We start from the raw sequence: 60948 nt of genomic DNA on the forward strand, positions 1-60948 counted from the left end.
TACCATCAAAACATAGAACGATAGTTGGTGACAATCTTAAAGTTCTCAATGTTTTTCGCGCACATGTTGGCATGTCAACAGATATTTTCAGTGCTTGCTTCACGAAATTTGTAAACGCTAGTCGAACTGACATAAGACCATGCTCCAGAACCTCATTTGACAGGTTTCAAAGTGCTTGAAATTAACTTTGGTAATGAACTTATGAGCCTATATTTCCTTTGAATTTTATATATTTTTCTTTTTTCTAATTATGGAGTAACTTGGTGGTAAGATCTTTTTTATTTGTTAAAATAACTGTACTTTGCAACAATAAAAATTAGTTTGTTTATAAGTAAAATAGTTGAGCAGTTTAAAAAAAATGCAGAACAATGAAAGTAAAGTAATTTTCAAACATTTTGCTCTGAAAACTGTTTGTTTATGACAACAACTCTTCTGTCCAAGTTTCATGGTATTTCAAAGATCTAACAAATTATAAAAGATATAAAACAACTTTAAGCACAGATTGAATCTACAGGTTGACGTTAAGAATGACAGAATATGTGATCGCTCAGTCTGTATTCCGATATTTTCTTCGAATTCACAGAATTGGCAAAAGACCCTTGTTTAACTAACAAGATTGTTTTTGGGCTGTCTTAAGTAATAGCTCCTCTGGTAGAAGAAAGCTGTAACACATGATGGTGTTGCTTATTTATATAGTAACTAGAACACACCCGCGAAATTGTGGGCATTTAGAGCTTGGTTGAAAGAATGTAAACTGTTGTAGGATGAATTTTTGTAATAGATTTTGTGGTTGAAGCATTCCAAGAAAGGTATCAACAGTCATAGGTACTTGGAGACAGGACAATTTTTGTACTTGAGCCCTACCCCTTTATCAAAATCTGTAATTTTTTGTTTTCTTTTAATTTCAATAATTTTTCGCGCTTTTTGGCATAAAGTAGGTGGAATTATTTTCATGTAGGACAAACATTTTGGCCTTTAAGAATGCTTACCCCAGAAATTATTTACCCTTCCGCTGTAGTACAATCTAATAGATATTTATTAGAGCAGAGTCTATAATCACTTCCCATACAGAACTATCGATACAATTGGTTGGACAGTGGGTGAACCAGTTTTAAATAGAAGTTGTATTGTCGGTTTACCATAAAAAATATATTTCACATCAAAACGCAATAATTTTAGTTGGTAATTTGAGTTTTGAAAATGGCTAATGTGGGTTAAACATACGTTTATACGAATTACATCCTGTACTTAACAGATAACTTTTGTTTGATTCGTCATCATGAATTTTGCTATTGTAAATGTTAATAACAAACCGTAAATATAAGTTTAGAAATCTGTAAGCTCAAGCTAGAATTTTGTTAATTTGATATCAAAATATTTGATTTTCTATATAAATCATATTTTTGAACAAAAACGTCAAAACTATGATTTAAAAAAAAAAGCAAAATTGTCAATCAAGTAGTTTCGCCACCGCAATTACAGGATAGCTTTTTTAAAAATAAAGAAGATTACAGAATGATAATTGCTGGATATCTTGACACAAGTAGGAAATGCTTGCACGCTTGTAGCGTCTAATTAATCCAGGTTTTTCAAGGGGTTCGGGTCGATCTTTTTAAGTTCAGTTTTGTGGACCGCTGTTTGTTTATTCCTGTTTTTAAACTTTTACCTGTACATTGTGGCGTCTGGATTCTTAGACCTGGATTTTTCATTACCTTCTTGCTGGATTACGTTTAAAAAAAATTAAATGTCGAAGTTTATATATCTTTTTCAAATTTGACAGCCTGTTTAATGCTGGAAGTGAATTTTTATAAAGTTCAAAAACTGTTCGAAAATATTTAAAATGATAATTCAACAAGGAAATCAAATTGACCTGATGCTATTGTGACATTATTGTTTTTATTATTTTTTCCTGATAATATCCTTTTCGGCGACAAATTTGAGTATTGTTTCCGGTTTTATTGATCCTTTAACTGTAAACATTACTAGTATCTAAATAAGCTCTAAATGTTTGTTTCCTTCAATCGTTCAATTTAAAAAAATATATATAAATTAGTAGGTACATGTAGTCTATAATCCTATTTAGATATATAATATTAACCCTTACGCAAATGCAGTTTTATCCTGTACGGATTCCAATTATTACACACAACAACTACATGTACGTTAATGAATTCAAGTTAAAAATGCATTTATGTGCCCTTGATGTGCCAGGTCCAGGTTTTCAGAGCTCTGAGTAAAAAATATTTAATTTTCATATATTTACTCATCTTGATGCAGTCATTTGTGGATTAAAACAGTGGTATTGACTTTGCTTCTAGAATCCATAGATTTATTTGCTGAAACCTTATAACTTGAGGAGATTTGATGTGTTTTTGTGAGTAGCCCGTGAGTTGTTTACATGATTTCATAATGGCGGTAGACCTTCATAAAGCTCAAATCCAAAGACACCTATCTATTCACTTCGGTATTAGTTTCACCAAGGGTATTACACATACTGATGTATTAAATGAACTCAAAACTCTAGTTGATCAAAACGAAATAAAAACCATACAAATTACAGAGAAAGATTGTATAGTTACAGTAAACGACCAGAACACAAAACATACTTTACTCACACGAGGAATAAACTTAAAAAACCGTTTCATCAAAATGGTAGATGTAGAACAACAAGTTACAAATGTGACTACAAAAGATGCCCCATGTGAAATGAGTGATATCACAATATGTGGCCATATTTCAAAATTTGGTGTTGTTGTGCATGGGTCCCTACGAAGGGGTCTAATTAAAGATACAAATATTGAGACCGGCACACGTTATGTGCAACTAACAAACTGTGTCCCAATAATTCCAACCGCAACCAAATTCGGGAGGTTCAGTGTCAGGGTATTCGCAGACAATAATAGGACAGAGTGTCCGTATTGTACGAAAACAGACCATCCATCCTATCGATGTACAAACAAACCAACCCGTCAAAATCAAGCGGCACGCAAATGTTATCGATGCAACAGTACTGCACATACAATAAAAGATTGTCCTCACTCCGAAAAGTTATGCTATCGGTGTGGGAAAGAAGGTCACATACAAAGAGATTGTCAGACTGATGACCAAGAAATGTATGGTGACTACGTACATGACATTCAAGAAGGCAGAGACGCCAATAAAGATAACTCGTTTACCGAGGATGATAACACAGAGGAAGTTACAATTGATCTAAACAAAACCACTGAAAATGTGATTGATCTGAACAAAACCACTGAAAGTGTGATTGAAAAAAAGGACGCTACATTCCCGATTTCTCAAACAATAATATTTGGTGCATCCAATTGCAGTATTCTACCAAGACGAGGTAAGAGTGCCTCTATACAAGCATTGAATACATCAGCAAGATCTGTTAATAGTTTTACACAAAAACTCTGTGTAAAAAGTCAAGTGCTGAAATACATTGACCTATGGGACCTATGGGACGAATTCGCTCCCAACAAAACACCAAACCGAGCACTGTTCGATTTAAACGACCCGAGTGGGGTTCATATCAGCAGGTCCGGTACAGAACTGGTAGAAAACATCTTCGAGGACTTTATTAATTCAGAGTGTGAAGGTGAATATCAAACCCCGAGTAAAAAACGTAATCGAAGTTCAAGTTCCACTCCTGGCTCAAGCGAGAAACAAGTATCCAAGATGCCCAAATCATGCTAACTAATTTTTAACAATATATATAGTACATGATTTTTATTGTAGTCAAAATCTAAATTGCTATAATGCATCTGTTTAATTCAACTTTGTCAACAATATTCAAAATCAATGCTAATTTTAAACAGCTTGTAAAATTTCTATGTTTATTTTTATTTACATATAAACACGTGGACTATGTCCTGAATTGTGACCCTATAATCAATGTAAAATTGACAAATATTTCAAAGAGTTGTTGTAAATTATGTATGTTCCCCAACGTACACTATGAAATTACCAAATTATGTGTTATCAGATAGTAAAATATACAATATGTTTAATTATTATGTTGACCGTAGAAAACAAGTTTTCATGATTATTTGTAGTAACCAATGTGGGTTTCGGCCTAGATCACAAATTGGAAAAATGAATGAAGGTGTTTATTTAATAAAATTTAAATGGCAGTTACGGGTGTATATGCTCATCCCAGTGAACTGTGACGATGTCATAAGTATACACGAGCAAAATGAAACGTTCGTAATTGTGAGATACTCTCTATATATTGTGTATAAATTTTTTTTTCACATATCTGTAGCACTTATGATTAATGAACAAAACAAAGCATTATTTTACCATAACTTTGTATTATGTCAATTTCAATTGTTAGTTTAAATGTCAATGGTATGGTAGATAATAAAAAACGAAATGCTGTTTTTTACTGGTGTAAAAAGAAAAATATTGACGTAATATGCTTGCAAGAAACACATAGCTCTAGCGAGGTCGAAACGAAATGGAAAAACGAATGGAAGGGGGACAGTTTTTGGAATCATGGATCAAGTAACTCAAAAGGGGTAGCGATTCTTTTTTCAGAAAAATTTAAATTTGAAATCTCTAAAAACGGACAAGATAGTAATGGTAGAACAATTTCTGCACATGTTAAAACACCAGGAAATAACGGGATTTTTATTTACAATATTTATGCTCCCAATTTGGCTGGTGACAGAAAATTATTTTTTGAAAAAAATATTCTTATTGATAACGGTAATAGAAATATCGTTCTTGGGGATTTTAACTGTGCTCTTATAAAAAACTTAGATCGAAAACCAGTGCCTTTTCGAGAAGACACTGGATCGCTTGAATTAAAAACATTTGTCGAGCATAACGAATTAACAGACGTGTGGAGAAAACGATACCCTAAAGACAAACAATATACTTTTTGTCGGGGTAACTCAAAGTCACGAATTGATTATATCTTTATAAGAAGTGAGCTTCAATATAAATCGCAACAGGCAAAAATAGTTTATTTTCCGTTCAGTGACCACGACGGTGTATTCATGAAATTAAAAACAAATGAACCAGAACGCGGTCCCGGAACGTGGAAAATGAACTCATCAGTTATTCAATCGGATTTATTTAGAAATACGTTCGAAAGCTTTTGGGAAATCTGGAAATTAAAAAAAAATAAGTTCGAAAATAGTCTTGAATGGTGGGAGGAAACTAAGATAAAAATAAAAAGTATTACTATAGAAGTGGCAAAGCAATTAAACGTTACAGAAAAACAAATAAGGGAGTGGGAAAAAAAATTGGATAAATTTACGGGTTCCGATCTTACAAATAACATGAATAATGAAAACGAATTAAATGATTTAAAAGTTAAAATAAAAGAATATTATGACAAAAAAGCAGAGGCAGTCAGAATTAGGTCTAAGGTTAATTGGTACGAAAAAGGCGAAAAATCTACAGGGTACTTCTTTAATCTAGAAAAAAAGAGGGGCGCGGAAAAATTATGGTCTAGAATAAAAGGTGCAGACGGAAAGTATAAAGATGATATAGAATCTATTTTAAAAGAACAAGTATCTTTCTACAAAAAATTATTTACGTCCGAGGGGTGGGATAGGGAGGCTGCAGAAAATCTATTACAGAATATAGACCATAAACTAACCGAAGAAAATAAAAAAATATGTGAAATGGAAATAACTTTGGATGAAATAAGTAAGGCCATTACAATTTTAAAACCTGATAAATCCCCTGGGGAAGACGGAATTGTAAATGAATTTTATAAAATATATTGGTATTTGATAAAGGACGACTTCGTGGCGGTTATTAAGGAAATCTTTGAAAACAATTTGCTCTGTGAATCTCAATATAGAGGTATGATTACGCTTATGTTCAAGTCTGGGGAGAGAGAGGACATAAAAAATTGGCGTCCTATAACGCTCTTGAACACGGATTATAAAATTATTTCCAAAGTACTCGCGGAAAGGTTAAAAAATGTATTACCGCAAATAATTGATTTCGATCAAAAAGGGTTTGTCAAAGGGCGCAACATTTTTCAAGGCAATAGATTACTACAAGATGTTATAGATTTTTGTGAATTAGAAGATGAGGAGGGTGCAATATTATTTTTGGATCAACAAAAAGCATTTGATAGGGCGGAATGGGAATGGATCGATTTTTGCTTATTAAAATTTGGGTTTGGGGAAAAATTCAGGAGTTGGGTAAAAATGCTTTTCATTAACGCCAAGACGTGTATTCATACGAATGGGTTTACTTCCAGATTCGTAAGCATAACCCGTTCAATTCGTCAAGGATGCCCAATAGCCCCGATGTTATATATCCTGCAAGCAGAACCACTTGCAGCATCAATTAGAAATAATCCTAATATAGAAGGAATAAAACTTCCTACTAGAACTGGGGACTATATTGAAACAAAGCTAAATATGTTTGCTGACGATACTCAACTCTTTAATAAAAGCGAGGAGTCTATCGAAGAAACATTTAAAACTTTAAAACTGTACGAAAATGCTTCGGGGGCTAAAATGAATATGGATAAGACTGTTGGCATGTATTTAGGCAAGTGGCGAAATAAAAAACCAAAATTTAACAAAATTAAATGGTCTAAGCGTCCTGTGAAAGCATTAGGGGTACAACATGGATATGGGGTGGACTTGGATCAAATTTGGTTAGAAAAAATAAATAAGATAAAAAACTGTATGGAAGTTTGGAAATCCAGAGATCTCACATTTACGGGGAAAGTTTTAATTATTAAATCTTTTGTTCTGTCTGTCATTGGATACGAAATTGAAATGAGAGGTATCCCGGATATATACGAAAAACAATTAAATAATATTATATGGTCCTTTATATGGGATGGGAAAACAAATCAAATCGCTAGAACAGTGTGCTGTTTACCGAAAGAAAAAGGGGGGATTGGAATGATAAACTTAAGGGACTTTATTAAATCAAAACAGGTGAAAAGTATGTACAGTATTGTCAACTCAAAAACACAAAAATGGAATGCAATAGGAAAATACTGGTTAACGTCACTTGACGAAAAATATGATACAGATTTTTTTTATATGTTCTTGTTCGGACACTACATGTTTTAGGCAAATACAAATGTCCAAATATTATAAAGAACTTTTAATTTCCTGGACTGACTTACAGAAAATCCAAAAACCGGTCACGAAAGAAGACCTTTTAGAAGAAAATATATTCGGCAATTGTAAATTTAAGTTCAAGGGACATGCATTATATTATGCAAATTTTGCCTCCAGTGGAATAAAAAAAATAAAAGATATATGGGACTTAAACAATAAATCCTTTAAAACTTCTTTCGATATTTTTAACAGTCTTAAAGATAAAAGAAATTGGATTGCACAATATAGCCGCATTAAATCTTCGTTAACACCTCAACAAATTGACGTTTTAAAAACAGACTTTATCATACAAAGTCATTCTGATAGACCTATAAAAATTACAAATTCTTGTCAATTTATAAAAAATGGAGTTGTCGTTGATGCCAAAAAATTATGCCTTAAAGATATTAGATACTTTTATGAGAATAAAACAGCTCCAAATAGCCAGCGTAAGTGGAATTTACATTTTGGGAATGAACTACCATGGGAATACATTTGGGAAACTTTAAATAAGAATTTAGCTAACAGAAAAACTAAACAACTTCAATGGAAGTTACTACATAATATAATTTACACTGAAGAAAAATTACAAAAAATGAATCGTTCAAACGGGAAGTGTCACTTTTGCAATGAAAACGAATCACTTTTTCATCTTTTTATTTATTGTAAACTGGTGGAAGACGTTTGGCAGGAAATTTTTGAGAAAATATGGGAATTTTGTTCAAAATTAAATATCGAAAAATTACAAAAATCGGAAACAAGTATAATTTTTGGGGTCATTAATGCAGATGCATCTTCTACCCAAATTTTAGACACGGTTCTTCTAATCACGAAATGGGTTATCTGGAAAACTAGAAATATCGCAAAATATCAAAAGAAAGGGATAAGTAAATCGGTGATTTTAAATATGATAAAACATGAAATGCAATTTTTGCTCAAATGTCTTAAACCAAATACGAAAAACGAAGCCTTTTCTACTATGTGTGACATTTTTTGTATATAAATATATATTTTGTGTGGTCAGGTCAGTGCAGTGACCTCTTTACTACCGATTGAATAATAATATGTACACTGCTCTCAACTTCCTGCATGTAATTTCTATTGTGTATGTAATTCATGTATATCATCTAATTGTAACAAGTCATGTTGGATCAACAGGTTCATTTTATAAACAAATATTTACTCACCATATCTTTGAAATAAATCCTTTTTGAAAATCAAAATCATTAATCCATTTTTTTATCAATGAACTACACATCCCTTTAACAAATCGCACGTGGTAAATGATCACTCGACCAGAAATTAAAGGTAATTTAAATTAACATAACAAAAGACTTGATGTGTACGATAAAATTGAAACTGCCTAATAAATACAGGTAGCCTTTGTGAGAAATAAATTAAGATAAAAACATACTTTATTCAAAAAATTATATTTGGTGAGAGCTGGTAAAGATATATAGATCGATAATGATTGCAGGTACATGTACATTTGTACAAGGATAGATAAGATTTATAAAATTTGATGTTAATAATTCATAGTGGGAGTTTTTTTCTCATTTGCTTTTTTCCCGACAAATGAGACTGTAAAAATTGGGGCCCCCTTAGTTGCTCCCCTGGGCAACTGAGGGTTGATGTAACAGGTGATTGTTAATAAAATATGTTTAATATTAAAAAAAAAAAAAAAATGCATTTATGATTTGTTCTCTTTAACTTTTGACTGATTTTAGAAATGTCAATGAGAGACAGCACCAAATATTGAAAACAATAATATACATTCTATGAAGTAGACAGTTTGTTATTTTTAGTATTATAAAAGTCAATTGAATTAAACCCTGTGTAATTCTCATTAAAACTTTTATCAATCTGTCAATGTTAAATCGATTTATGACTATTGATCAGCGATATACTTCTATTACTGACATGTTTTGGCAGCTAATATACATGTTGGGTATCTGTGGCCATGTAGTCTAAGTATTCTAGCTGCTGCATTAGCCCTTCAAAACTAAGATTGTGAGTTCGTCGTACCCTGTGAGTGGTAAGTGCGCTCGACTCTTAACTATAATTGACTAGGATAGTTAGTTGTCAGACTGAAAGTCGGGGGTCAATCTCCGGGGCTTCCTCCTCAAATAAAACTGACCGCTTCGAAATAGCACAAAAGTGATGAAACTGAAGTTAAACACAGATAATCAATCAATCAATCAATTTTATTTACTATGTATTCATATTAGAAAAATATACAGCAATACAATATTAATGTTGTAAGTCAAAAGAAGAATTGTTTGATACTTACCACATGAGAACAATAAAATGCTTAGAATATTTCTCAACCTGTGTCTGTCCATCGGAGCTGAAAATTAAGTTGAATGTTGAATTTATCTATGTCTTTTAAAAATATAATTAAAAATTATTTATCCATATAAATTGAAGGTGGCCTGTTTGGAGTGTTTTCAATTACTAGTTCATCTTTCCATTGATAGCATTCCTCTTTGTCATTATTCTTTGCATGTACTGTTGCGCAGGTGTAATAACCTGGGTTTTTTTTGCATGCACAAATCAAATAAACTCTGACAACAAACATTTGAACATGGAATATATATAGTTCTATAATAAAGAATTGCGTGGTCTTTTTTGGAGCATATTGAACTATTTCATACAGTGATTTGAAGCGGTTTTTATTTTAATAATTTTGAGGGTTACTTTTTTGCGTAAACCTATTTCTGGTCGATTTTGTGGTAATTTGATTTCGGGATTTTCTACCTTCGTCCTGAAGCTTTTTGAAGAGCAAAATGATTAAAGGAGAGATCCAACTTGACATGTTCAAGACGTTTTTTATTTGGTTTTTTTTCTACTTTTTTGTTCATAACAAGTCATGCTTTTATCTGACTGTAAATGACGTCTTTATACTAAAGGGTTAGCTATAAAATAGCTGTCAGTTACTGTCGGTACTCTTTGATTAGATCTTTAAATCTTTTCTTGCCAAACAATGTTAACCTCGCCTTTTTTTATGTACATGTCCAAAGTCAGGAGGCTGAATTCTAGTGGTTTGTGCCTGTTCATATATGTTATATTTGGGTTTTTTTCAAATGTTGTTTCATTATAAATTATGACGTTACTTTTCTCCATTGAATTGTTTCATATTTTATCCAAAAAAACACCGAAAGACCAATAAAATATAGAAATGCACAACCAACGTTACATAACTTTTACTTAAAATCCAAATGACATTTTTAAAATTTCCAACTGAAATCAAGATTGTCAGAAAATATTTGACATTTTACATATTATTTTTTTACCGCAAACAAAATCATTTTTTGGTGTTATCAGTCTTGCAATAAATGTAAATGCAGATTTAGTAAAAAGAAATCATAAGACAACAAACAGAGACTTACTTTAATGGAAAGAAGCGAAAGATACCAGAGGAACATTCAAACTTATAAATTTCAAAGAAACTGAAAATAAACACCATGGCTAAATGCACACTTTCATTTCATTCAAATTGTGTTATGAACATTCTCAATTGAATTGTTTTGCATCATTATGTTTAATAATATATAATTTGAGGCTTCAACTGCAAGTTTTGACGACTAATAAAATCAACGGTACTAATTTTGTTGCACCAGATGCGCATTTCGACAAAACATGTCTCTTCAGTGATGCTCGTGGCCAAAATATTTGAAATCGACTAATCTGTCTGATCTGTATGACATATTATATATTATCAACTCGAGTGTTTACTTTTTTCCCTTTCAGTCTCCTCAATGTAAACCAAACTTATACAGATATGCTTACTTACTTGCTATTTACAGGTTCGAATTTATATTTGCCATGTACTAAACGGCCAAGTGAATTATTTCCTCAAATAATATTTAATAGAATAATATACATATCATGTGACAAACGATGATCTATCAGTACAATATTAACTAAAAATAGTAATTCATTCCAAAAACAATATTACCAAAACGTAACACAATATATCAATGAATTTTACATAAAATGCAATATTATACATAATACAAACTACAAAAGACAAAATATGAAATACCAAATACAAGCGGCGAATGGTATACTTTACGTCGTAACAACAATCCATTTCTCTTTCATGAATGTGATCTACCGAATTAGACTATCTACCGGATTTGTTATAACATGAGCAACACGACGGGTGCAACATGTGGAGCCAGATCTGCTTACCCTTCCGGAGCACATGAGATCACCCCTAGATTTTGGTGGGGTTCGTGTTGCTTATTCTTTATTTCTTAGAAATAAACTGGGGGTTAATTATCTTTACTTTTACATACCACATGAGAACAATAAAATGCTTAGAATATTTCTCAACCTGTGTCTGTCCATCGGAGCTGAAAATTAAGTTAAATGTTAAATTTATCTATGTCTTTTAAAAATATAATTAAAAATTATTTATCCATATAAATTGAAGGTGGCCTGTTTGGAGTGTTTTCAATTACTAGTTCATCTTTCCATTGATAGCATTCCTCTTTGTCATTATTCTTTGCATGTACTGTTGCGCAGGTGTAATAACCTGGGGTTTATTTTGCATGCACAAATCAAATAAACTCTGACAACAAACATTTGAACATGGAATATATATAGTTCTATAATAAAGAATTGCTTGGTCTTTTTTGGAGCATATTGAACTATTTCATACAGTGATTTGAAGCGGTTTTTATTTTTATAATTTTGAGGGTTACTTTTTTGCGTAAACCTATTTCTGGTCGATTTTGTGGTAATTTGATTTCGGGATTTTCTACCTTCGTCCTGAAGCTTTTTGAAGAGCAAAATGATTAAAGGAGAGATCCAACTTGACATGTTCAAGACGTTTTTTATTTGTTTTTTTTCTACTTTTTTGTTCATAACAAGTCATGCTTTTATCTGACTGTAAATGACGTCTTTATACTAAAGGGTTAGCTATAAAATAGCTGGCAGTTACTGTCGGTACTCTTTGATTAGATCTTTAAATCTTTTCTTGCCAAACAATATTAACCTCGCCTTTTTTATGTACATGTCCAAAGTCAGGAGGCTGAATTCTAGTGGTTTGTGCCTGTTCATATATGTCATATTTGGTTTTTTTTTCAAATGTTGTTTCATTATAAATTATGACGTTACTTTTCTCCATTGAATTGTTTCATATTTTATCCAAAAAAACACCGAAAGACCAATAAAATATAGAAATGCACAACCAACGTTACATAACTTTTACTTAAAATCCAAATGACATTTTTAAAATTTCCAACTGAAATCAAGATTGTCAGAAAATATTTGACATTTTACATATTATTTTTTTACCGCAAACAAAATCATTTTTTGGTGTTATCAGTCTTGCAATAAATGTAAATGCAGATTTAGTAAAAAGAAATCATAAGACAACAAACAGAGACTTACTTTAATGGAAAGAAGCGAAAGATACCAGAGGAACATTCAAACTTATAAATTTCAAAGAAACTGAAAATAAACACCATGGCTAAATGCACACTTTCATTTCATTCAAATTGTGTTATGAACATTCTCAATTGAATTGTTTTGCATCATTATGTTTAATAATATATAATTTGAGGCTTCAACAGCAAGTTTTGACGACTAAAAAAAATCAACGGTACTAATTTTGTTGCACCAGATGCGCATTTCGACAAAACATGTCTCTTCAGTGATGCTCGTGGCCAAAATATTTGAAATCGACTAATCTGTCTGATCTGTATGAAATATTATTATATTATCAACTCGAGTGTTTACTTTTTCCCCTTTCAGTCTCCTCAATGTAAACCAAACTTATACAGATATGCTTACTTACTTGCTATTTACAGGTTCGAATTTATATTTGCCATATACTAAACGGCCAAGTGAATTATTTCCTCAAATAATATTTAATAGAATAATATACATATCATGTGACAAACGATGATCTATCAGTACAATATTATCTAAAAATAGTAATTCATTCCAAAAACGTAACACAATATATCAATGAATTTTACATAAAATGCAATATTATACATAATACAAACTACAAAAGACAAAATATGAAATACCAAATACAAGCGGCGAATGGTATACTTTACGTCGTAACAACAATCCATTTCTCTTTCATGAATGTGATCTACCGAATTAGACTATTTACCGGATTTGTTATATACATGAGCAACACGACGGGTGCCACATGTGGAGCAGGATATGCTTACCCTTCCCGAGCACCTGATATCACCCCTAGTTTTTGGTGGGGTTCGTGTTGCTTATTCTTTATTTCTTAGAAATGAACTGGTTGATTAATTATCTTTACTTTTACATACGAATAGAAAATTTTAAAAAATAGCATTACACCTACAAACGATAAGACATTTAACAATATTTGATCAAAATTAAAAATACAACATCATAACTAAATACATGAATGTTGTATAAACAAATATCGTGACACGTCTTAAAGCAATGCGATTTAAAACTCAGTATAACAGTCATATTTTGGAATATGTCATGTTCGGTATTTACAAGACCAGACGACGTGAATAGTAAATCATAATAAAAGACGTAAAAGTGTCCTAAATTAGTTTAAACACAGACACATCGCATAGATCAACCAATTCGTAATGGTGTCCATAAAATTAACGGAGTGTCATTTCTAATATTCCCTCCTTATAAATTTCTTGGAGCAGTTTGTGCGTACGGAGTACACTCCTGTATATGAAGTCCGTATAATTGGAACATGCACGAGCATAACGTGTCAACTGAGATAAACCATGTTTGCATATAATTATTTGGTGTATTTTTTATTGCAATGTCATGGTATCTTCGAAAATCGTAACTTATTTATGTCCGCATGAAAGTTTACTCAATAACTTTTGATTTAACTTTTCAGCTGACGACTTAAAAGTTTTATTTTGTCCTGTTTTCATGACTTTATATAGACTATCAAAGACTTAGTTGTATGATGGAGAATGAAACCGTTCTACAACAGCTAGTAACTTCATTGGTTTCCTTATTATAATTTTGTCTTTTCATCATTCTTATTATTCCTATTATTTTCTGATTTGTTTCAAGTTGGGTTTACTACCGGATGTTTTCATCATATTAACTTATGTTCGTGTTGTTTATTCTTTAGTTTTCTATGTTGTGTCATATGTACTATTGTTGTCTGTTTGTCTTTTTAGCTCAACTGGCCCAAAAGGCCAAGTGAGCTTTTCTCATCACTTGGCGTCCGTCGTCCGTCGTCGTTAACTTATACAAAAATCTTCACCTCTGAAACTACTGGGCCAAAGTTAACCAAACTTGGCTACAATCATCATTTGGGTATCTAGTTTAAAAAGGTGTCCGGTGACCCGGCCAACCAACCAAGATGGCTGCCATGGCTAAAAATAGAACATAGGGGTAAAATGTAGATTTAGGCTTATAACTCTGAAACCGAAGCAGTTAGAGAAAACCTGACATGGAGAGTTAAATTGTTTATCAAGTCAATACCTATTTGCCCTGAAATTTTCAGACGAATCGGACAACCAGTTGTTGGGTGGCTGCCCTTAAATTGGTAATTTTTAAGGAAATTTTGCCGTTTTGGTTATTATCTTGAATGTTATTATAGATACAGATAAACTGTAAACAGCAATAATGTTCAGCAATGTAAGATCTGCAAATGAGTTAACATGACCAAAATGGTCCGTTGACACCTTAAGGAGTTATTACCCTTTATAGTAACTTTTTACCATTTGTTCGTAAATTTTTATCAACATTTACAAAACTCTTCTCCTCTGAAACTACTGTGCCAAATTCAATCATACTTAGCCACAATCATCATTGAGGTATCTAGTTTTAGAAATGTGTGATGTAACCCGGCCAACCAACCAAGATGGCGGCCATGGCTAAAAATAGAACACAGGGGTAAAACATAGATTTTGGCTAATAACTCTGAAACCAAGGCATTTATAAGGAGTTATTGCCCTTTATAGTCATTTTTAACCATATTTTTAATATGCAAATATACCAAGGTGAACGACGCAGGTTCTTAAAGAGCCTCTAGTTCATTTTAAGCCATGGCGTTGTCAGTTGATTTTCGATTTATGCGTTTGACTGTTCCTCTGGTATCTTTCGTCCCTCTTTGATAAACACAATATGTGAGAACATACTAACTACAGATATATAATTAAATTTTACGTTTTCTGTTAATCTTAGAAATAAACCTCAATTATTTAAATCTTTAATATTTATGATAGATAACAATTAGACAAGTTTGCATACAAATTGATTTTTCCCATCAAACCTTTTAAAAACTTTACTCAGATCTGCCTTTTTTACCATCAAGTATAGGGTGATATTCATCTTCAATAGAGCAAGATGCGTTGCAGTTTTTTTTGTTTACAAATGTATCATCATTATAAAATATGACTATTTTCATGGTTAAATTTTGAGCTGATATACGATGTCTGTTATAATTAACCTAGTTTGATATATACACTTATGTATAGAAACTATTATATTTTAAATATGTACTAACTTTATAAAATTCTGAAATTTAAGAATTACGTAGGTTAAGTATTTACAACAGATTCTCCATGGAAATGCTTTACAACAGAATAGTAATGTGCGACATAAACTAGTAAAATCCGGTATATTTCAATGTTAACTTTTTCGACCTAATTAAAAATTTGTAGAAATAATCTTCAAACGTACTTAAACCTAATGGTATTTTAAAAAAGGGGGCCATATACTCGTTTTCAAGTAAAATCAGTTTGAATCGGGGAAATAAAGAAAAAATAATCTTTTCTCGATGTGTCAATCTTTGACGTCGCGAAATTTAAATTTCCGTTAGCAACGTCATAGACTGGAACCCTGCCGTTATTGAAATCTTCTTAAATGACCAAGAACGGAAAACACTGCTTTCATTTCGATATCAAAACCGAAAAATCAGAATTACTTTTGTATTCGATTGTAAGAATATTCACATTTCCGAAGATCATATCCAATTACAATAAACAATGTAACATATAACAATGACGCTAAATGGAATCTTGGAAGTGAATAATTTAACTTGAAGAAAATGATGAACAATTTACAATTTCTCAAAAAAAAAAATGAACTAAGGAAATTCAAACTTCAAGATAAAGTCAATTGTTATAAAATTTAACAGTTTCTGTTTTTTTTAAATATAATGGTAATCTACATTTATGTGTATCACTATCAATAGTAATAGTTGCTGTTCCCAGACCGTCATTTTGTAAGAAAATCAGTACAATAAGCAAAGTCAATATATCACCAGTTCTGAAACAAATAGCACATAAATAATTCATAACAAATGAATCTCTACTACACAGCACAACAAATGATATTTGCAACTTTATTAAAAACTCGTCAATTATCATATTCAGACTCCTCGTTCTATTTAAGTTAAGTAAGATCATAGAAAGTTTAATAGACGCTATCCTGTTTTGTTTTATAGTCGAATTTATTTTTCACCGATGACCATGGTTGTTATTATTCCTTTTCATAAACAAAATCCTAAAGTAAAATGCTACTAATAGTGCAGACTCTGTTTACCATTTCAGAGCTCTTATGTACTCTCTACATAATGAAAGGGTACGTTTTGTGTTAGATTTGATGTGTTGATCGTCTTTTGTCGATATTTTCTTGGACCGTGTGTTGTGCGTCTTTCTTTTACTTTTAGTTGATTATTGAGTTATGATTTATATTTCCTGCAATCGACCTTAAAAACCAGCAAAATACATTTAAATATACTTATTTAAACGATATTCTCTACTTGCGATTCACTTGCAAAACATGTCAAAGTAGGTCTATCAAATTGGTTGAAATATCGGAGAAACCGACTACATTTTTAGTTAATATATTAAATACGCGTTCATTCATCTCTTAAGATACTTAGCATACTTAGGTGTATTTTTTATTAAATATTCAATATTTTTAGTACATAAATAGCTTGTGTAAAACATTTCGTCAAAATTCATCGTGGAAACAAAACTGTAACGTATGCTCTTAATGTAACCAAAAGGAGAATGATGTACCATTATTTGTTGAATTTTTACTATATTTAACCTTATGAGATTACCACAACGTTTTGATGTTAATAAATGAATATGTTTGATATTCTTTTGGGAAATATACTAAGAATAAATAAAATTCTGAAAGGGCGAACGATACATGCTACTGAAGAAACAACAATGCAACAAACAACAAACCACGCTACAAGTGAAACTATATATACTCAGGCACAGATGTTTAAAATACAAGCACTAACAAAATATTGCAAATGGTCAAATCGAATTGTATTGCTAATGACATTTGATACTCTACTGTCTGTATCCGGACTCCGGTCAACTTTATGTATTCTATCTATCATTAGAAAATGAAAAGGGAAGTAGACATTCCGTTTATTGATAACATTTGATTTGGCAATTTGTATTCACTCATAATGGATACGTTTTCATATAATTATTTTTTTCAAATGCAAATGTCATTTTAGCATGTTATCCCTACCTAAGATGACACAACTAATTCCAATATAACTTCATTAACCATCTTGCGTAACCATGAATCCCAGTTTCGTCATCATATTCATATTTATTGATGTCCAAACCAAATTTAAAAGCCATCCTCATTGGTAGGAAAGCCACATGTGCAAGATAATGTGATGATATTAAATCCCTTCCCATGATCTGTGGTGGATTTAGAGTGCTGTAACAACTGACATCAACATTGTCCACAAGGAGGCGTCCATTGTAAGTCAATGGAGCGTAGACTCCCGTTCCATTTACTGTCTGTATTGATAAAACAGTTGCAACAAAAACCGTTTTACTGTCATGTGAAGGCTTTAAAACGCTAAGTTTATCTCCTGATCTGACAGTTGAGGCATGTTGCGAATTTCTGTCTTCTCCAACAAATAAAATATGATCAGGGGTCAATATGATTTCGCCAAAGTCATGGATTATTTTTAAAAATGTAAACTGACCTGTCCGTAATAGATGAAGCCATGTGATTACTAAGTCTTGTACAACATTTCCCTTGCTGTCCAATGTCAGAACCTTATCACCTACTGTCAGGTCTTTCATACGTTTAACCTTCCCATTATGTAACAATACCACAGAATCTTCATGAAAACACCACCCAGCTTCATTGGACTGAACAGTATTGATCCTGTTATCTGCTTTTGGGGGATGATAAGAAAATTCACCTTTCAAAGCTAAATCCAAAGCCCTTTGCATCGATATACTTTTTTCTTTGCTTACTTCAGTTGCGATATGGAACAGAGGATAAAGTTCGAGTGAAGTCCATAGAGGGACAGGCGAATACTCAAGGGATTCAATCCATGCTTTCCAGTCACTTCGATATATATTTTCTAGTGATGTTGTGTATGTATCTTTGTTTCCGCCATTCCACTGACAAGACGTTGAATGGATGGATGAAAAACCTTCCTGGAAAGTACTTTGTGTGTCTGACTTGGAATAATCAAATTCTGTATCTCCCTGAATAAATGAAAATCTTTTCGCCAATTCAACTTGTACGTCTTTAACAGACTGACCGTCTTCTACTTTCACTTGACATGTTACGGAACCTCCTATGTATGAACCGATCACAACATGCATTCCCCATTTGTCGAAAAAAGCTTTCCACTTCAGCACACTTGTTTCATCCTTCAGGTTATAATCTGAGGGAAGATCTTTTACGTCGGTTATAAATTCTTCATTCATCTTAAATGGTTCCTGAACTATAACTTGTCGAATTCTGTGTTCGACTGAGAATGTTTGAATTTTTGAACTGCCTTTGTTGTAACCATTGCGAAAGTTATTGTTAAAGGCTTTAAAGTTGATGAACTCATTTATTTGTATATCTAGTTCTTTTAACCTTTTTGTAACATATTCATTTGTGTTCTCAACCACATCAAATTTGACTTCAAATGAGGAATATTCCTTCAATTGGACATTGGCAGGCAGGCCATAATGGTTGTGACAATCTTCCATTGCTAAGGGTGACTTCAAAGTTGTTGAATCTTTAAAAATATTATAACCTTTTCCAACATGGTAGTTCAGTCCCGCAACTTGTTCATAGGACAAACCAAAAACATCTTGTAAGATTTGTTGCATCTCCTTTGTAATTCTAACAGGATACAGTTTGGTCATTAATTTGTTCAATGACATGTTTTGTAGATCGCTCGTTTTAAAAATATGAAGATCACGAAATCTTACCTGAAGGATCAAAATATCGTTATCAAAAGATTTCCACTTTTTCTGTTTTTTGTAGTTCTCTAACATTCTACCTACCTCAGAGGTAGGAACCCTAACTATTGATTGAAGCAAAATCGAACGCATAGCCAGTACATCTTCAATTGAGATCTCTGAGGCTGAAACGCTGTGTCCCATCTTTACGACCTTGTTACTGCCAGGTCTAAAAGCAACTGCCATGGCTTCATGACCTATTATGTCGCCTACTCGATTCAAAATACTTTCACATGCTTGATAGAGCATTTTTGGCTGCTTGTCACCATTAGGTAAAATATACCAGTCACCAGCACGTTCCAAATCGTTATCTTGTGGCAAATTTTCTTGAACGACAATTTCCGGAATAACTCCTAGATAAAGCCGTACAAGAGCTTTCACTTCTTCTTTCCCTTTTTGTACTTTTTCTTCCCAGCGTTTTGGGTTCCGAGCAATAGATGTAGCATGTGTAAGAACAGCAACAACATTTGGATTTTCAATGTCAACAACTCCGACTTTGCTTAAACCTTTCAACATATTCACAAAGTAAGAGCTTTCTCCTCCTATTCGATTGTCCATGATATTTTGTACTATCATCACCAAATTCGGATAACTGTTTTTTCTTATGTTTGGATGTGTTTCAAAGAAACTTTTTATTGTCATTATATTTCTGGCATCCTTCTCAAGGCCTTCTGTATCACCAAATCCAGGTGTATTTATTATGGACAATTTTAGATCAGGAATTCTCCATTCACTTGATACCAGCTTTAATATGTATTCAGTTGTTGAGTGAGTAACTGACTTGCTATCACCTGTTTCAGCAATATTTTTATCGAATAGATAATTGACAGTTGAGCTTTTACCAGAGCCACTCAAACCAACAAGCAATATGAACACTTGATTTGGTGATCTTTTCATTCTCATTGCCGCATCAGCCATCTTCATCGCAGGATGACTTTTTCCTCTACGAAGCAAATCAAATAACTGTTCTTCATTTTCTGGAAGAGACATCCAATCATTTGTCCTGTAACACATATAAGTCAAAATCAAAAATGTAATTCCTAAAAGACCAATGAAGATTTTTTTTATCTATATATATTTCATTCATTACAAATATACAATACATTGTCATCATGTTGGTATCTCTTATGTAAAAGTGTCAGAACGAATCAGTATAAAATGTATAAATCATCAGAAAACCTATGCATAGCCTAAGCTAAAACAATTTTCACAAATCAGAATTGCTCGGTCAAATTTTCAAGGTTTTTTGTCTTGTACATTCACTTTAAATATATCATACATAATAATCATTTTGGTATCTCTTCTGTACAAGAAACCAGAACTAATAAAACAAAATATGAAAAAGTCAACGGGAAACATCTAAACACCAAGAAATTTGAATATTTGCAATATTGAGGTATCCATCCAATACTACCTCAAGACGATTATGAAAACCCATTTTGATGTGAGATGGACAGCAATTTCAAGTTAATGGATGCATTTCTTATAACCAAGAATATGAAGACTCTACTGTTTTATCTTTTTGCCAAAATTTACTCAAAGGCCGTTTATGAAAAATCTGAAGTGAAGAAAAATGTGTATCGCCACACCAAAGAAAGACTTTTTAATGTCATATTGATCAACACTATTTCAAATGTTCATTAAGAAATATGATGGTGAGGGAAAATCTTTAGAAATTCATTACCTAGATATAATTCCAATGGATTACAGTTTCATCAACCCTTTGTTGGGTTTTTTTTTTCATTTGTATGCTTCGGGGTTAAGTGGGTCGTCCATTTTATTGAACTAGTATACACTCAAGGTGCGAGATTTTCTCGCCGTGTTGCAGACTTTTGGGGCCTTTGCCTCTGACAAATATCCCGTTTCCATTCCTTATTCTGCTCATAAAAAGTGTTCACACTTATATATATTACCAAATTTTTAAACCAGTATCAAAACGAAGTTGAACTGATTACTTATTTCTTAAAAATTTATTAACAACTAGAGCAATACAAATGAAACAAAAAAAATTCATTTGGTTTCTAGATTTTTTTATTTTTTTTAATTCGGTATATAAGGGTGAAATTAGATAAAAGATAACCGTAAAATTTGTTTTGATATTAGAATATTATTCGATCGTATAGCTTAAGTACGTTAATTTCGAGTTGAAACTTAATTTTAAAGTTACTTTTCAATATAACGGAAGGCAACAGTAGTATACCGCTGTTCAAAACTCATAAATCCATGGACAAAAAACAAAATCGGGGTAACAAACTGAGGGAAACGCATTAAATATAAGAGGAGAACAACGACACAACATTAAAATGTAACACACACAGAAACGGACTAAGCATTAGACAAAATACTATGAGAATATCAAATATAACATCAAAACCAAATACATGGATTTGGGATAGATAAGTACCGTGACACGTATTATAGTAATATGAATTCACACTCAAAAATAAGAGAAAACAAACGACACAACGGAAACACAATGTTAAGATGTAACATACACAGAAACGAATTATAATATAACAATGGCCATATTCCTGAATTGGTACAGGACATTTTTAAAGGAAAAAATGGTGGGTTGAACCTGGTTTTGTGGCATGCCAAACATCGCACTTTAATGGCAATGTTAAATATAACATTAAAATGACAACATAATATTACAGGACTACAATACAAATAAATAGGAGAACGTATTATGCAAAGAAACACATGAATAATAGATAACAAAAGGCATTAGGCTTAAAATTCAATACGCCTCGTCCACACAAGACTTACATGTACCAGTGACGCCCAGATATAAAAATTCGAAAGTCAAAAAAAGTACAATATTGTACAGCACTGAGGATCAAAAGTTGAAAAAGGTTGTGCCAAATACGGGTTGGGTTTTCTGCTTGTGATAAGAACATCCTTATTATTCAGAACAATTTATGCTATTGCAAACAGTAAATTTTACAAATGAATATCAAAGATATAAAAGTCTTAACTAATTTCAGAAAACAAAAACCGGAATACATAATACAAAGACCAACACAGAAAATAGACACACCCGACTTAGTCCAGGCCTCAACGCAAAAAGTCATAAAAATGACGTCACATACGAAGTGGTGAAAAGGCACAAAAATTACGTCACATTTGAATTTCTGAAAAAGCACAAAATTGACGTCACATTTGAAAAACTATATCTCAAAAATAAGATAGAATTAGGATTGATTAAAATTATAATAGAACTAAATACTGATATTACATTTAAACACAATGCACATTATACATTGCAATACTTATTAATAGCAATTAACAATATTATATATATGTCCGGTTTGTTTTTAATCTAACTTCAAACGTAAAACATCGTACAGATTACGTTGAACAAAATCAAATCTAATTTGAAGGCGATGATTAATTTTCTTTACCATAACACATGAATATAATAGAAAAGACGTCAACACATTTGACAAAATCCGATGAGAATTACAATTAAATCATTAAACATTTAAACTAAATACATGAATTTGGGATAGATAAGTACCGTAACACGTCTTATATTAATGTGAATTCACACTCAGAAAAACAGTCACAATCGGTAAAAAGTCACGTTTGGTAATTAAAAGATTAGACGACGTAATGACAAACCACAATCTATCATGTGCTAAAATGTCCTTGGCTAGATTGGTCAAAGACACATCATATGGATCCACATATTCGTGATGGTGTCCATAAAATTTTCGGAGTGTCAATTTTAATCTGTCCTCCTCATAACTTTGTTGGAGCAGTTTCTGCGTAAGGAGCACACTCCTGTATATGAAGTCCGTATAGTGTGAACAAGCACGAGAATAGCGTATCAATTGTGATATGTAAACACCATATAAAGGGGCAGAGGGTATGTTACTGCTGAGAAATGGGAAATTGATAATTGGGAAGTTGAAATCGTCCCGTTTATCATAGATTTTCGTGTGAAGTCGTCCATCTTCGTCAATATTGAGAAAAAGATCAAGGTATGAAGCAGTCCTTCTAGTATCAGTAGTATCCTTAATTTCAAGTTCACCGGGATATATAAGATGTAAGTATTGACTGAAATGTGGGTTATTCAATGATAGAACATCATCAATATATCGGAAAGTAAAATTAAGGATTTCGCAAGGTGCTTTTTCTTTTTGTCTTTTAGAAGGTTCTGAATGAATTCTGCTTCATACGAGTACAAAAACAAATCGGCCAGCAGAGGTGCACAATTAGTACCGATTGGAATACCGACTGTCTGATGAAATATAAATCCTCCAAACTCAACAAATATATTGTCGATCAAAAAGTCCAGCATTTTGATAATATCATCTTCAGTATATTTTCTGGAAGATTCAGTGTGATTTTTCACAAAATATGAATTAGTGTAACACAATTGTAACAGCATCCAAATCATTCATTAACAGTGTGTTATAGAACTGTAAAACAAGTAGATGAAAATAAGGAGATGACCATGTGTTATACTGGCTGAGGATTCCACTTATCATTAAATCCCAAATGACATAGTTGGTAGAATCTTTAGATCATCGTACGGTTTTCAACAATGAGCAAAACACATATTGCAAACCAAGTCATAAAAGGCCCTAACACGATAAATTGTTAAATGACTCAAACAAGATACCAAACGGAATGATTTATATACAAAAGAATAAATGAAATACAAATATGACGGCAACTACTCAATCACATGCTCCTTTCATGGGATATGTGCATACAGAATGTTGTGGGGGTTACTCATGTTTTGCGTGTACCCACCCCTTTCACGAACATGATGCAGTGCTGAACAAACATAACATAAGAACAAACCGTCAAAATCTGTTGAAAAGATCTTTTTCGTCAGCTTGATTCAAAGCACATATATCAACTCACAAAAATACCATATGCACAAAGTACCGATTTGAGAGTATGCATCTAATGGTGTAAAATCTCACAAAAATTTTGAAAAAAAACAAGTGTCTAGTCATTTGTTGAAACGAGACCCCCGACTCAATCATATTCCAGTGATACACAGAATGTGGTCATTCAAATATGTAACGGTACTATAGACACGGACATACCGATCTAGTTGGGTTATATAAACACCGGACCATCATCATTACCCACCTTTAAAAGTTCAGAAAATAATTGACGTCAAAGATAGCATCACCACCAAACTTTCACAGCGCGTTTCGTCTGCATAATACACATCAGTGACGCTCATATCAAAATAGTTATTAAAGCCAAAGAAGTACAAAGTTCAAGAGCATTGAGAACCCAAACTTTCAAAAAGTTATGCCAAATAAGGCTATATGCCTGGGATAAGAAAATCCTTAGTATTTCGAAAAAAAATCACAATTTTGTTAACAGGAAATTTACCCTCGGGGGCGAAATGTCTGCCAGCAGTGGCATCGGCTCAGTGGTGTAAATAGTTATCAAAGGTACCTGGCTTATAATTTAATACGCCAGACGTTCGTTTCGTCTACATAAGACTCATCAGTGACGCTCATATCAAAACAGTTATCGAGCCAAACAAGTACAAAGTTGAAAAGCATTGAGGACGCAAAATTCCAAAAAGTTAAGCCAAATATGGCTAAAGTAGTATATGCCTGGGATAAGAAAATCCTTAGTATTTCGAAAAACATCTTAATTTTGTAAACAGGAAATTTATAAAAATGACCATATAATTGATATTCATGTCAACACCGAAGTGTTGACTACTGGGCTGGTGATACCCTCGGAGACGAAATGTCCACCAGCAGTGGCATCAACCCAGTGGTGTTAATAGCAATCAAATGCACCAGGCTTATTACTTAATACGCAAGACGCGCGTTTCGTCTACATAAGAATCATCAGTGACGCTCATATCAAAACAGTTATTAAACCAAACGAGTAAAAAGTTGATAATTCCAACAAAAGCAGCCATAGTAAGGGTAATAATATTAATATTCATATATTATTTTATTCATGCAACGATTTACCTAGCATTACTTCTAACAATGTAAATGAACTTTACTTACTATTAGAAATTCATAGAATATTTTGATAATAAAAACAAATAGGAGGAACAGGATGTTTTAAACTTTTTACACTGTGGATAAGGAAGTTGGTCATGTTGGTATTAACGTACCTTTTCCCCACATATAACAAAGTGTTTTCTTTTATGTGTCTAAACATCAATTACTGAATCCTATTTCAGATTAAAGAATGCAGGAATACAAGGAATAAACCGAATCAATTATTCATACATGTTTTAACAATTCCTGGCCCTGAGAATTATTCAAAAATACATACCCGATTTCCTCACTGTATTTCATATGCCCGTCACCAGTTCCATCACACTCCTCTTGATCGAGGGATTCCTCAAAATCGTTATCTCTATCGTTGATGCAATTTTCATTAGATTGGCAAGTCGTATGATGAATAATGATTAAGAACATAAACAAATATTGACTACTGAAATAAATCATAAATTAATTAAAATTTTAATTCTTGATAACATATGGAATGTTAAAGTTTATATCTTGAAAATGTCTTTTATGTCTAACTTGAGTCTTTGTTGTTTGTTGTTTGTTTGGTTTTTTTTTTTTTTGGTCTTCGGTATTTCAGACTTTTCTTTAATATTTTTCAATATTTTTAGTAAAATAGATCTGTATTTAATAAAAGAAATGAGACTTTCTCTGAGATATCCGATGTCATTGTCTAAAAAAGTATTCAATAATAAACCCTTGAACTTTTCATATATCTTGAAACACTCTATGTTTAATACGTTGAAGTATACCATATGTCTTTGATAAACAAAAAAATGTTTGCTACGCTCGATTTGATATATATTTCACACTATTTACACACTTACTGTTATAATCAGGGTTTAAACAAATTATGGCTATAAAAAAGTTTATTACATATATCCTTCTCAATTTGAAAAAAAGAAGATGTAATAATAGTTATCAAAAGTACCAGGATTATAATTTTATACGCCAGACGCGCGTTTCGCCTACATAAGACTCATCAGTGACGCTCATATCAAAATAGTTAAAAAGCCAAACAAATACAATGTTGAAGAGCATTGAGGACCCAAAATTCCAAAACGTTGTGCCAAATACGGCTTAGGTAATCTACTCCTGGAGTAAGAAAATCCTTAGTTTTTCGAAAAATTCAAAGTTTCGTAAACAGAAAATTTATAAAATGAGATTACCAATGAGATAACTCTACACCAGAGACACCAGAGACAAAATGACAAAAATTTGGGGAATAGGTATTCAATATCAATGAAAATTCGGATATTGATTTATCTAAATATATTGTAATAAAATTTCGAAATCATTTTGAATCTTAAATCTCTGTCATGCATAGGTTTTCTTGGTTGTCCGGGTTTAACTTTACCTGGTTAATGGTACTGTTTCGGTTTTTATATTATAAACGTTGGTACAAGGTTTAGAATTTTCGAATTTTTGCTTCGATCATCACTTATGAGTTAAAGACAATCATGGTCGAATTATGCATCTGGGGCATTAAATTCAGTACCTTTAATGTTCTTACCTTAATATCCTCGACATATTTACAGTGTGAGCTCAGTGTTTTCTGAAAACAACAAATTAATTAAAATCTGTAAATATGAATACATCAAATACAATATGAATATATCAAATACAATATGAATACATCAAATACAATAGGAATACATCAAATACAATATGAATACATCAAAAACAATATGAATGCAATATGAATACATCAAATACAATATAAATACAATATGAATTCATCAAATACAATATGAATACATCAAATACAATATGAATACATCAAATACAATATGAATACATCAAATACAATATGAAAACATGAAATACTATACAATATGAAAGTATAAGTGTTTGAATCGAGGCTTTGAACGACAAACATTACTTATATCCTTCCAAACTCGTTTTAGTTCACTGCAGTCTTTGTGGTCCTCTGTTTTTCCATATAACTCATGATTCGAATTACACATTTCACTTCTTTCAAGATACTTCTAGAAAAATTTTCAAAATTTTCAAATCCCTAAAAGTGATTTTATTTTGTATGTTTAATGGAAAATTTCAATGGCAATTAATAAAATGGAAAATAATTAATTCTTCTAGTCCAATAGTAATTTTATGAAATATTTTAACTACTGGTCAACATCCTGTATCCTTAGTCTTAGGACCATCCTTGGTATGATAAAGTCAAACATTAGTGAAAGGAACACCGAACCGGATAAGTATAAAGAAAACTGAGTTATTTTTATATGCATTTTTGTCCTCCAGTTAGCAGGTTTTTAACGCATGTTTTTGTGATATTATGACATTTTTGCCTGAAATATGTCCATCACCCTGGATCATTTACCCAACTAGGATGTGAATAGATATTTCCATTACATCCAGTGTTTTTATCAATCGGATCACCAGCGATGGTGAAACAAGGCTAAAAACACATTCTGCATATCGTCGCTGGGCTTCTAAAATGTCGTATATCGCAAATTTTGCGGTTTTGGGTTTTACTCATAGAAAGATTTGGCGGGTCTTGTTACATGTTCTTCCAAAATGTCCCATCTCTTAACCAATCGAATTCATTCTAAAACGACATGTGACAAAACTGCCAACATTGATTGGTTCAATATTGTGATTCCAAAATGTTGTATATTTTATTCAAAAATTTAGTTGAGTGATGGACGCCTGGATTTTGGAATTTTATAAACTGATACAAGGTAAGAAGTATAATACAATATTTAAAGTAAATAAATATAATATCTGAATAGCTAGTTAGTGTCTAGATTCACTTAATAACATGTCAAAATGCATTTATTTTCGGGTCTCAGATAATCATCAAATCAATTTATCAAATCAAAGGGTGTTTTATCAGATTGAATTATAATAACACTGCTTTCAGTATATAAAAACATTAATTTCGCCCCCTGCTGATTTATCAACATAAATCAAACGAAATCATTGTGATAAATAAAATTTGTTTGTATTCCTTCAATTACATACGACATTTTGTAATATAGGCAATAATCTTGTACAACTTTTTAGTTCTTATCTCTATTGTGGTAGCATTGATATAAATGCCTGGATATAGAACATTTAACTCAACAACAACGTCTGAAGTATTTAATTATCGAGAAATATCATAATTTATGAAGTTTTGTTGGTTATTTTTTGTAACATGATTAAACTTCAATTTTATTCACACTCATTTAAATTATTTTTCAGATGGAACGAGATGTATCTTCCGGGTCAGATTCTGAAGATTACCGTGCCAATTTTGCAAGATAGCTCCATGCAATGCATATAAACTAGATTGTCAAGTGCTGTATAATGAAACTGTAATTTTATTTGATTCAAATCAGGAGGAGTGGGTTCGTTGCGCTAAATGTGATAAACGCTTTCATTTGAAGTGTGTAAAAAATCTGCCAAAAGCTGTTTGTGAGTGTTTCTTTAGATTTTGTGGTTGGAACATGTATGTATGCGACAAGTGTTAATAAAATGGATCAAAATAACAATTATTCAAACATTGACAATGTGTTGAAAGAACAAAGGCAACAATTAAGTCTTCACCATTTCCGAATTCAAGGTTCAACTATTAAAGAAAGAGATAATTTAGAATGTTCTGAATCAGACAATGATTTGGATGACTCTACAAGAGACCCTGATTGGGCACCTCAAAAACAAGATGAAGAACATGAAAATAATGACAATGCCCAGCAGGACGAGAATGAAATAGTTAAAAGAAATTATAAAAGATACACACAAGAACTAAGAGTAAATAGAGAAAATGGTACACACAATATTGCAGCTAAGCAAAAGCGAGCCAAACGAGGTAGAGCAGAGAAGGATCAGTGGTAGAAAAACAGAAACAAGAGGCTCCGAATGGACGGTGAAATGTATTACGGATTAAAGAAAGGTCCTGATGGAAAGTATTCATATTCAGTAGAAAAAGAAAAACGAACAGTTGGTGAAAGAAATTGCTCAAAGCGATGTAAAAAATGTTTATTGTTCAATGAAAATGAGAGGCTAGCTATATTTCATAGTTTTTGGAATAACATGAACTGGGACCAAAAGAAGGTTTTTGTCATTAGTATGGTTGACAAGACTGAAGCGAAACAGAAGAAAGCTGAAAATAGTAGACGGAAATATTCATTCAAATACTTTTTGAAGAAAAATGGACATCGAGTGTTGGTGTGCAAGAAAATGTTTTTGTCTACCTTAGCCATAGGAGAACGGACACTCTACGACTGGTTGATGAAAAGTGGAAATGGTATTCCTGAAAAGCCTAACCAAAGATCATCCAATCATCGAAATCCAGATGGAAATGCAAGTGCCAAAGAATTCTTGAAATTGTTGCCTAAAATGCCTTCTCATTATTGCAGAGCAAGTACGTCAAAGATTTACTTAGAACCAACTTTCACCAGCTTTAGTGAACTATACCGCGAATATAACAACTTTTGTTCCAATAGAGGAAAAAACATAATAAGTATCAAAGTTTTTCGAAGGATTTTTGAGGACGAACATTTGTCATTATTTCAACCAAAAAAGGATCAATGTGATATATGTTGTGCTTTTGAGATGAGCAATGTTTCTGAGGAAGAATATAGAAATCATGTAGATCGAAAGGAAAAGGCAAGAGCAGAAAAAGCTTCTGATAAAATTAGGGCACAGACATCTAATGACATAAAAGTAGTGACTCTAGATCTAGAGGCGGTACTTTTATGCCCATTACTTAAGGCTAGTGCCTTGTATTATAAGACTAAATTAGGGTGCCACAACTTTACAGTTCATGAAATGGATTCAACACACGTAACATGCTATTTCTGGACTGAAAGTGAAGGAGAACTCACAGCAAATTCTTTTGCATCCTGCCTTAGCGATTTTATAGATAAGCTTGAGGGTGTGAAAGAACTTGTCATCTACAGTGATGGCTGTACATACCAAAACCGAAATTTAACGGTATCAAATACACTTCTTCGCCAAGCCTTTGAAAAAAAGATCACAATCATTCAAAAATATTTAGAAAAAGGACACACACAGATGGAGTGCGATAGCATCCACAGTACTATAGAAAGAAAACTTAGAAACAAACCAATCTACTGTCCGCAGAACTATATAGATCTGATTAAAGATGCAAGGCCACACCAACCCTATGATGTAAAATATTTATCACACGAATTCTTTGGAAAGTATAGTGAATTGAAGTACTACTCATCCATTCGCCCAGGAAATAGGGTTGGAGATCCTGTTGTTACGAATATAAGAGTTCTAAAGTACACAGAAGATGGGTCAATTCAGTACAAGTTAGATTTTTCTGACCAATATCAGGACTTCCCAAGAAGATCGAAAGTTGGTCTACCCAGTGTAGATGATACTATTGAAAGACTATATTTATCGCAAGTGCCTATCAAGAAAGCTAAATATCAACACCTACAAGAACTAAAAGCTGTTATTCCAAGAGACTTCCATCCCTTTTATGACAGTTTACCACATAACTGACTTATTTTGAGTGATTCTGAAAGATAAATGACACTGTGTTGGTTCAAAACAATGAAGCTACAAAAGATGTGATAGCTTAAAACGTTTTATTTTTGTATTTTTATTTGTTTTATTTTTGTTTTGTGTCCTTTACAATTTGTTTATAAACGGCTGGGATGTCCATTAATAAAATTTATGATTTTTATTCATGTGAATTTTTGTATCACCAGGTCAAGGTGAGCTATTGCCATTACTTGTCTGAGTCGTCTCGCAACCGTCGTCAGCGTTAGTCGTCTTGTACTGTTCTGTAAAAATCTCTTCTGAAACCATAAGGAAAATTCAAATCAAACTTGACTAGAAATAGTTTTTTTATCCATCAACAAATCGCTGGTAAAATAATCATCAGAGTCGTTCTTGGTATTTAGTAAATTGTGAGTTTTCAGGGGCGTAGCTGCCGTTAGGCACTTTAGGCACGTGCCTACACATAATTTTTTCACAAATTTTTTTTTTGTTAAGAAAAATAATAAACAACATTATATGTAGATGAATTCCAGTGAAGTTGTCACAACTCTAATTATCGAATAGCACGTTTACACTAGTCTCTCGTCCTTAGTGAATGGAATATTGGATAGAATTGAATGTTTGTTATGTGTGTACCTTATATAGAAACTATAAACTAGAACTTTGGTTCAGATCGTTTCAATTTGATCAACAAAAACTTGAATGAACCTGAACTTAGACACATGCATTTTTAATTAGTTGTTGTTAGTTTTCAACTAGCTGTCCACTTTGTCTTCACCCGACTTGCCAATGTTTGTCGTCCGTTTGGCTGTGCAGGATGTATAAATACGTAGTTACGTCTGGTCAGAATGGGGACATTTAATATTATGCCTAGTTATAGAGAGAATGCCACTCTTTGAGGAGTTCGTAGTTGGTCTACTGAAAGGCAAAGTTTCTGCTCCTATCCAATAATCCCTCTTTTTCCAATGCATGGCATTTTCAAATTTCCAGACCTTCGGCCTGTACGACACCTATTACAGGACTAAGCTCCCTGTTGTGTTTATTGTAAATAATCATATTTTTTTTGTTCTAAACTTGCATAAATATTTTACACTGGAAGTTTAAAAATCAATCTATCAACTAGCTACCAGTGGTTTTGAATACTCTCAGATCTACGTGTAATGTTCACAATTATTCAAATTCTTAAGCAGGTAGGGATTTTACAGTAAAGCGGGATATAGAGAAATACGAATTTCTTGAATTTTGTTACGTTTACTAATAGTATGAACAGAACAGATCTTTTTAGGCATCGACTATGTGTGTATGTGTTTGTGTGGCTAGGGTAAAGGTTTAAGAATCAACTGATTGATGGTTGATGTCTTTCTAGCCAAAAGGATAGTGTTATTATATAATAATTACATTAGATGTATGTTTCATTATACTATTTTATTCTGATTGGCTAACTGCACATCACGTGTTATTCCGTAAGCAGTTGCATTGCTCAATACAACTTTTCACTCATGATAACACGTGCTCCAACAATAAAGTGCACAGGTGAATTAAATAATAAAATATATAAAATTCGTGTTTTCATGATCATAGCTAAAAAATGTAATTATAAGTATTGAATGCTTCTTTTTGTAACTTTATAGGGTTGTAAAAGCGTTAACATTACGTACATTTTTAGAATGAAGCGCTTCTGCGCTTCATACAAAATGTACTTCGGTCAACGCTTTTACACCCCAATAAATTTACAAAAAGAAGCATTCAATTCTTAAGTAATATCAGTGTTTACGTGCAAGTGCCTATTTTTTTTTAATGAAGGATCGTCAATATGTACTTTCAATTAAGTTAAACGTATATATATATCGATCATAACGGAATAGATTTGAAAATACCAAACAGGGTGTACTGCTTAATTAAAGGGATACGCGGAGCTATGCTGGGCAGTATAAATATTGTATTTTTTTTTATTTGATTTTCCAATTGTACTGCGTTATTTAATTCACCATTCAGATGTTATGGTAAATTATTCATAATTCTTCGAACTTTTCATCATGTATATTATAATTATCATGATTAAATAACGAGAAAATTTAATATTTTTGTGCATAAAATTTTGCACCCAAAACGCTGAAATCCGTTTTCCGTCGGGGGCTTTGCCCTGGACCTGCTGGGGGCTTTGAGCGGACCCCAGGCCCCCTGCCGATTTGTGCCTACAGTTGAATGAATACCTAGCTACGCCCCTGGTTTTATTGTGTTTCTCATATTGGTACATGATAGCAGTCAAGCTATCCAAAGATATTACCTTTTCCTACATACTCAATTGAATCGGCTGGAAATGTTTAGGAAAGATTTTTTCTTTATTCAAACCGAATAGTTTGATTGAACAAGACTTCTCTAAAGATTTGATGCAATTTATTGAAACTAAAAAATATCGTATATGTGCAAATTGACACACACTGAAAGGATTAAAATGTCGTAAGTCAACTTCTGGCTCTGACAATAAAGGCAGAGGTCCAAGTAATATTTTTCTAAGATCCATACCATTCAGAGAAGGTTAATTCTGATTTTTCCTGTTAAAAGATCAAAAATAAAAAAAATAGAAATATTTTTGCTTGTCCTATAAAATTTGCCAAAACCCGTATACAACATTTTAGAAGCCCAGCGACGATATATAATTCTTCTAAATACCAGCGTAACAGCGTAACAATTTTAGTTCTTTAAATTGCGGACGCAAATTTTTGTTCTTCCCTGGCCGGGGTTCGAAATCATGCCTTGAACTATGCCCGGTGCGCTAGACCACTAGACCACCTTTACAAAAATCAAACTTTCGGTGTTGAAGAGCATATAAGGCAGGAAGATAGAATATTACAGACCAGCTAATCAATATTGTGCATAACTCGTCATGAGGTTATTATGTTCAAAATTCATGAATTGAACGTCGATCTAAAATTCAACACACCGAAGCTTTGGTCATAGTTCAGGTATGCTCTTTGCATATCAAAATAAGTTGTGTCCCCTTAGTCGTAAACATAAAGGTGTGATCAGATTTTTTGCACTGGACACGTATCTTTGCTTTAAATATTCATTTATATAGCATTTGAAAAATGTACTTCCGCATATATTCATTTATCATTGTATATGTCTTATCTGTTTATCTCAAGCTTACTTAGTTAACATGGTTAATGTGCACTCAGACTCTCAGTACGTCTACTGATAATCTGAACACAATACAACACGTCATCAGATCATTTAATGGAATACATCAAATTGAATATGGTTCTCGATTTTCGAAAATGTAAAACAACTCGTTTACAAATGACTCTAAATTTAAGTATTTTGAAAGAACAAAAATGAATGTATAATTTCAATCTAATATAAGGAATTATATTTTAATATTAACAATTCGGCGAAACGGGAATAAACTTAATCCAGAACAGATTATTAGAAAATTAAATCAATTAAATATTTACCTATTTCGACAAAAAGCATACCTTCAATGACAATATTAAAAACAGAGATTGCATGACTTTTCTAAACATCGTAAAATTAGAAGGTATGGAAATCTTTTTTTTAACAAAATACGTGCTTGTAGGGGAATAATCCGGTATGACTCTCCCCTTTCCACACACACTTTAATCACCGAGATTTTGTTTGTTTTTGTCATGTCTTCGGCTCTTTATCTTTTGAAAATTCGCGATGCACCATGGCCCAAGTAACAATTTAGCAGTATAGTTTTTTGTGAATCGTTATATTTTCAAAACAATTAACGTAAAAGTATGGATGTACTTACCTCGTTTTATTTATTCGTCGATTTCCATACACGTGTTCGTCTCTTATCTATTTATCTCAAATCTTCTTATTAAATGTGCACTCAGACTCTCGGTTCGTCTTCTCCGTGATAATCTGGACAACAATACACCTCTGTCACTAAAAACACGTCATTAGAACATTTTTTAGAATGCATCTACCATTTTAAAATGTCCATTAGGTATTCCAAAATAAATACCGAAAATGAAAGTAGGATTTAAATTTAATGTAGAAATTATGTTTTAATATTTAACAAATCGGTGAAAAGGGGTTAACTTTATCGTTATCACTATATGATAACTCTTTAAATAAAAAGTAAAATCACAAAAATACTGAACTCCGAGGAGAATTTTAAAAAGTACGTAATCAAATGGCAAAATCAAAAGCTAAAACACATCAAACGAATGGATAACAACTGTGATATTCTGAACTTGGTACAGGCAAATGGTGGATTGAACCTTAAAGCGAGATAATCCTTTCACTTGTGTGACAGTCGCATCAAATTACATTATATTGACAACGATGCGTAAACAAAACAAACAGACACAATAGGCAAAAATGTCAAAAATAGGGGTTCAACAGCCCACATTGTGTTATCATCTTAATCACTATAGATAAACAAATGTAACAAAGAAGCACAAAAAAATACATACATCAAATTCAACATCCTGATTTGGCTTTTTTATTTTATAATATACGATTTTATTTATCGATGTAAATTCCACCCATGTAGGAATGAACGATTTTAAGTGCTGGCGTAGAATCGCGCGTTTGACGTCATACAGGTAGATAAAAAATATTTTTGTCGTTCAAAAAGTATGACGAGATACATAAGTATATACTCACGTCAAATGGATATCACAAAAAATATGCCTAACAGTATATATAAGTAATATTGATAAAATAAAATAATTTTGTCGTTCTGTATTAAAGCCGAATAATAAATTCGCAGTCCCTACTAATCAAAATTAAAGGTCTGGACTGTTTTGAATTATGCATAACATAAGGTAGGTAGATTTGCAGATCAATATAAACCTTCCAAATTATTATAGACATTAAACCGATTGCAATATATTGAAATGCTTTTGTGTTATTTAACACTTACCTTGTCAAAATGCTGAATTTTACATCGCGACGTGTGCTACTAGTACATCAATCTCGAATTGTTATTATGATTGAATTGAATCAGTAAACCCGAGGTTCATCGGTGTAAATAACGTCATTGAGCTATTGGGTTTGTTGTGCCGTAAACGCCTAAGCATTGTAACAAAAAAAATACAATATATGTACATTTTCGGAAAATACAAAAATTATTTGTATGAGGTTTAAAAACAGGACGAAAAGCGAGGCTTGCTGAGTTTTTTTCCAGTTTTGCAGCGAGTACAAATAAATTTAATATTTTCCGACAATGTACATATATTGTTTTTATGCTGAAATTTATTCCCCACACTTGAAGCTACCTATCAAACTTTTCAATGAAGTCGACATAGTGTAAACGCGGACCGCGAAGAGGGCCCCAAAATGAACTGGTACGGGAAAAGATATCCACATTACCGCTTGCCCAACCAGGAAGTGGGGTAACAGGAGACGTTATTTGTACAAGTACAAATAAGGCAAATATTTATTTGTGTACCTGTTGTTTGTAAAAGACAAAACTAATTGCAGGATAAAAAAAATGTACGGGAAAAGGCAAGAATTCTAAAGACATTTATGTAGCATGAGCTTCACAAACAGTTTGTGCACCGGAAGTCAACACTTTTTACGGGTTAATTTTGTTTTGTCATAAAGTTTTATACCAAAAGTAGTTCACATATGCATCAAGCGTAAGAATATTTATATTTTACATTGGACACAAAAAAGAAGCTTTTCTCATAATGCAATTTGCCTCATTATGTCATTAAATATTCTCGTTAAATATATGAAAAGATATCTGTCGAGATCAAATTCTAAAAGTCTTTCAAATTTTAGGACACATGTTACATTCATAAAAGAAATAGATGTGAATCAGTATTTTTATCAATAAATACTTTTGAAAAGCATGAAATGATCAAGGTGGTGCATTTTCTATACACTGATAGATAATGAATATTTGCCCGATATAATAAAGAGTGTATCTATTTGCATTAAGTTTTGTAAAATCTGTTTGTTGCTAGTTTTCAAGTTTTGTTGAATTTGTAAATTGTTTTTCAAAATTGAAAGCTAATAAATTCTCTCGTAGGAATTTTTTTTCGTATTTTGAAAAAGTAACGCACTCTCCCTCTTTGATCGATAGTTTGAGTTTGTGGTATATTTTGCTGGTTTTGACTAGAACCCTTTTCTATGTTTTCTCATTTAGAAATTCTAGATTCACCGGGATTCTGCCGTGGTATTGGGATATCGAGACAACACAGCCTACATCGCTAATGACCAGTCGACCTTTATATATATTTAAATGAACTTGAAAAGTATTTCCTTTCTTATTTCCTTTTTTCCTTCTTCCGTTTTTAATCCATTTATACCAGCATATTATTTTATGTATCAGCTGTTTTTATTATAGTGCCTAACAAGATTTTGTGAGGTAGACGAAATTGACTTTAAAACGATCGTATTGACTTTTGATGTGCAGAAATAGGCAGATCGGACATATTTTGACTTTAGTTACTTACTTCTTAAGTTTGGGATTAATTGTAATCAACATATTCCAATGAGACTGAAAAATGCTTTTTTTTTATTATGATAAATAATAATTTTACCTGCCGTAGTCGTGCGTAAAATATATTTCGGTATTTCTCTTACGAAAATGACTTGTTTAATGGAACAAAACGTATTATTTGTAAACTTTCTCTTTACTCTTCACAATCGGCTTTTAAAAAATAACCTTTCCAACTGTATATTCCGAAAATTTTGTGAAAATCGAATAAGTGGCAATTCTTACCTTTCATACCTTAACTTTCATTGATAAAACATAATATTGACTCGTCCAGTGTCCAGTTTGAAGGTCATTTTAGTTACCGGTCACATTCATGCACGTTCTAATTAATCAATAGTCATGTATGAAAAGCATACACAAGTTTGAAGGTAAACTAATAACAACTTTATCCAATCAAATTGCCTACGATTCAATAACAATGACCAGTCCACATCATAAAAATGTATAGGGGTAAACTGGGTAGGGAGAAAATGTCAGATATATTAAGTTCATTATTTTGCAATAACGAGTAAAAATTTGTTAACCAATAGATTTGTTATAATTTCATAATCATGTCGTTATGTATTGGTATAGTTTTTGGATCTTTCATTAGCGTATTTAAGGCTGTAGAAAGTTTGGCCTTCAAAAGTCAACATAATCATTGACTTTATAAAGAAAATTCGCCTTTTTAAAACATTGAATGTTTCACAAATAATACGCGACAACAAAGCAAAATCATTTCTTAAAACACTGCAAAAAAAATAATTCTGATTGATGCAGTGGTATTGTCATAAATTGCACTGGAGTGAACAGTGGTACATCAAACGTCGAATTCCCTCACACAATGTTATCACACACTATAGCATAGATTATTCATTCATAATATTATGTGTTCAAACTTTCATCGTTATCAATCGAATATTCAAACCTAATTAATCTCGTTGATATAATAATGTATATCAGTTTACTGATAATACAGGTTTGATAAAAGTTTAAATTCCGTATTCGTTCTCGAGCCTGCTGGCCTCTACCTTCGTATTCTTAACCTTGTACATGTTTGTGACCTTTTCACTGTTCATACACGTTTTCAAGAAAGAGACACTTCTAATGCATTTTGATATTCATGATGGTTATTCGTTCGTATTATTTTCAATAGAACAATTGTCGCAGTGTTCATGCAAGGGAGGGATCTAGCAAGATGACAGTTGGTCATGACCCTATAATTCTACGTTAGACAATATGCCAGCATATTGCCTGTGGTACCACTGCAAAGTTGTGTTGTTTATGATTAGTGTCCTCTTGTATACCAGAGCGGCCGGTTCCTTACTTCTACCAATTTTGAATTATTTTATTCTCCGAAAACCGGGGAAAGAGTTATTAAGGTAATGGCCTAGCGTCAGTGTGGGGTCGTGCTCCTCGTTCACTATAATTCCACTAGAGGAACTTTTGTTACTTCTGTTACCAGAAAAACAACTTATTGCCCGTATTACAAATGCCGGATGTTGTATCGTCTTTTCAGACCTCGTTTACTGGGTTTTTTCCTGCGGTCGATATTATTCCTGATATGATTTCTTGAATTGTTCAAATCTTGCATCAGAATGTAGATATGGATTGATTGCCTATGACACAACTCAAATGTTTAAACTAGTTGTAGACATCCAAAGTTGACCTAACAACTTTCAATAATGACTGAAACCCGTACCACTTGCGGTCGAATTTATTCTACACTGTATGTCTTGAATTATTAAGATTTTTAATTAAATCTACTTCTTTTTCAACGAGAACATGTCATCGATTCATTTTCGGAAATTCATTCTAACGGAAGTGCATTTTAACGGAAGTGCATTGTATTGTTAATTTATCTTTTACACTGATCTAGTTGGGTTTTTTGGCAATTTTTGGAAAAAACATCAATGAAACACTCGAATGAATAAGAGAAAATAAAATAACAAATCTTACCTCATTAAGCAAACAGACAAATTCTTTAGATTTGAAATAAGGTACTGAAAAATTGGTGGAGTACCCCAAATGGGTGGCCAAACACAAATTAGTTGGATTAATCGTGATCAACAATTACAGTAACTGACAATTATTCATATAAGTTTACATTTTCTTTATCTCTAGACGTTGCTTTTATGTACCAAAAGGCAATAATGAATAGGACGAAGGATTATTTGGTTGACCCTTATTTTGATAAAGGAAGACTTAACCAAAAGAAACAGACTAATTAATGAAACCGAAAAACCATGGCGAAAAAAATTCCAAACCACAACCATGACAACCTAGGAAATCAATCCTCAACTAAAACTGAAGTGAACACAGATGCTCCGGAATCTCAAGCAAATAATTTTGTTAAGAAACGATATTTTAGATAAAGTGATCGTTTAGAGTGTGTAGTTCTAAAAGAGGATATAAAACGTTGTGCCAAATACAAATACAAATAAACACCTGAGTGTTTTAAATAATTCATAATCTATAAGCCGTCAATTTTCAGGAAAATACTGACTACTAGGCAGGCGATTCTATGTTGAGATGCAAAAGTAAAGCTGCCAGTAGAAAGGTATTCACTTAAGAGATGAAGGATCAAAACTGATTCTGAAATAAACTGTATTTTGGCAAAACATTAAGGAATTTTCGGGCCTCAATCCTCTACAACTTCGTACTTTTTTTTACTTTTTTTTTAATGGAGCATCACTGATGAGTCTTTTGTAGACGAAACACTATTCGGGCGCATATACAAATTTTTAATCCGTTTATCTATGATGATTTATGTACTTATTGACAAATAATTTAATAGTAAAGTTGATACTACATCTAATCAAATTGTATTACGAATGCAATAAATATCCAGAAAATAATTTGACCGGAATGAATTACTCGTTTCACTCGATCACAACGCATATGTTTCGTTTATGGTATCAGAAGTCAAGTCAAGTCCTTCTGCATCATTTAAAACATATATTATTCTTACTTATCAGGGTGATTTCACTAGTCATGAGTATCACAGGTACCACAAGTGTTACCATTGCATAATAACCTTTCGCGACAACTGAGTTTATCTTATTTTTTAAAAGAATTATCATTGCTTTTAACTAGATATTTTGGTATGTGTTTGTTAATTTTAATGACAATATCTCTTTTTTCTTTTTGTCAATAACGATCTTACGTGCAGACAAGCTGTACATAATATTATATTCAATTTAAAGTTCAAGGTGGACCCATGATCACTTTCTGTTTAGAAATAATTATGTGTACAGTTGACATACCATGAACATTTTAAACAATTGATTTCAATATTTTAATTTTCAAAGTCAGTCATGTGAGATTAATATAGTATGTATTACATACACTCTTCAAAGGAAAACTATGCAGTGGAAAAATTACAGAAATGAAACAACATTGTATGGTAGGTATGGTATTTCATTATCATTCTTCCGTTCTTTAAAGATAATATCGTTAATTGATACTGTACTCGTATTATATTTACTGATAAATAATAATTCTTTTTGGAGTAAAATTTCCGTCATTTAATTTATTACCTCATTCTTGCATTAATATTATGGGGGAAAACTATGGTACAACACTTTAGCTGGTAAGTTGTAGATATAATATATCTTATGTGGTCTTAATTATATAAAAAAAAAAAGAAGATGTAGTATGAGTGCCAATGAAACAACTCTTCATCCAAGTCACAATTTGACAATTTAAAGTCAAAGTACGGTGGACGTTTCGTCCCCGAGGGTATCACCAGCCCAGTAGTCAACACTTTGGTGTTGACATGAATATCAATAATGTGGTCATTTTTAAAAATGTCCTGTTAGCAAAACTTTGAATTTTTCGAAAAACGGGATTTTCTTATCCCAGGCATAGGCATAGACAACTTTCTATTTGTTTGGCTTTATAAATATTTTGATATGAGCGTCACTAATGAGACAAAATTATAATCCTGGTACCTTTGATAACTGTTTCAAGACGTAGTACTGGCTCACTACGAACAGCAAGCTATATAAAGAGCCCTAAAATAACTAGTGTAAAACCGACCTTGCGAGGCCTTTATAGCCAGTCGATGTCATTAAAAAAAACATAAGTATTGTAAAACAATTCAAAGTGGTAAACCAACGGTCTAATCAACATATATAAAAAAAAAATAGAAACGAGAAATACGTATGAACCATGCACACTATCGACAACCACTGAACAACAGGTTCCTTACTAAACGCATTTCTATCGTCATTAAAAAATGTCAATCAATGATTCAATGTCTGTACCAAGTGAGGAATATGACAGTTGTTATCTATTAGTTTAATGTGTTTGAGCTTTTGATTTTGCCATTTGATAAGGAACTTTACATTTTGGATTTTCCTCGGAGTTCAGTATTTCTGTGATTTTACTTTGTACCATTATTCACCTTGTAGAGACTTGCGCTCCCTCTTGTGCTGAGTCGACAATGACACTGTCGTTAATTGTGAGGGGTTAACCTCTTTGAAGACTTTTTGTGACATCGGAATGATCTGGGATTTTTCAAGTGCATTTACAGATTTGTGAAAACGAACAAATACAACATTCTCACCGATAACAATTATCTATCGTTTTCATTGTTGTTCAGCGATTCTAAAACATTTGGCTAACAATTATATAAAAAAAAAAATACAAAATATTTAACCTTCAAGTTGGTAGTAAAATACTTCAATTTAATTAACCATAACAGTTTTTTCATATTTTAGAAAAGCATAGAGCATAGTTTTACTCGTTTACATTACTAAATACGTCTTTACTATCGAATTTTACAAACCAGCAATCAGCAATTTTAGTTAAACTGTCAAAAATAAATTTTGCTTTTTCAGAAAACAAAAGATGCAATTTTTAAACAAAGATAAATCTTGTTGTTTTTACACTCTTTTGTGTTTAGATTCTACGATGCTTTTATGGATTCCTTTCAGCTTTCAACTTATACATTCCTATATTGAGTTATTTATTGAATGATATATCGTTCATAACCGTATAAACTGTTTTTTCTCATGTTTATTTCTTTGAAGTGTGTTTAATTACTATTTTATGGGATCTTTAAAATTGCATATATAGTTATCAAAGGTACCAGGATTATAATTTAGTACGCCAGATGCGCGTTTCGTCTACATAATACTCATCAGTGACGCTCATTTCAAAATATTTATAAAGCCAAACAAGTACAAAGTTGAAGAGCATTGAGGATCCAAAATTCCGTAAAAGTGTGCCAAATACGACTAAGATATTTTATGCCTGGGATAAGAAAATCCTTAGTTTTTCGAAAAATTCAAAGTTTTGTAAACAGGCAATTTATAAAAAAAAAAATGACCACATAAATGATATTCATGTCAACACCGAAGTGTTGACTACTGGGCTGTAGATACCCTCGGGGACGAATGGTCCACCAGCAGTGGTATCGACCAAGTGGTGTAAATAGTTATCAAAGGTACCACGATTATAATTTAGTACGCCAGACGCGCGATTCATCTACATAAGACTCATCAATGACGCTTATATCAAAATATTTATAAAGCCAAACAAGTACAAAGTTGAAGAGCATTGAGGATCCAAAATTCCGAAAAGTTGTGCCAAATACGGCTAAGGTATTCTATGCCTGGGATAAAAAAAAATCCTTAGTTTTTCGAAAAATTCAAAGTTTTGTAAACAGGAAATTTATAAAAGTGACCACATTATTGATATTCATGTCATGAACGAAGTGTTGACTACTGGGCTGGTGATACCCTCGGGGACGAAACGTCCACCAGCAGTGAGGTTTAATCTGGTGTTTTATCTAGCTAAATATATTTCTTGTGTGACAGTTGCTTGTAGTTCAAATATATTGACAAAATTGGGTATGAAACTCACGAGAAATAATTGGTTAATGTTACAATAGTTGGTAAATTGAAATATTTTATTGTTTACTAGAAATTAAAACAATATCATATAAACTGATTTTTTTCCTTTTAGATTTCTTTATCAGGCAACATTGTTGAAATATTTCATACGAAAAATATGGAATTATTATTTCAACTATGTAAAGAAAATTACAGAATATTTAATGTAACAATCGCAAATAAAGAATGTAAACCCGGGGGTACTATACAGGTGCTTCTCGCCACAGCTAGACAAAATGTTGGAGATGTTAATGAAGAAGACGCTTCTTGTATTTCTTGTGGTAGTAACAGTCCAAAAACAAAAAAGGATGGATGAATTCACCTCAGTGTTGTCCTGTCGTTTGTCTTTCAATACGGAAGCTTTGGAGGTCAGGAAATTTATAAAAAAAAAATGACCACATAAATGATATTCATATCAACACCGAAGTGTTGACTACTGGGCTGTAGATACCCTCGGGGACGAAACGTCCACCAGCAGTGGTATCGACCCGGTGGTGTAAATAGTTATCAAAGGTACCAGGATTATAATTTAGTACGCCTCTTTGTGTTACTCAATGACTGTAATTTAACTTTTTCAGTTGAAGATTTGAAAGTTCTTGTTTTCCCCGATTTTGTTATAGACAATCAAAAACATTGGTGCATGATGGAGAATGAAAGCGTTTTACACCAGCTAGTAAGTACAGATACTCGTTCTCCTTTTCCTTTATATAAAATTGACTTCTCATGATTATCATTCTTTTCAATTTATGATTTGTTTTAAGTTTTACTCGGAGTCTTCATATGTTTGTCTATTAAAGAGGAACCACTGACCTTTATTGATTTTGTGTTTATGCATTATTTTTGTATCTTATAACTGGATGTACATATAACTGTATTTTTTTCTATTTGTAGCTTAACTTTGCGATTATTCAGTCATGATTTGTGTTTTATGTCCTAAATATTTCATCAGCCGTGTTTTCTTGGTTTCATTCCTGTTTTTACCATATCTGCTAATAATAACATTAGATGTATGTTTCATTACAATATTTTATTCTGATTGGCTAACTGCACATCACGTGTTATTCCGTAAGCAGTTGCATTGCTCAATACAACTTTTCATTCATGATAACACGTACTCCAACAATAAAGTGCACAGGTGAATTAAATAATAAAATATATAAAATTCGTGTTTTCATGATCATAGCTAAAAAAATGTAATTATAAGTATTGAATGCTTCTTTTTGTAACTTTATAGGGTTGTAAAAGCGTTGACTGTGCGTACATTTTTAGAATGTAGCGCTTCCGCGCTTCATACAAAATGTACTTCGGTCAACGCTTTTACACCCCAATAAATTTACAAAAAGAAGCATTCAATTCTTATCTTATCTGATGTCAGAAGATGTGACTAAAGAAAATGAACAAAATGACAATAATACAACATAAGTTGACTTAAACGACTTTTGCAGTTATAATAAAATCAATCTGGTGTTTATATGTTCTCAAATGATATTTGCTTTTGGCTTTCCAAACTGTTGTTCATTAGTAAGCCCTAGGAGATTATCCAAAAAAAAAAAAAATTTGTATCCTCGTTTTTCACAATTTGTGTTTTATTTCAGAATATTGGAAGGCAACCTCTACACTTTGCAGCATCAATCGGAAACACAGACACAATAGCAAATCTTGTTGGACGTGGTGCTGATATTAATTGTACTGATGAGGTAAACATTTATGTTACTACTGACCAAAGGAAAGTTTTCAATACTGATAAAAAAGTGAGGTTTCGTTGCTACATATTGCAAATTTCATAGCGGCTTATTCAGCCAATGCAAAAAACTGATATACCCTGATTTAACCTAAGGATAAGCAATAACTAATGTACCTACTTTAAAATTCATGATTTTTTTTAAATCAATAATTGTATGTAGGTGGTACGATGTACTGCATAGTTTTGCCTTTGTCAAGACACTTTAAATTGAAGAATATGGGGTCAACTAGGTTTGATGGAGCTCAACACCTACAATTTGTAAGAAAGTCTTAGACACATGTTTTTATTATTTATTGTTGGCTTTGAACTAGCTGTCAAAACCGTCTGTAGTCTCAGATCTGTACTTTTGTCTTTTTTTACTGTTAGGGACGATGGATGGATATATACCCTACCACGTGCTTTCCGTGCTTTTGTTTCGGTTTTATTCTTTGTAACAATCAGATGAGTTAAGCTTTTTCAACTGATTTTTATAGAATTTTCGTATGTTGTGCTTTTACAAAACTATCATAACATATATGAGAAGAACATAACCCGTGTCATGCCAACAACTGTTTTAACTGTACCGGGTTAGGGGATGGTTTTGCGCGCACAAACAATTTTACCCCGCCATATTATGTATGTGACAGTCACAAGTCATGAGCCTGTAGTTCGGTGGTTGTCGTTGGTGCATGTCTGTAATATTTGTTATTCGCAAATTGTTTTTTTTATATAAATTAGACCTTTATAGTTTTATCAATTGAACTGTTTCATATATTTCATGTCGGTGACGTGCCGACTACTAGTACATGGTACGAGTTTTCTCATTTTGGAAAGCCATACTGTTGCCTATAATTGCTTACGTCCAGTTTATTTGAAATTTGATGGATAGTTCTCTCATTGGCAATCATAACGCATCTCCTTTTTTTTTATATAAATATGCATAATGCATCGACAATGGTCATCTTAATCTCAATAATATTAAGCCATAGTTAAACGGTCATATCATACTTAATGAGAAAATTGTAAATTCACGTGATCTAAAATGTATCAATTAAATTATGCATGAAAAAATGGGTGTTTAAACCGCTTACAGGGCAATGTTAAAAATACCGCTAAAATGGTACCACTGGAAACACGGTACAAACATACAAAAGAACACCCAGGACAGATACATAAATTGATAATATTATAGGTCATTACAATATGTAAACCACAGAATAACAATGAACATCTACCAAGAATTTGCCAACGAGACAACTTAGAATTTTATCAACAATTGGTCACATAACGGCCTTCAACACTGATCAAAATTCATTCCACATAGCTAGCTAAAGAGCCCTGAAATAACAATGGTGAAACAGGTACATAACTGATCATAACTCATCAGCTCGATACACAGCCAAAGTAAAAACAAATCGCAAAAAAACACAAAGTATAAATCTCAGAGTAGTTGTAGTTACTGATAACTTATTAAAAGACAATAACAACTAATAACAACTAATAAAGTTATATTTGGTCTATCAATATTTAAATCTTATATGTAGATAAAAGTATGGTTTTCAATTCGTCATTTCAGCATTTTAATGATTATAAAGAAACTTCATTTACTGTTAATTTTTTTAAACTATTATATCAAGTACATTACATTATTGTGAATTATTTGTAATTTAGAATGGAGACACGCCACTTCATTTAGCCGTGTCACGTGGACATGATCATGTTGCTGCATTGTTAATAGCTCTTGGTGCAAATTTAGAGGCTGAAAATAAGGTAGGATATAATCTGTTTTATTCCAATTTGAGAAATATGTTCTCTCCGTGGAAAACAAAAACAAAATAAAGATATACTAAGAGTATAACATTACTTTTATGAATAGTCTCAGATGTTTTTGATGGTTTGTTGTTCTATTACATTCTGATAAAAAAAAAAACTACTAATACTATGGATTTCATTTTGGGAAATCGTTTGTCGTAACATTAATAAATGAAAAGAATATATGAAAGAATCATGATATCCCGAGATTTTGCTTGGTTTTACAGTAGAATAAATAACCCGGATTTGTTTTCTTCTCTCAGTCGATTTAAAATTATGACTATTGACCACTGGTATACTACTGTTGCCTGTATTTACTATGTGTGTCCATCATAGGTAGTAAAACAGTATTAATCATACCGATCTTGTTAACTCGTCTGATCTGTATTTGTTCTATTCAGATCTTGTTTATGAAAAAGATCGAAATTGATATTTCGTGTTTTCTGCTACTTTTACCTTTACTATAAAGGAATTTGACAATAAATTAATTTTATATCTTCGGTATGTGTAATATTTGTTATTTTATCAGAAATATTAATGATGCATACCAAATCTAGAATATCAAGATCATATATTTTTTGAGGTACTAAGAAAAATGCTCTCATTATGACAATAAACATAGTACCAAGTTCCTTTTCTCTGTTTCAATATGTGAAGGTACATAATAATTTAAAGTATTAAGCGTTTCAATTGCATCTGCATTGTTATGTCAATTCCCAGTATTTATAATGTATTTACAGGAAGGCTATAAACCATTATACATAGCTGTAATGGATAGAAGTCCTCGTATGGTGGAAATATTACTCAGATTTGGTATCGATCCTTGTGTAGTAAATTGGGTAACTCTTCTTTTGAACTTAATTAAATGATATTTTTGGGAGCCAAAAGTTGTGGTACAATGTAATTTGGTGTAAATCTTTTCTTCATTATTTTACGGTTCTATATATATGTTATTTCAAGTATTGGCCCCTTTTTTCAAATTTTATAAGTTCAAAGGTAAAATCACAAATACTGAACTCTGAGGAAAATTCAAAACGGAAACTTCCTTATCAAATGGCAAAATAAAATGACAAAACACATTAAACGAATATACCACAAATGTCATATGCCTGACTTGGTACAGGCATGTCCAAATGTAGAAAATGGTGGATTGAACCTGGTTTTATAGCGCTAAATCTCTCACTTGTACGACATTCGCATCGATTTCCATTATATTGACAACGATGCGTGAAAAAATGGCCTTCCGCCGTCGTAGATTAATTGATACAATGTGACCGCCTGATCTGAAATTTTATCGATTGTATCCTAATCCCGATTGTGAGATTCGCATGGCAAGTGGTGAATACATAGCAAGAGACACGCCGGCTCTCGGTCCATTTGGCGTTCACGCCGTTACCTCGGTTTTTAACTGTTGCCTTGATTTGTGTCTTATTGGCAATTTGCAAGATTTGAACATTGATAAACTACTCTTGCCTGAATTCAAGGTATTACACGTGTCATAGAGTAAAAGTTATATTTCTTTTTACGTTTATAAACTTACAAAATTGCACTGTTTTAAAAACGATATTTGCAATTTCATATAGCTGCTGACTTTGCAATTTTATATTGAAATTGCACTTTTAGGATTGGGCTACCAACAGTAATGGCTCCAAAGAGCATCAGATATTAGAGGCCTTTGACAAACAGTGTCAGCTTATTCCTGGGTTCAGAAATGGGTATTTATAGGATTGTCTTTATATTGAAAACACCCTCAAAATTGAGTTATGAAGATGTGCAGTAAAGCAAGCATAGTTCAATCAATTAATCAAAATTCATCTAAAATCCTTTTTTTTTCTTTCTTATAATTTTGTGTGATGTCTTTGTATGAAAAGTTGATTTTTTAATGTAATAAAAGGTTGAATTATTCTAAACACTAATGTTATTTAATCTCCAAGCAGAGATTTCTTTTGTCGTGTTTTGCATCGCTATTTGGACTTCGCTTTTGATTTGGAATTCCAACTGGTTAAATTCGAAAATTGCTGCTTAGTCTTGTTTGGCGTACAAAATTGTAAGCCTGGTATCTTTAGATAGATGTTTATTTTTTTTTTTCTCCTATACATTTGTATTTTTAAAATCTATTTTGTGGAGTTGTGTTTTCACACGTTTTCCTTTAAATCTTTTTATGCATTTCATTATTCAGGTTTGTCAGCAAGGCAATAGTTTCTGTTCACCCACACCAGGCATGCAATTGTAAATCTGTGGAAATTGAAGTTAACACCACAAAGATCAGTAGACCATTTGTTCTTCAGCTTTATAAAATGCATCTTGAATTTTCCAATACCCAATATCATCTACAAACTTCTGAACAGTATTTTAGTGACGTATATGAATTAAGAGCATGGGACTGTAAAGAAAAAGAGATACAACTAAAAGTTCAAGTAAATAGTATAATGCGACCCAATAGACAACTGAAATTTGTGCCTTTAGAAAACTGTTTTGGGCGTATAGATGATTCAGAGAACACGTTCGTGAATACAGAAGATTTGCAGGTAATTGTTATTGCTAACTCAAACGAAAAATTAAAATACAATTTATTTTCCAGGGAACCGTAATACAGACTACCGATATACTAACTCAGAAACTAGCGATTTTCATAATGTTTGTATACATCAGTTTACTACTTAATTGATATATTATTGAATGCTAAAAGAAATGCCAAAATGTGATCGCTATTATATGTTGTCAACTTCGTCTTATAAAACGTATCACTGAGCACCGAAATACTGACTCAGACACTTGTGGTTTTCCTACTCCTAATTGACTTCGGTTTATTTCTTAAAGGACTTTAAAACAATTGTTTGCGCTTTAATTCGTGTTAATTAACTTTTTGTCAAGTTTTGACAAAAAGGAAATGTAAGGTTTTTATCAGTGCACTGCAACCAAACGATATCCAGAAATCCACATGCAGTTTCAAAAAAAGATATGTGTTTAAATCCGAAGAAAGTATTAAAATATAGACACAGAAAGAAAAAAATAAAACTTAATTCGCTTTATGCATTTAAATACCAGTATACACTTAATAGTGGTATGGTACAATACTTTGGTTTTTTTCTTTGAAGTTTCTCTTTTCAGACAACTGTGTCGCTCATTCTAAAAATACAAGATGGCGTATACAACAAATTTGTATTAGTATCGGAAGAGAAGATTGAAACAATGAAAATTTCAAATTCAGATACAACATTCCAACCAAACGTTATGCCTGGTGCAAAAGTATATATACCAACGAATGCACTAAGACAGGACACAATCGTCTCATTTCAAGTACGTTTACATTTATTATCTTTGTTTGGTCATCGATATTACAATATCGTTTTCATAAGAAATCCGTTGACAGTTTTAAGACACGATGTGACGGAGACTATTAAGATATTTTAAATGGCAAAGGTATAAATAGTATGGGGTTTCTTTCTTGATTTTTTATGTGATTTTTTTTCCATTGGTTATTCCATTGGTTATTCCTTTAAAAATGCCCTGTACCAAGTCAGGAATATGGCCATTGTTATATTATAGTTCGTTTCTGTGTGTATTACATTATAACGTTGTGTCGTTTGTTTTCTCTTATTTTTTAGTGTAAATTCACATTGCGATAAGACGTGTCACGTTACTTGTCTATCCCAAATTCATGTATTTGGTTTTGATGTTATATATATATATGTTATATGTGTTATTCTCGTGGAATTTTGTCTATGTGTGTTACATTTTAGTGTTATGTCGTTGTTCTCCTCTTATATTTAATGCGTTTCCCTCGGTTTTAGTTTGTTACCCCGATTTTGTTTTTTGTCCATGGATTTATGAGTTTTGAACAGCGGTATACTACTGTTGCCTTTATTTATAGTCCTTCTTTTGGTGAGTTCTCCGTATACCTATTTCCATATTTTTGTTTGCAAGACTGATATATTTAGGGAGATATTTGTTTTGATTTGCTTGTTTCTGGGTTTTTTTAACAGGCCTGGGTTGGGTTTTTTTTATTGATTTTCCGTTTTGGTATTCTACGTTGGTTGGTTTTTTTTTAACAAAAACAATTGTCTTCTCGGAGATGGTATGGCCTTTATTGACAGTGATGAGTCTCATCGGAAGTAGCGTGAGCTTTAATGACTGTTTAGAGTCTGCTCGCAGGTGGCAATACTTTATTGACTGTGTGAAGTCTATTCCGAAATGGTCTGGCTCTTATTAGATACTAGATAAATTTTATTTTTACTTTATAGATAAAAATGAAACAACAAAGTAGTTTTACTAGTACTTATTTATTTTCTTTACCATGTGTTGTCTTTGATTCCTCGACATAACGTCCTCAAAATGCATGAAATATTTGCCACCGAACGTTACGCAACCAACAATCAATCAACCTTTCCTTGGCATATCGTCCTGTATACGCAAATGCATGAAATATTTGCCGGTGGATGTCAATCAAACTTTTACTCGACATGAGTTTCAGATTATAATTCCTTTTCGGTAATTTTTTTTGGAGTGCTTTTCTTGAAGTGATTTTTAGCATGCGTTCTACCTTTTTTTTATTATTCCATTAGTGTAAAGAATAAAAAGTTGAGTTGCCTAAATTCAGCTATAATTGTTTTTGTTACCGACTTTTTTGTCATCATTCGTGCTATGTGAGTAACTTCCGTATATTTTAGGAAATTTGTCATCCCATTGTTGTCTCTGTGTTAGATTTTACATAGTTTTTATCGAATGACCATGATCAATTTTTAATGTATTTTATATATGGTGTTTTTTCAGGTAATAAATACGAGAGAACTAAGCGATGAAGTTCTAAAAGGAAGGATATTCAGTGACATTTTAGTTATCAATACATTTCAAAATATCCAGCTACAGAAAGATGTAACAATAACCCTTCCTCTCCATTCGAAAACTGAATGTGATGATTTAGTTGTACTAGCTTCAAACAAGGTTCTTCCAGAGTGTGTGGCTGACTGGTGGAAGTTAACCGAGCCTACTGATATCCCCAGTACAGGCTTTGTATCTTTTGATACTGATAGATACCCGTTGTAAGTGATTGAACACTGATGTCTTTCATAACATTTTTTTCTGGTTTAAATAATCTTTTAGGGGTTTTATGAACTCCAAAGCTAAATCAACCTAATCAAGGAATTGCAGAGTTTCTTTTCAGTTGACCCTATAGGTCTGTATTGTATGTAGATTATTGTTTTTAGTTAGAGGCAATAGAGGTTTGTCGATGTTTAATAATTGCAGATCATTTTATATAAACAAACAAACAGAAAAACTTTGAGAAGATCGTAGAAGGGAAAAATCTATTAATAGAAATACCGAACTCAATTGGAAATTAAAAAATGCGAAGTCCATAAACTCAGACAAAAACAAACGCTCGTCTCTATCAAACAACGAATAGAATGGAAAAAAAACTGTTAAATTCAATTACAGACATTTTCAGAATACAAATTGTTGTTACACCTGGTTCATAGCTAAGCAAGTATGCTGTGCATACGTCAATCAAATAACTTGGCCATATTTGTTTGCAAAGCAATAAGCACTTAGTCAGGCGAATACAAATTTAATCCTGGTATCTATGATGAGTTTATTTAGCTGTACATATCCGAATACGAGATGACTGATTAATTATCCCTACTTACTGAATATTTTAGTAGTATCAAACATTATATTATCTAGTTTTATAGAGAATCAAGTCAATCTAGAAAGTCTCCCGTATACAAAACAAATGATCTCCCTTATCGTGTAGATGGTTTCCAAAGTGTGTATAATCCTTAAAACTTAGACTTACGTATGGTCTTCAAACTTCAAAACAACGGACGATTACATTTCATCTTCATTAATATTTTTTATATTTCTAAAATACATCTAGATTATTTATTCTGCAATACGTTTTTCTAACGCTGGACTATTTTTGTTTGTAACCTGATTTGTTTTCTCTCACTCGATTTAATATGACTTTCGAACAGCGGTTTACTACTGTTGCCTTTATTTGAAGGTGTACAGGTTAAATGCTGAATCATAATGACATCTTTAACGTCTAACTTGGCATTTCTCACTACCTGCTTGACAATTTTCACATCGAGATAGAAATTCCTTCTTTTTCATATTGAAATTACTTATATCTAACTTGGAAGTTGGAATTGCAAATTTAGTACCCAGAAATGTCTAGTTGGAGGTAAGATATTTGAAGTTTGAACGTATGAATTTTATTATAGAATGTCCCTACAATTATCGTAAACATTAGTTAATACAGCAGAAACCCCAAGTCCTCCTTAAATGCTAGACCTGTTGTATTGCACGGTGCTCTTATTCAATCCAATCGTGTCTCACTTGAGGTTATTGGCGTTCACTAAAAAATAATCCAGTTAATACAACGCACATATAAAAAAGCGGCAGTAAGCTTGAAACTACCAGAGTACTGTAAAGCGATTCTACACTCCCTTTTAAATTTTTTATCTCCTAAACAGGAATGATTTTAAACCACCATTTTCTACATAAGAAAATGCCTGTACCAAGTCAGGAATATGACAGTTGTTATCCATTCGTTTGATGAGTTTGAGCTGTAGACTTTGCCACTTGATTATGGACTTTCCGTTTAGAATTTTCCTCAGAGTTCAGTATCTTTATGATTTAATTTTCATATATTATAGATTTGTAGTTGTGTCTCGATCCTCACTGTCATCAGAATCTAGCTTCTCAGATATTCACGAAACACTATGTAATGTATTGGAATATAAAAGAAAAATAGTAATAATGATTTTAACAAAGGAGGTACCAGAGACTGGTGGAGACCTGTACATTGTTGTGCATTGTGTTTTACATGAACAATCGAATAACACACAGAAGTTGTGGGAAGAAAAAGGGTATAATCTTATAGGAGTTTCGGATCAATTGCTCTGTGTGATGAACACTAAATTTCAGGTAAATTGAAAATAATGGTGTATAGTTAAAACAGTGACAACCTAGTTCTACTAGACTCAAGATAATCGGGTTTTTTTTCCTGAAAAATATTTTTCAATGAAATTTAAAGATACTGCACAAAAAAGTTCATGCACATGAAATGAAAAAAATAATACCACCAACAGCAACATAAGCAGCTTGTACATGAAGTCAACAAATCCTCAAATTCTTTTGTAGAATACTGAATGTCTGCAAACATTTGATTAAAGTCAGCATCAAACACATTACAACTAGGTGTATATCTCCTTGTAATTTTAATTGTAAAGCAATGGTAGTTTACCTGTGTTCAAATCTTGTATCTTCATTTAGAAGATATAAATTAAGATATAAAAATATAAGTTGAGGGAATTGCACGAACTCTAATAGGAGCAAGACTGTTGTTACAGCAGGATCAGCGTCTCTTACTATATAGATATAAGGTATGAGTGCCAATGAGACAACTCTCCATTCAAATCACAATTTATAAAAGTAAACCATTATAGGCCAAAGTACGGTCTTACTATGTATGTTTAACACGCTTTTAAGTAAGTTGATGAGTATACAGACATAATATAATGCAAGAGTTTTTCTGCAGATTCAGAGAATCTTTAGTATCGTATTGCATAAACAAATACACATATATTAACAAAAATGCCAAACTTCAAGGTGAATTCCAAAAAGGGAGAAGTCCATAAACCATCATAAAATCAAACGCTAGACTATAGCAACCAACCGAACGACTGGAAAACAACTCTCATACTCCTGGCTTGATGCAGGTATATGACGAAGAATATGAGTAGGTTTAATCTGGTGTTATACCTAGCTAAACCTCTCTCGTATATGAAAGTTGCTAGCATTTCTGTTTTATAAAAAAAACATTGGTTGAGCAACCCAACATACATAATTGGTTAATCTGACAATTCATGTTAATTTGAAATACTTTAATGTTTTACTAGAAGTTAAAACAATATTATAAAGACTGAACATTTGCTTCATTTCAGATTTCATTATCAGGTAACATTGTTGAAATATTTCATACGAAAAATATGGAATTATTATTTCAACTATGTAAAGAAAATTACAGAATATTTAATGTAACAATCGCAAATAAAGAATGTAAACCCGGGGGTACTATAAAGGTGCTTCTCGCCACAGCTAGACAAAATGTTGGAGATGTTAATGAAGAAGACGCTACTTGTATTTCTTGTCGTAGTAACAGTCCAAAAACAAAAAGGATGGATGAATTCACCTCAGTGTTGTCCTGTCATTTGTCCTTCAATACAGAGGCTTTGGAGGTCGAGGAACAAACAAGCATTGACAGTAATTATATTTTCAAGGAATTTCCTGCAAAATTTAAATAGTATTTGCTAAATATACCGTATAATAGTTTTTCGAATTCATTTAACATATGTTAACTAACACAATCTTTTATACGCCTGAAAACATTATAAAAATTAATAGCTTTTTTGTAAATATGAAAGTGTTTGAAAGGGTTAACAGAAACACATACACTAATATTATTTGCGTACATTCAATTTGTCTGCATCACAATAAAATCGCTAAAATAGAAGCATTGCAATTCTTATAATTAAATGTGTATGTTATTACCGTGAAATTAACGGATTCGAACCAATACATTCGTTTGTTTATTCTATGATATGTTTTAATTTGTAAAGGAAATCACGTTCAGTCATATTTGTCGTATTTTATAAGAAAATAAAATATAACTGGCAAATCAAAATAAAGGGTTCATATGAAACGTATATGTTTGTTTAATAAGATTTTATATGCTTTTTTCTTGTCATTATGTTAATGTTGTTTTGTCACAAATCGTATAAGTTGGTTTAAAAGTTTGATTTGATTTGATTTATGTTATTATATAGTATCCAATCCCTCATTGGATAACCGATATATATGTTACACAAATTACGCTTATATTTACGCTTACGCTAAATGTTTTAAACGCCTATCATTTGAACAAACGGTGTTCTAAAAGTATGTGTTAAGGGCATACGATAGTTTTGATCCCGTATTTACATTTTGATAAAAAAAAAATCCATATATATACTTTTTTTACCTGATTAAATCAATATGTAATAAAAAAAAAATATACCTTCATATGCTTTTTTTTGAGTAAAATGAGGTCGAAATTTTGTATATTTGCTAAAAATTCGGTTTTGTAGCCGTATTTTCCCTTTTGAAAGAAAGACACAACTTTTTTGTTTTAAAAGATAAACACAAATTGTTTTTTTGTTAAAAAAATTGTAATATAATTTACTGTATTTTATACATATCCTAAAAATTTATACATTTTTTATTTAGAAATAACTCATATTTTTCAAATGTTCGTGAATGTAGAAAAAAAACATCCTTTTTTTGCTGTATATTTATCGCACTATTTATTGAAAATTGGCACACATAATCTTCTCGCGTAATCAAACCAAATGGCATTTTAAAAAAGAGGGGTCTATGAACTCGTTTTCAAGTTAATTAAGTTTGAATGACAAAAATCAGTCGAAAACTGAATCTTTTCCCGATAAGTCATAGTTTGACGTCGCGAAAATAACAATTTACGTTAGCAACGTCATTACCTCCCCTGTAACTGTATCGTATGCCCTTAGCTGGCAAATAGTCGTTCCATAAGTAAATTTCATCGGGAATTAAACTCATGTGGCTGGAACACTCACATTGGCATGTTTTTGTTTCAGCGTCAAGTCAAAAGGCAAAGCTAAGAAAAATGTAAGTATCTATTTAATAGCAAAACTTGAAACTGTCAAATCGGGTAAGAGATGCTGCACAATAAATAAAGTACAAAATTGAATCACAGAAGAAAAGTAGAGAAATCCGGAAGTAAAACGACGCTGATGAACGGAAAAAAGTAAATAAAAAACACGTATTTGTTAAAGAATAGCAAAATAAATTCCGATTAAATCTATATTATTGATTAATATCAAGCTGTTTAATAGTTTTGGTTTTTGCATGCACACAAGTGGTTCCAATATGTATTGGGCATGAAATTAAACGAGAAGAAAAGTCTACAATCTCATGTATACCGTGTATTTGAATGGAAACTGCACCATTAGTAACTGTGTTTTGCTGGGTGTTCTGTTTAGTGTGGATCTATTCGAAAAAGACGTGAGTGGTACCGAAGCAAAATGAAAAATATTGCAAACTTAGACTACTGGTGCCTTCCGTAATCATAAAAATACAAACACTTACTACTTCTTATCGCGTATGTGGCTCATTGTGTGTTATGTCATCTTGAATCAAAACGCGATAGTTCGTACGGGTTTCGATATTTTTAATTTTAAATATAAACAGACAATGATTTAGCATTGTGTATGTCAATCATAGTAGTTCTGGTATATCTCTGCAATAATTAACGAATTTGAATTTGTTTTTTATAGCTTCGATGGATTCAGATTGGTATATAACAGACCCAGAAACAAAATAGTACCCATGGTCTGACCTTTGGTATAAAGAAGCACTTTCTTGATACATTGTTAAAACTTAAACTCGTCTTGTCGACCATTGCATGTTCATTATCGCATGCAAGTTATCATTTGTCGAACTGGTAGCATTTATTACATGGATAGCGACAGGCGGTATACATCAGGAGTTCTCTTATGATATCAAAGTGTTTTGTATAATTCAATGAAATTATACATTGATTGCTGATCTTTTAAATCTATTCATTACTTTTCTAGTCTTATTGTGATTTAAATCTTGACTTATTGTATACACAATTACATCATGTTGTCATTAAATGTATTTGATATCTCGCATTTATCTTGCTGTATCGTGAAACACGGCCGCCCCCTCCATCCCCTATGAATTATTGAACGCTATCATTTTGCGATCATTTTGCATTATATATATTAGCATGCAGTGCATATAAAATACACTTTATGTGTCGCATTGATTTATAACCCATTATTAATTGTTTTTGTATGTGCAGGGAATCGTTGAATATGCTAAAAAGCGTTAAAGTAATATTTATCTATTGTTGTTCGCTTTACCCTAGTGAAATGCCCCTCACCAAAATAAATGTGCAAGATATAACTTTGATTGATTGGTTTTTAACGTCAGGTCTTTTAAAATATTTCATCCATATTGAGAAGTACTAAATCACGATTATATAAAAAGAAACTATATACACACAATATGTTTAGGATATATGCCGTTTTCGTATTCACTGAGCAACTCTTGACTGCCCCCCCCCCCCCCCCCTCATTTGACGAAGTGGCCACAGACATACCTATGGGAAGGGGTCAAAACAAAAGTACCCCCTGTCATTTTTCACGTTGCCTCTGCAGTTATTTTTGCCTGCTTAGAGCATAGAAGTTTTTTTTTTTTGTGTTACATCAACAGGTTTTTCTATGTTGCGAGCAAAATTCATAACAGTGGTTGTCGTTGATTATGGTACTTTATAGCTCATTTTTTCTTTGGTTTAAGCATAATTTAGGTCGTTGGTTTGCACTTTTTGGATTGTTTCTAAATTTGGCTTTCTGCTGCCTTTTGCAGCTTACCATATACGGTATAATGGTGTTTTTTTTTCATTATTGGAGGCCTTGTCTGTTGTTCTTTGGTTGTTTCGTTGCCCGTGATACCAAATCTCCTTACTTTTTTATAAGCTTGTCCAGATTTAATCAAGGCGATTTAGAGCTTGAAATATGATGTGGATATAGAAAAGAAGATGTGGTATGATTGTCAAATAGGCAACTCTATACAAGAGACCAAATGAAACAGAAATTAACAACTACGGTATAGGTCACTGTACGGCCTTCAACAATAGGTACTTTTACGTACCAGTTTTTGAATAACTGTCTCATATCTTTTTCATGTAAACTAATAAGATCGTCAAAACTATATGTGAACAACGTTGCTTTCTAGACACAATGTATTTTTTATACTTTAAGCATTAAACGAGAAAACCGACAAAACTAAAATGCTTGGAAGAATTTAATTGACGCAGGCTAATTTAGAGATTGACAAATTGTATAGACTTTCAATGTGTTGTACACTGCGTGTTGAGCTTTATATGTCTTCTGGTTTATTTATGTTATTAGTTGGTAACACAGAGACGTCTCTTTAACATCACCTTTTATTCATGGTACTTATGATTGTGTTTTTCATTTTCAACAACAACAAAAACTTGAAGTATGGTTTAGATTAAAATGAAATTTTGTATATATTAGTAAATTTAGTGAAAGCATTTCAGTGTCAATCCTGAAATAGATTACGTAATTTGCAGTAATTCATATTAAAAGGATATTATCTGCATTTTCTAATAAATATATAACGAAAATTAAATTTTATAATTCAGTTTTAATACTAGACACATGTAAGAGTGCATCTTATTGCACTTGAGCGTATGAATACAATGTAATACTGAAAGGTGTATATGAATACATGTGCAAAAGCAAAGATGTAAAAACAATATATATCGAATAAAATGAGCAATAGCTTAAAGTATTTATAATACTGATAAATGAAATGTTTTCTTCTTTTGATTATTTTTTTTATGTCATTCGTTTGTCTCTTTCTCGTTCATTCTTCTCTATATCTGTAGCACACTTTTGTCTGAAATAAAGAAGAAGAAACATAAGCGTTAGAAAATATTTATTGTTATGTGATCATATCTTTGTATACAATATATATCTAAGTAAATAGTGTTGTGTTCGCCTTTACATGTGTGCAACTGTCTGTTGTTAAAATGTATATAAAAAAAATCTTAAAAAAAAAAAGAAACAAATTTAGACATAAGAGAGACGCCGATCTTAAATTGTATATAACAAGACAGTGCGATTCAAAAAATTAGAGAGAAAATTAATACTGCTGCTGCTGCAAAGGAATAACTCTCGAAAATTAAAAAAAAAAAGCTTTATTTTTAACCACATTCAAATTCATGAAAATTGAATGATTATTTGTTGTCCAGTGGCAAGACTTAAAAATGATTAACTGATTTTCTTTCGGACACAGCGAATTTTGAACTCCTCCTCCCTGATTACTTTTCACTTTTGTAAATAATTCCTTTTTTTCTGAATGAAATCTATATCATAATTGGATTCATGTTGTCATTATACACGAAGAGTCATAGAAAACATTAAAAAAAAAACACGTACATATATATATAGCTTGACATGTACATGTAGTTACAACGAAGGCAAGCAGATAACGAAAACAAGCAGTTATATATACATGCAATAAAGCCTGTTATAATGATTTTCAACTATAGTTAAAGTTAGCTTTACGTTAAGTTTTTTATTAAGTTTAGGCATATATACTTTTAACATTCTTAATATGCTGCAATCACAGACGGGCAGATGATGGAGCAGAATGAAAGCTAACACTCAACGTAATTCGTATGAGCTTAAAATTTTAATTTATTAGCTGCATTGTATACTTCTCATATATTTCTCATTTACTTGTGTTCATGTGACCTTGTTCTATTAATGTCTTGTCAAAATAATAAGGTTTGAATTTATAAACTTATGATATACATGTTTCCTGTTGATCATTCTCTTATTAATTAAGTAATTCAAAGCTACATTTACAAAATATTAAACTTCTAAGTCCTCTAAATAAACTACGCCTGTAAAATCATTTCTGAACAATTATATGTCAAACACATTAAGGGAAGCAGCTATTTTATTCTAACTACTCTATTTGGGAATAACTAAAAATTCTTTATTATCTAAAGGAAAATATGTGAGCTTTGTTGGTTTCTTTCAAGTCGTTTTCAAACAGCTTCGGATTAACATACATATCGGTAAAGTTTCCATGTTAAACACTTATGCTGCTGCATTCTCAAGAGTGTAGTTTTTGTTTAAATTGTTTGACATCTTGTCATGCGTTTTTTAACTTACTCATTGTATTTGTTTTGCTCATTGGTGAAGGCCATATGATAAACTATATAACCTATAGATGCAAAGATCTATTTCTTAGGTCTTTTTTGAAGAATGGTCTCATTTGCAACTATACCATATCTTCTAAATTTTTAATATCATTCATGTAAGGTTGTATTGTGACCTCTGAACAGCTTTCTGTGTTGCTGACGCAAGAACAAATATCATATCTTTCCTTTCGTTCATATCCTTCATGTGAATGGATTGAGATACGTATGATTATCGGATGCAGATGAATTTTAAAACATGACTATACTTGGGAATTGCATAAAATCTACAAGGTTAGTTTCGCTATAAGCTTGAAGACATTAGTTAATTATACATTTAAGCATATGGAAGCGTCTTACCATGATACTACTAAATCAGAAAACCTAAAATTTCAAAAGTAATACA

General features: G+C 32.1%; 2 protein-coding genes and 1 long non-coding RNA gene across 3 annotated transcripts; 2 read left to right on the plus strand and 1 right to left on the minus strand.

The window, feature by feature from the left end:
* Positions 1-25616: 25616 nt before the first annotated feature.
* LOC143068868 (uncharacterized) lies at positions 25617-34721 on the minus strand. Its single transcript, XR_012976264.1, has 3 exons — positions 34583-34721; positions 26840-26881; positions 25617-25753 (listed from the first exon to the last, which is right to left on the minus strand). It is a non-coding gene; the product is annotated as an uncharacterized LOC143068868 (long non-coding RNA).
* LOC143068867 (uncharacterized) lies at positions 27803-31206 on the plus strand. The gene is made up of 2 exons (XM_076243212.1): positions 27803-28028; positions 28534-31206. The coding sequence occupies exon 2, from the start codon at positions 29191-29193 to the stop codon at positions 30805-30807; it is 1617 nt and encodes a 538-aa protein (XP_076099327.1). The 5' UTR covers positions 27803-28028; positions 28534-29190; the 3' UTR covers positions 30808-31206.
* Positions 34722-44766: 10045 nt separating the features above from the next.
* LOC143068869 (uncharacterized) lies at positions 44767-57430 on the plus strand. The gene is made up of 11 exons (XM_076243213.1): positions 44767-44864; positions 46562-46660; positions 47443-47541; positions 48326-48417; positions 48882-49230; positions 49814-50002; positions 51476-51744; positions 53359-53629; positions 54649-54967; positions 56356-56386; positions 57055-57430. Exons 3-11 carry the CDS (start codon positions 47473-47475, stop codon positions 57113-57115), a joined length of 1650 nt encoding a protein of 549 aa, XP_076099328.1. The 5' UTR covers positions 44767-44864; positions 46562-46660; positions 47443-47472; the 3' UTR covers positions 57116-57430.
* Positions 57431-60948: the final 3518 nt, after the last annotated feature.

Source organism: Mytilus galloprovincialis, chromosome 3 (genome assembly GCF_965363235.1).
Source record: "Mytilus galloprovincialis chromosome 3, xbMytGall1.hap1.1, whole genome shotgun sequence".
Classification (NCBI taxonomy): domain Eukaryota; kingdom Metazoa; phylum Mollusca; class Bivalvia; order Mytilida; family Mytilidae; genus Mytilus; species Mytilus galloprovincialis.

What these genes read in the sequence shown, in the direction of transcription:
- LOC143068869 (XM_076243213.1), top strand. Translation starts at nt 47,473, where the DNA reads ATGGATAGAAGTCCTCGTATGGTGGAAATATTACTCAGATTTGGTATC. An exon ending in ATCCTTGTGTAGTAAATTGG is followed by an intron (nt 47,542 to 48,325) that starts GTAACTCTTCTT and finishes TTGCACTTTTAG; the next exon opens with GATTGGGCTACCAACAGTAA. An exon ending in GGAACAAACAAGCATTGACA is followed by an intron (nt 54,968 to 56,355) that starts GTAATTATATTT and finishes TTTTTGTTTCAG; the next exon opens with CGTCAAGTCAAAAGGCAAAG.
- LOC143068867 (XM_076243212.1), top strand. Translation starts at nt 29,191, where the DNA reads ATGGACGGTGAAATGTATTACGGATTAAAGAAAGGTCCTGATGGAAAG.